Genomic DNA, 72,089 nt, shown 5'->3' on the forward strand with positions numbered 1-72,089 from the left:
GTCTGTCAGGTTCTCCTCCGAGTCTGCAACGTTTGCATTATAGTCGCGTTAGCGCGTCTATAGAGTAGCACAAGAAGCAATGAAAATTCAAAAGAGTCAAATGCACTCAAACATGAGTTCATTGCGTAGAGCTTGATTTTAGATGAATTTTGGTCCTGGTCTCATATTTTTCTGAGGTCGTATGAATTAGTTATGAATTCCTGAAGTTTAAATCCTTTCTAAAATTGAATAAAGGCTGAATTAATCCTGGGCTGACACGTGTTATGGTGTCACTGGTCAACGTGGCATGCTAACGTCAGCATGGCGTTAGCATGACGTCATCGTCTCGGTTCCAAGCTGATAGGTGGGTCTAGGGGCTCTTGGGTCGCAGACATGTGGGTCCCTCGTGACGTCATCATGATGTCAGCATCTGACGTGTGGGTCTAGCATGTCTGTGCTGCTGACATGTGGGGCCAGGTCAACGGTCAATACGTGCCAGGTCTCAAATGGGCCTTGGTGGGCTTTGGTCGGGCCGGTGTGGGCCGAGCTGGTTCGAACACGTGGCGTGCTGTGGCGCAGCCACGTCACGGCCGTGGGCTCTTATTGGGCTTCGTCCATAGCACAGCTCACATCGTGTGGCTCACGGTGGACCAGCGCTCCTAGTCCATGGTCCTAAGGTAGGGTCCATGGTGGACCAAGCCCATCGTCATTTCTCCTCAGCTCGGCTCATGTGCACCGGGTGCAGGGCTGCGCTGCTCACCTTGCCCCATCTCCTCTGTTTCTTCCATGGCACGCTCCTGCCGGCGATGTGCTCACCGACGAGCTCCCACAATGGCTCAGGCATCCAATTGAGGTGGGGAAAAGCCTCCCTGTGCCATGGCGACTGTAATGGTGAAGTTAGGGCGACGGATGGTGCATCCTGAGTCACTAGTCACGATGATCGGCGGCTTGAGCACAACCAGCGTGCGGGAATGGCGTGGGTGCAGCGGCATTGGCCAGCTCTATGGTGTGCATGGGCGTCACAATGCTCCAGCGAGCATGTTGGGTAGGTCGAGGGGTCCTCCAGGGCCTCCAGTGGCTTTGGCCATGGCAGACGGCCTTTCGATCATGTCGGCAGCATCGGTGTGGTGGCTATGGCCTCGGAGGGCGTCACAATGGGGCGTGTAGGCTCCTACAGATCTATGTGGACATGGTGACGGCATCCAGAGCTCAGGGCAGGACCTCCAGTTTCCAGGTGGTCGGTAGGGTCTTCCCGGCGGCCACGGCGACATGGTGACGACAGAGAGGCACACGGGTCACTACGGGCTCCTACAGGGTGGTCATGGTGTGCACGTGAGTTACCCGTGGCTTCAGCGAACGGAACGGGCAAGTCAAGGAGGTGCTAGGCTCTCCCATCGGTACTAGCCACGGTAATTGGTGCTCGGACCGGTGGTCAGGTGCTCGGACCAGTGGTCGGGTGCTCGGACCAGTGGTCTGGTGCTCAGACCAGTGGTCTGGTGCTCGAACCAGTGGTCAGGTGCTTGGACCTGTGGTCTGGTGCTCGGACTGGTGGCTGCGTCATGGCGGCGGTGTTGTGAGCGCAGCATGCGTGCTCGGCTACAGCGTCCGGGGAACCTAGAGAGGCCTATAGCGTCCAAGGGCTCAGGGATGGTCACGATCAATGTGAGTGTGTTGTGGTAGTGTGCCTAGAGGCCGGGGATGGCCTTGGCCTATGTGCTCACGGTATGGAGCGCCATGGCCGGAGTAGCAAGGTCCAGTGGCAAGCAGGGAATGAGCCGGGGCTCACCGTGGGTGCTATGGAAGAAAGGATGGCGGTGCAGTGTCGAGTTGCGGCCGTGTAGCCCTAGAAGCAGTGCCATGCAGCGCTGATCCACGATCGTGATGACGACGACGGCGTCGCCCTCGGCCCCGGCGACTTTGGTAGTGCGCGGGGGCTCCGATCCTCCTCTCACGATCCCTTCACGGCCCTCTTCTCTCAGTGTGGTGCGGCTGTTGGGCCACCAAGCAGTGGCGGAGGCTGAGGGAGAAACTAGGGCGCTGGGCGTGAGCGGCGTGCGGGCTGGCTTTATAGCCGAGCGCCATGCCTCCCATGGCGGATGGCATCATGCGGTGGAGGCATGTGCATCGCATCAGATGGTGGTGCGAGGTTGCGTGGGCACGGCGCAAGGGGACAGGGTCATGCCCCGGGCGTGATCCCCTGGCCCGCCCCTGCCATAACTGTCGGGCACGGGTCGCGTAGGCGGTTGAGGCGTGGGTGAGGAAGACGACACTATAGACGGGGGTGGCTGACATGCGGGTCTAGCGAGCAGCGGCTGCGAGCGAGGCAGACGGGTGCGTGGGCGATGCGTTGGGCCGGCTCATGGGCCACGTACGTGCGCACGCCGGTGCAAGGTGGGCGCGGTTGGGCTGGCTGGGCTGTGAAGCCGAGCAGCCTGGGCTGCGAGGCCTTCTTCCTCATTTCCTTTTTCTGTTTTCTTTTACTTCTTCCTTGATTTGATTTCAAATTTGGTTTGGGTATTTTGAATTCAAAATGGGTGCACTAAATTTATTGGAGTTGTTAAGCATATCATAACTCAAATGGAAATCCAAATCACATTTCGAATTAACAAAGCATGCAATACTTTATTTGTTAGAATTTAAATAAATGCAATTAACTAATGACATGCCATGCTTATGTGTTAACTTGGGTTGGGGTTAGACCTAATGCATCTCTTAGGTTGGGTTACTATATATGACACTCATCATCACATGGGAGTTCTAAGAAAATTTTTGTAGTTGGTATTTTTGGTGTATGGATTTTTGGGTTGTTACATTGGCCTGTTGGCCCTCCTGAGTCTGCTATGACGGCTGCCCCTCCTGTGTCTCCTGAGCTGGCTGAGGCTCTGCTGGTGGGGGCTGCTGTTGTAACTCCTGCTATGACTCCCCCTAAGGCTGAGAATCCACAATGGGAAGACGTTGTCCTGCCATCATGACAGTCCTAGGTGGACTACCATGAAGATGCTCAATCTGCTCAAGTCTGCCCTGTGCCTCTGGTGACAGATGATCTGCAATGACAACTCCACTGCGGGCACCTCCTCTCTTGGCACGCTCTATGGCCTCTGCAACTGCTGCTGCTCTCGCTGTCTCTACATCAGGGTACTTTCACTTCTTTGATGCAACCTTCTTTGTCGCCTTGCCTTTAGTACCTGCGGGCAAGCGAGGCGGAGGCCTCCGATCATCATCTCTTGGACCACCACCAACATTCTTGGTGTGGGCCATCTGATCTGACTAGAACCACTCCCGCTGACAAGATCAACTGTCCACTGACACTTTCGAGGCTTGGCCTCGATCTATACTTGTGAGCTTGGCTCCGAGTTGACTATCAACTACCACTGACACCTCAACGGCATCGACTTGCTGCACGATGGAATAGAAGGATATACAAGTAAATACGGTATATCTAATAGATGCGAAAACCTATGAGCAAGCAATTTATATGCGAAATAGAAGTGAGTGGCTTGCTACCTGATGAACCGGTGATCCTAGAAGAAGAGAAGCGACCCGCGGGGAACCACTGACTCGGCTAGGGTTAGAGTTCCGACTCAACAAAAATTAGTGACGCAAGCGGTGAATCGACGGCCGAGAGGATGAAGGACATGAGCTCGGCGATTAGGGCAAGTGCAATGGCAATGCTGCTGTGGTGGAGCTTGGCTCGGTGAAGGGCGGTGCTGGTAAGGCTTGTGGTGGCTAGGGCACGGCGCGGCACTAGGAGGCGCTAGCGGTGCGGGAGCAGGCAGCGGCGTGCGCGCGGGCTGGCGGCGGCATGCGTGCGGGCTGGTGGTGGCATGCGCGCTAGCGGCTAGAGACGGTGGTTGCGGCGACTCACGACGGCTAGGGCACGGTGAATGCGGGACTAGATAGACGGTGCACGGTTAAATAGGGTGCCCCCCAAGTTAGAAAAGGAAACAAAGATAAGAGTCCTAATGCCGCACGAAATCTACTGACCGGATGCTCCGGTGGTAGCGACCGGATGCTACCACCCAGCGTCTGGTCGATTCTAGAGAGGTCCAATTCCTCTGGAATCGTGACCGGATGCGTTTGGTGGACACTGACCAGACATAGCCAAAGTCCGGTCAACTTAGCCTTCGTCTTCTTCACATGACCAGATGCTGAGACGTCATCTGACCGGACGCTGAAAGGCAGAGTCCGATCACTCCTTTGCAGTGAGTTCACCACCTGTGAACTGACCAGACACTGGACTGCAGAGTCCGGTGCAGTGTCCGGACACTCTTTTCTAGCAAATCTTCAATGTTCCTCCATGCTGTCTGTTCCCAATCAAGTCCCAACTCAATTAAGATCCAAATAAACACCAATTAGGACTGATGTGAGTGACCTCTCTCAAACCTTCATATTTTTCAAAATATTTTGCCTTAGGCTATAACTCTTTTAAGAAAATAGGCAATAAGAGGGCAAATGGAACACAATGACAAAACAACATTCATGCATATGCAATACTTGTAAGTAAATCTAGTTGCTTGTCAAGTTTGATCCAAGGTTAAGCTTCTTCACACGCTTTTCGGCGGTTATCTTAACCATGTTAGACAAGCCCTATATGCATTATAAAGCATTAAACATGTTGTATATTACAATGCAATGCAAGGGACAACACAAGCTCAATTTTTAGTGAAGTTGCTAAAATCAAGCACATTGAGCTCATTCTGCAATCTACAAAATGTAGCCACATCTAGCGGTTTAGTGAAGATATCCACTAATTGATCTTCAGTTCTTATATCTTCTAGTGATATACCATTTTTAGCAATATGATCTTTTAGAAAGTGATGGCGGATATCTATGTGCTTGGTGCGAGAGTGTTGAACTAGATTATTTGCAAGTTTTACCACACTTTCATTATCGCACAAAAGAGGTACCTTTTCTAGAACTACACCATAGTCTAGCAAAGTTTGTTTCATGTATAGTATTTGTGCACAACAAGCACCCGCAACAATGTATTCTGCTTCGGCAGTGGATAAAGTCACACTATTTTGCTTCTTGGAGGACCAAGACACAAGTGATCTACCAAGTAAATAGCACCCTCCGGATGTGCTTTTTCTATCAACTTTGCAACCGGCATAATCTAAATCGGAATAGTCAACTAATTCAAATATAGCTCCTTTGGGATACCAAAGGCCAATGCTTGGTGTGTGCTTAAGATACCTAAGGATTCTTTTTACTGTAATTAAATGTGTTTTCTTAGGATTAGCTTGAAATCTAGCACACATACACACACTAAACATGATGTCGGGCCTAGATACGGTTAAATATAACAAGCTACCAATCATAGAACAGTAGAGAGTTTGATCAACTGGGTTACCTCTCTCATCTAGGTCGAGATGCCCATTGGTAGGCATTGGTGTCTTGATTGGCTTACATTCATCCATCTTGAATCTCTTGAGAAGATCTTTTGTATATTTCTCTTGAGAGATGAAGATGCCTTCTTTCATTTGCTTGACTTGAAAACCAAGAAAGAATGTAAGCTCACCAATCATTGACATCTCAAACTCCTTTGACATCAATTCACCAAATTCTTTGCATGAGTCTTCATTTGATGATCCAAAGATGATATCATCAACATATACTTGACAAATGAAGATATGCCCATCAAGCTTCTTAGTGAATAGTGTGGTGTTGACCTTCCTAATGGTGAAGCCCTTCTCAATGAGGAAGTCTCGAAGGCGCTCATACCAAGCTCTTGGGGCTTGCTTAAGCCTATATAGTGCCTTGGACAACCTATAAACATGATTAGGATATCTAGGGTCTTCAAACCCAAGAGGTTGATCAACATAGACTAGTTCATTAATAAAGCCATTTAAAAATGCACTTTTCACATCCATTTGATATAGTTTCATTTCATGATGTGATGTATATGCAAGTAGGATACGGATGGCTTCTAATCTTGCAACCGGTACAAAGGTCTCTCCAAAATCCAAACCTTCAACTTGGGAGAACCCCTTTGCAACTAGTCCTTGCCTTGTTCCTCACAACAACACCTTGATCATCTTGCTTGTTGTAGAACACCCACTTTGTTCTAATGACTCTTGCACCTTTTGGTCGCTCTTCAAGAGTCCAAACTTCATTGCGTGTGAAGTTGTTCAACTCTTCATGCATGGCATTGATCCAATCCGGATCTTTAAGAGCTTCTTCTATCTTGGTAGGCTCATAGCAAGAGACAAAAGAGTGATGAGCAATAAATGAAGCAAGTTTTTGAGATCAAGTCATTACACCCTTTGATGGACTCCCTATGATAAGATCTTGTGGATGATCTTGTAGGAGAGGTGTATTTCTTCTATTGACCACTTGAGGGGGAGGTTGTGGAGCATCAACATATTGTGCTTGTATCACCATTTGCTCATGGGAGATATGAGTATCTTTATTTTCTACTCTCCCATCTTGTTTACCATCTTGTGACACACTTGATGAAGAAGGTTGATCAATGACTTGTACATCATCTTTTGGCTTGATGTCTCCCACCTGAATATTCTTCATAGCCTCCCTCAATGGTTCATCACCTACATCATCAAGATTCTCATGTGCTCCTTGGGAGCCGTTAGATTCATCAAATTCCACATTATATGTTTCTTCAACCAAGCCGGTGGCATGATTAAATACTCTATATGCTTTGGACTTTAATGAGTAACCAACAAGAAAACCAATATCATAACGTCTTTGGAACTTCCCTAGGTGTTACCTCTTTTGTAGATATAGCATTTGCAATGAAACACCATAAAAGAAGGAGATGTCCGGCTTCTTCCCATTGAGCAACTCATAAGGTGTCTTGCCAAGGAACTTTTGAAGGAATAGGCGGTTGGATGCATAACATGTGGTGTTGATTGCTTCTACCCATAGAGCTTCGGGAGTGTTGTACTCATCAAGCATTGTTCTTGCAAGAGTGATCAATGTCCGGTTCTTTCTCTCAACTACACCATTTTGTTGAGGAGTATAAGTTGCGGAGACTTCATGTTTGATTCCAACTTCATCATAATAAGCTTCTATGTTTGTGTTGTCAAACTCTTTGCCATTATCACTTCTAATCTTCTTGAGCTTCACTTCAAATTCATTTTGTGCTCTCTTGGTAAACTTCTTGAAGCAAGATGCAACTTCAGATTTGTCATGAAGAAAGAATACCCATGTATACCTTGAATAGTCATCAACAATCATAAGGCAATAAAGATTTCCTCCCAAACTCTTGTATGTTGTTGGTCCAAATAAATCCATATGAAGGAGTTCTAGCACTCTTGTGGTTGACATGAAGGCTTTGGTTAGATGAGTATTTGCAACTTGCTTGCCGGCTTGACATGCACTACAAAGCTTGTCCTTCTCAAACTTCACATCCTTCAACCCTCTCACCAAATCATTCTTCATAAGCTTCTTGAGTGAGCTCATCCCAACATGAGCAAGTCTTCTATGCCATAGCCACCCAAGTGTTGTTTTGGTGAATAGGCAAGTCTTCAAATTTGCATCTTCGGAGGTGAAGTCCACTAGATATAAGTTGTTGTATCTAAATCCATTGAATATCACTTGATTATCATCTACCTTGGATACAACAACCTCCTTCTTGGTAAACAAGCATTGGAAGCCAAGATCATACAATTGTCCAATGAATAGCAAGTTGAAAGCTCAATGAAGCAACATAAAGTACATTGGAGATGGAATGATCATTTGATATTGCCACTTTGCCCAATCCTTTAACCTTGCCCTTTGAGTTATCTCCAAATGTTATTCTCTCTTGTCCATTCTACCTCTTCATCTAGTGAGGTGAACATACAAGGATCACCGGTCATATGTTGAGTGCAACCACTATCAATAACTCAATGACTTCCACCGGTCTTGTAGTTCACCTACACACAAGAGATTCAAGCTTTAGGAACCCAAACTTGTTGAGGGCCCTTTACCTTCTCAACAAGTGACTTAGCCACCCAAATCTTCTTAGGCCTATTCTTGTTAGGGGGTCCTAAGAACATGACTTTCATCTTTCCACTAGAATCCTTTCTAAGCATGTAGTGAGCATTGAAGGCAAAGGGTCTAGCATGCTTAGGCAAGGGTTGTGGTAGGTGGAGTTTGGCACTCATGAGCAAAGTGGCCTTCTTGTCCACACTCAAAACATCTCTTTGGCTTTGGCTTCGGCTTTGATTGTTATTGTTGAACTTGAGCCTTCTTCTTCTCTACACTTGCCACATATCCAATGCCACTTCTATCTATCTTCATGACGGTATTCATGAGTAGCTCACTTTGGAGATGCTTACCTCTTGTAAACTTGCTCAATCCCATCTTAAGATGCTCTTTCTTCATCTTGAGCTTCTTGTTCTCTTCCTTGAGAATATCATTGTTCTTCTCTTCTTGAGCTTCTTGTTCTCTTCTTTGAGTTTCTCATTCTCAAGGATCAACTCTTCATCATGATCAAGAGTTTCTAGCACAATGGTGTTGTGGCTTTTCATCTCTTCAAGATCTTTCATGAGCTTTTCATTTGTATTCTTGAGCTTGACATATTCATCATAGTCATTGCACTCAACCACTTTCTTGCCTTTGCCACTAGATCCTTGCTCAATGCTCTCATCAATCAAATCATCACATGATGTAGCTATATCAATCTTAACAACATGGTTAGTAGCATCATGTGGCTCATTTGGTCAAAAATTCTTAAGCAATAACAAGAGTATCATAATTGATCTTTAGAGTTGTATGTTCATCTTTTAGCTTGTTGTGGCTAGTGATGAGCTCATTGTGCACCCACTCAAGTTTATCATGTTTATCTTTAAGCTCTTTCTTAGAAGATTTGAGCTCCTTGAGTTTGGATGATATAGCATCATTTGTCTCTTTAAGCTCAACATTAGCCTTTTCTAATGTATCGCATTTTGCTAAGAGTGAATCATTTTTAGCATCAAGCTTTTCATTTTTAGCTCTACTCTTTCTAATGATCTTAGTGTATTATCTTAGTATTTTGACAAGATCATCATATGAAGGTGAATCATCATCATCGCTATCACTATCATCATCACTAGCTTGCTCATCATCACTACTATCATCATTATTAGTTACCTTGCATTCACCCTTGGCCATAAGGCATAGGTGTGTAGAGGATAATGACGATGGTGGCGGTGAAGATGAAAGATCAATAGCAATGGCGGCCATCTTCTCATCTTCACTATCATCATCAGATGATCCACTAGATGAATCAATGTCCATGAGCCAATCACTAACGATGTAGGCCTTTCTACTCTTCTTCTTCTTATGGAAGTCCCTCTTTTTGCCATCTCTCTTTTGTATGGCTTGTTCTTCTTCTTCTCATCTTCATCTTTGTTACTTGAGTCATCTTTCTTGCCCTTGTTCTTATTCTTGAACTTATTTTTCTTGGGCTTGGTGCATTGATGTGCTAGATGACCAAGTTTACCACAATTGAAGCAATCCATTTCGGAGATTGTATTTTTCTAGAGCTTGTGAAGAACTTCTTCTTACCGTCGAACTTGATGCCACTCTTGTTTAGCTTCTTTAGCATTTTGGCAGCTTTCTTCACCATGAGAGCAAGATCTTCATCTTCATCTTCTTCATCACTTGAGCTCTCATACTCAAGTCTTGCTTTGCCCTTATCTTGGCTAGCTTTGAATGCTAAGTCTTTCTCTTTCTTCTTGGTAGAGGATGAGCCATCTTGTGGCGTGATAGTGCATATACATCTCATGAGCATTGACATTTCCCAAGATTTGTGTCAGTGTAGCGGTGTAAAGATCACCTTGGTGTAGCATGGTCACAATATGTCCATATTTGTCAATGGGGAGGACACTCAAGATCTTTCTCACAACATCGGATGATGACATTTGAGTAAGTCCAAGCCCATTGACTTCCTCTACAAGAACATTCAAACGTGAATACATCTCATTAGCACATTCTTTGGGAAGCATCTCAAATGAATTTAGCTTTTTAATCACAAGATGACAGCGTTCCTTACGCTCACTCTTGGTTCCCTCATGGAGCGCACAAACGTCCGACCATAGTGCATGGGCGTCTTTGTGGTTCCTTACGCGGTTGAACATATCTTTGCAAAGGCCTCTAAAGATAGTGTTTCGAGCCTTTGCATTCTACTTTTTATAATTAACCTCATCGCCTTGTAAGTGTGTAGCATTCCGAGGTTTTGGGAAGCCTTGTGAGGCGGCTCTAAGAATACCAACATCTAGAGCTTCTAAGTACGCCTCCATGCGGATTTTCCAATATGGAAAGTCATCTCCCTCAAAGATAGGAGGAGGTCCATCCCCATGAGACATCTTGCTTTAAGCGATTAAGCTTAAAAACATGAGCATGAGGCTCTGATACTAATTGAAAGGATCAAGATGCCCAAGAGAGGGGGTGAATTAGGCTAATTCTAAATTTTCTTGCAATAATTAAATCCTACGGTTAGCCCAATTAACCCCTTATGCCTAGAAAGGTGTTTCTAATAATCTAACGCACAAAGGACTTGCAATCTATGTTCCAAACTTACTCTAGCATGGCAATTCTATGAATGTAAAAACAAGTATTGAATTGCTCAAGGTAAATGCTCAAAGTAAATAGAGAGAGAGGAACGCGGCAATGTTTTGCCGAGGTATCGAAGAGTCACCACTCCCCACTAGTCCTCGTTGAAGCACCCGAGCAAGGATGTAGCTCCCCCTTGATCCGCGCAAGGATCAAGTGCTCTCTATGGGTTGATTCTTCGACACTCCGTCACGGTGAATGACCCGCAACCGCTCACAACTTGAGTTGGGTCACCCACAAGCTCCGCCGAGTGATCACCAAGCTCCCAATCACCACCAAGCCATCTAGGTGATGGCAATCACCAAGAGTAACAAGCATAAACTCTCACTTGACCACGTGAAGCCTAATGAGAACGATGGATGCACACTTTGCTACTCTTGATTCACTAATGAGGCTACTCTCTTGGATTCTCAAATCTCAATCACCTCACTAGGACCTTGCTCTTCTTGGCACTCACAAACGTGTTTTTCAGCTATTGAAATGAGCAAAAGTGACTCCACATATGAGTGGAGCTTCTATTTATAAGGTAGCCTGAAAAACGAACCGTTATGTGCCTCTATGGGGTGACCGGACGCTCCGGTCATATTGACCGGATGCTCCGGTTAGTTCAACCCGCACACCAGTGTTTAAGTGTTGACCAGACACAGGCAGAGTCCAATCACCACTGACCGGACGCGTCCGGTCACATTTAACCCTCACTAGAACCTTACTGTACTCGACCGGACGCTAGATCCTCAGGGTCCGATCAGTATTGACCGGACGCGTCCGATCGTAGATTCACTCTTCTAGAACCTTACTGGAGTCGACCAGACACAGACATTCAGTGTCTGGTCGCTTAACCTCTCAGCGTCCGGTCACACCAGACGCAATCTCCTCGGTCAAATGAACTGACCGGACCCTACGGCCAGCGTCCAGTCAGTATTTGACCCTCCATTCACTTCTAACTTTCGATCATACGTGAATGAAGTTTGCTCCATTGGATCTTAGGGCTGTTGTGGAGCTACCTTGTGCTAGTTTTAACAAGTGTGCACCACACCTAACTCACTAGACTTATCTAGGTCAAGCTACCCGTCCATACCCCCCTTAATAGTACGGCCAAAGGAAAAACAAAGTCCTAAACTACTCTAAGTGTCTCTCTAACTCCAATCGACACTTAGAACTAGTCATCCTTAACCTTGTCGTCCATCCTTTGAAAACCGAAACGATTTCCATCTTAAGGGCATGACCACCTTGATTGCCCAATTGATCTCCATTACCATGATCTAACTTAATTGCCTCTACAAAACACACGTTAGTTATAGTAATCTTGTATTGTCATTAATCACCAAAACCCAACTAGGGGCCTAGATGCTTTCACTATTCAACCCCCTCTCTAGCCATTAGGACCTTTCATCAGCGCTAGGGATCGGCAACATCGAGAAGGACAAGGCAGCGGCCGGTGAGGAAGAGCACGCGGCGGCGGGCGGGCTCCTAATCCTACCCAGGATGGTTGATGGGAAGCAGCGGCCTAGCACCACGAGGGCCTACCTTGAGGTCGACAAAGGCAAGGTACAGTGATTCAGTTTAATTTCCTCTATTTTCTTGTGTTGTTCCTATTCTAGAACGAATTGGCTCCATTCGATGTCCATGTCCAGTTAAGTCTCGTGCTTAGTTCAGAGGATTTACTCGAGCATGTTTCTTGATGAGGTGGTTCGCCTACTATTATTAGTAGGGGAAAAAGTGCAAAATCGTAGTGATATTTACCTTATCATCATGAACTAAGTGTGCAGCTTGTTTTGACAGCTTTGCTATAATGTGGAAATTAATGAAAGAAATCAAGGAATGCTCAGTATCTTTCTGATTATGCAACATTAGATGATTTTATCGTTGGCTTGGAGCATGCCCTGTGGAGATATTCATGACATCTTGTACGTGTATGATCATATATAATTTTAATTTGTACCGAACCAATTGTTTACATGTGCTGATATGGCACATAGCAGGCTTGTCATTTCCATTCTTCCGCATGGACGAGGAGGCAGGGCAGCCGCTGCAGCAAGAACCCGGGCAGTGGACAAGTGCAGTGTAAACTACATTCTACCTGCTGTGTTGTTAAAATGACTGTCCATAACTAGATGCTAAATTAACCCTCTTATTTAGAACACATGTTTATGCCAGTTCACCCCTCTCATTAACTACCATCTCCACCACTATGGTTCAGCCGTGGAATACACTAGCGAATCTGTAGTTGCTTGTATTGTGATTATCCTTTAAAACTTCATGTCAAGATATTAGCTATTCTATTAGTACCTGGCATAATGAATATGAAAACTATATGTAGAAAAGGTACGTATACACAAAGATAAGTATTGAATTTGATCTAATTCAAAATGTCGTTTTAGATAGTGGTTTTGGTTTTATACAAGTACATGTTTTATTTTTTTACTAGAATGTCCAGACATCTGGTGCTATTAGTGTCCATAAAAAGGTAATATATAATGTTTGCAACTGTAACCTCGAGCAGGACGCACCGAAGGTGGTCCTGGGCGATCGAAGGTGGTCCTGGGCGAGGAGGCTGACGCAGCATGAACCTGAAAGGAGGTCAACCCTACAAGCAAGGTCGCTCACATCTCCAATCATGAAGCAACAAGGATGCCCTTGCTAGGACCAATCTATGAGCTCACAATAGTTCCTGTGAGTGAAACTGAAATCTACCTCTCAAGGTACTTCTGATTTTGGTAGTAACTTTAAAAAATTAACTAGAGAATGGATTGACTATTTATGATTCATTGTTTCGGTAGAGGTGAAATTTTGTGATGCATTGAGCTGTATATATTTGGTTCGGTTGGAGATGGTGTATATTAATTTTCTCATTGTCAAATTGAAGCTTCTTAACATACTGAGAGTGATACAAATGTGCTAACCATCAGATTCACTAATATGTATCTAACTTGGTTTTCATTAGCTTTTATTTGTTTATTAATTTCTCACTGTTATGTCCTTGTTTTTATTTGTGCAACCATTTTTATTATTATCCCTTTCTGAAACTAAGGTCGCTGATTGCAACCAGCAGCCTATGCAAGCTTGTCAAAATGGCAGATCATGACCACTGTCAAATTGTATCACAAATCAAATGTTTTAATCTGATTCAAGGCATTGCAAGTTATTTCTGAATTTACGCCCGCTAACAAATTCCACAGTGAGGTATGTGGTTGTGTCACTCAAATTCCAACTAGATTTGGTTCTTACAAGATTGATTTATTAACTATCAGTGCTTATGTGATATTTAGGTTAAATTTATTTTTGTTTAATTCATGTATATGAAGACTAACTGTGCTGCTAAGGTACCCGGCTGCTGAGAAATTTGAGGTTAAATTTATTCTTGTTTAATTCATATATATGAAGACTAGCTGATGTGCTCCTAAGGTACCAGCAAACTCCATTAATGAAACATGGGACAATGACCTTACCTGTCAAATTAAAATGATACTATGAAACTACTTAGATTTTGATAGAAAGATAATTTTGAAAGAGAGAAATAGTAGTGCACCACTGCACCGCCTTCACCCTTTACCACGGTTGGCATAAGGAGATCATCCAATGAGCCCGGCTCAATATATGTTAGTTGAGGATTGATTTTTTAATGTCTAATTTGGTAATGGATTCTATGTAATGGACTTGCATATTGTGCCATGTACTCATTGTAAATGTTTTTGCTTGCTACCCTGCATTGGTATGTTGAAATAAAATCATGTATGGGGCTATCTCTCGCATTGTCATAATATTAGAAAGATAATAATAGAAGTTTCTAAATTCACAAGAACATATGTGATTGACTCTAGACCTGTTGAAAAGTGATGTAAATACACATAAGTGCTGATGTATGCTAGGCAAATTCTTGGATTTAACTTGCAGTACATGGACACAGTGAATGTACATATTTCTTGATGGAACGAGGATATCTTCAAATGGAAATTCATCCGCGAAAAAAACATTGCAGATAATATAGATGGTTAACTAAGTTAGAATCACCGTCGCTTGCAATAATAATACCTATGATATTACTATTTCTACATATTGCTGATGGTGAATCTTGCCACAGACACCCAAGTAGATACCTTATTCTACATTATGTGTTTGCGTGAAAATAGTCCTATAGCCACGTATATTTATACGGTGAGTATAACATTGTTTAAGGTTTTGTGTGGGGTTTTTAAGACACATTATTAACCATGTGACAGGCATTATGGCCCTGTTCGGCTTACCCCATATTCGGCTTGTTCGGCTTCTTTTTTCAGCCAGAACAGTGTTTTTCTCTCACAACAATTCAGCCAGAACAATATTTTTCAGCCAGTTTCAGCCAAGTTTCAGACCAGCGAATATGGCCTATATTTACATGTATACTCAAACATGTATACATGATGGTATGGAGATGTGGCGGAATTTATTCATGGATTTATGGTGCACGAAAGAAATTGATATCAGGGATTTTTTTTCTGTCGATATAAAATATTATCTTAGCCGCATCACAGAACGATCTATACAGTAGAGTTGTGACATCACGCTCTCTGTGACTGTGTTAATTTTATGGACTTTGTTTTTTTTTATTAAATATCACTTTAACGTTGATATTTAATTTTTACAGTATTGTTATCTTATTGTGCGATCTGTTTGTTTTTAGTATAAAATGTTAGCTATTCCGTATCGACGCACGCTACCTAATTAATATAAAGATAGAAAATAGTTTCTTCGTTGGCAGTGTCTTGGTGGGCCACATGCCCACATTTGAGGCTGCGTTGTTAGCCAAGCAACGAAATGCGGTTGGACCCACCGACATTTGATCCAGGCCCGAACCATCGTTTCGTTTTCTTCTACCCAAAAAAATCCCGTGCGCGGCGGGAGGCCTCAAATCAACCCCGCCTCGTTGGCGGGAAGGAACCCCCGCCCACTTCCCTGTGCTGACTAGGAGCTGTACGCGTGGTCTATGGTGAGCAAACGCTGGGATCACTCTGAACATGGGACCCCAGGCCGGGTGCACCGCGGATCGCATGCACGGGAAAGGTCCTAGTCCCGGAAATTTCTAGCTTTGGCAACGTTTTTCATTCTGGTCCTCACAGTACATGTATATTTCTTTTGGTCTCGCAGAAACGTTCAGTGGTCTACCCACGAATACCGGTATACCACCTGTATAAAGTGCAGGATGTCCCCGCTGTTTCCCACAAAGAATGTCAGTGTATCTGTTCTTTTCTTGATACATGGGTATCCGCTGTTCAAGCCACAAATCCTTTAACCTTGTTGCCTCGCTATTGAGCTTCTTTAAACATTTCTTAGGCAACGCTTGAGGATTCATATATCACCAATGGTGTTGCTAATCTATTGTCAATTAAATGGAGGTATATATATATCCCCTTTGAGCGTGTTGAAATAAGAACTAATCTTTGATTAATTATTTGGAAGCACTTGGGGAAAAATCAATTTTGACCTTTCTATCAAGTAGATTTATATCAGTATTTCACCATTGATAGAGACATTCATTTGAGAATTTAGTACTTGGTATTTCCAAATTGATAAAGTTGGTTTGAATTCATATTAGTAGAAATAATTAAAATTATTGCTTTAAATACTAAATTTGGACTCTTAAATATTGAAGCATTAGCAAATTTAGTCCAGACTCAAGTTTGAGCACGGCGCTCGTTTTTACTGTTTCATTTAATGGTCAACAATAGTATCATAACTTTATCAATATCAAGATATGCTGCCTAGTATCTCATAAGTGTATATGAATACAGATGCATGTGAGTTGTAACACGAACATGGCAAGAGAAATTAGGGGAAAATAGGTTTGGCCTTCTATAACCGATTCATACAACAATCTATGTAATAAAATATTTAAAAACATGGTTTTCTGGCATAAAAGAGAATACATTTCTCCAAATATAATAGTGTTATTTTTTTTGCTACGATCTCAAATCCTATGAATCATTCGCTGAAAAATATGCACAGGACTTCTAAGCTCAAGGGCTTAACCAGAAATACGTAACCTCTATGGTCAAGACTACAAAACCGTATAAAATTCTCGTACAAGGCGCCCCATATAAGGACTCGTTTGTTTCAGCTCCGACGGCTCCGGCTTTCATCGACATCGGTATTGTTTATGAAGCCGTTTTCCTCTCTCCTATACTGTAGCAACACTGTTCATTAAAGCTGTTTTTCTCCCTCCTACTTTTTCGTCTCACTATTCACTGGGCACTGATCACGAAGCCGGCGGAGCTCGTTTTGTAGCTCCGGCTCCGGCTACAGTGCGTAAACAGTGCCGGAGCCGGAGCACACAGGAGCGGTGCCAAACTGGCCCTAAATAAGCCACTCCCTTTGTCCCCAAATCGGTTTCACTCTTGAAACCCCCCGGTCGATCGTCCAACCTCCCATTCCTCCGCACTCGAAATCGAAAGCGCCCCGCCCCGAAACCCTAACCCTACCTTTCCTCTCCAGCCACCGCGCGCCCCAATGGCGAAGCCGGTGACGTACGATGAGGAGGAGGAGATCTCGTCCTCCGCCGAGGAGGAGGAGGACCAGTCCGACGCCGCCGGCTCCGGATCTGGCGAGGAAGGGGATGAGGAGGAGGAGGAGGATGCGGCACCGCCCGCGGAGGAGGAGGAAGCTGCGGGCGAGGGGCAGGAGGAGGAGGTAGACGAGGAGGAGATCGAAGCCGTCACTACCGGCGCTGGAGCTGAGGACGAGGAGGACGCCGGTGCCGATGCCGCCGCTGAAGTCGACGACGAGTCCCAGTCCACCGAGGACGACGAGTCCGTTGCCAGGGATAAGGACGATGGCGACGAGGTGAGTGGGAGGTTAGGGTTTGGGTGCTTTAATCACATTTTTAGAGATTCGGTTTAACGAGGGCTTTGGAAATATATATACTAATATTTGAAAAATTACTTGACCTCATAGTTTCAGAATAATCTGCCTTCCAGTCATTGCTAGATATACGGCCTCTGTTAATTTGTTTGTTTTGTTATTGTTGCAAGTACTACTTTATTTTTTTCTCATTTGCCTGGTTCTTCCATAATACAAAGATGTTAGTAATATTGGTAAATAGATATATCTCTAGTTCTGAGTTTAATGTGTCGAGGGGACCCTTTGTTTATCATGCCCTACAATTCAGTAGTGACAATTTTACATTTCTTTGCCCCTAACCATTTCTGTCGCAGACTGATGCAGTGGTTGGGAAGCGTGAGAAAGCAAGGCTAAAAGAACTCCAGAAGATGAAGAAGCAGAAAATCCAAGAAATACTAGATACTCAAAATGCTGCCATTGATGCTGACATGGTATGTACTTTCTTTAAATGGATCCTCATATACAATTGCATGGTTTGCACAGGATTAACCACATAGGACTTAATATATTACATTCTGCTGTTGTTTTGATCTCTATATTTTTTGACAGAACAATAAAGGGAAGGGACGGTTGAAATACCTTCTTCAGCAGACAGAAATATTTGCTCACTTTGCAAAAGGAAGTCAGTCGAACGAGAAAAAGCCACGCGGGAGGTAACATTGGTCTTGTTTGTGCCATGATTATATGATTTATCTTGGAAGTTTAGTGGACATTGCTGGCACTTTATTTGGCATAGCGCTTTTGAAGTTTAAAATATTATATGAAGGATGCTCCCAACTTCAATCATGACGGCAGCATAAAAAAATGTCTGGCACTAGAAATGGGTTTTGACTATCACCAAAGTGATTCTAGGTTGAAGTACCTTATGCATCAACACACAATATAACCATTTTTTTCTGTTCAAGCTTATAGGTGAATCTTCTATCTTGTAGTTTCTTTGTGAGCCCCTTGATCTTGTTATTATTTTACTGAAATTGTCAGCATTGTATTATGGTGACATCTGTTGCACCTTTTACACGTGTTCCTATATTTTCATTTTGTATGTAGATATGGACTTAAAGAAATATTAGAGTGGAGTTGTTAAGTTGAATAGTTCATCCTGCAATCCTCAGTATCATTATATTATGGAGTGCTGCTCACTTTTTTGTATGCAGAACCATAAGACTTAGCTCAATGAACTTAGATATTCTTTTATGTCTGTCTATTGTGAGTAATTTATTTGTTGATGAGTTCAGTCAATTTGTAGGGGACGTCATGCATCAAAGATGACTGAAGAAGAGGAAGACGAAGAGTACCTCAAAGAGGAAGAAGATGCCCTTGCCGGTGCAGGGGGAACACGTTTAGTTTCACAAGCCTTCATGTGAGCCATTTGCTGACTATTTGTTACTACCTTGACATGTGTTATTTCCTTGCTTTAATAACTACTTCAAGTTGATAGAAGAATTACTTGTTAGATAGATGTTTTTCTCTGTTGCCATAAAATTATTTTGACGTTGTTTATAAGGCAAACTTAACCTAGTGTCAGCAATTGGAGGAAGGAGAGGAATCAGAGCAAGGCGAGGCAGCAGAGCAAGGGAATCGGAAACAGACGAAGCTTGCTTGTAGTTTAAGATATTCGATTACAATGTTCATGCCCCTTCCCTGGACGAAGCCAGCACTTATACGCCAACAGACTCACGCACGCACTCGATACAAGCTTGGACTCACTCGTTTTCCCACTAAGGCCCAAACACCCGGACACTCCTCTTCCTAGGCCGAGCAGGCCTTCCTCCTGCCGAATCCGGCACAGCACACTCCACCTGCTCCTTCGGCACAGCGTGCTGGTCATCTGTCCTGACATCCCCTCTCCCTTGCGCGCCTAGGATGTCCCCAGACAGCAGCGTGCGGAAACTGTTGACGAAGGTAGTCCAGATCTTCCCATGTTGACAGAGATGAAGGCAACTGAGACCATTTGATCAGTCCTTGGCGCACAGGAACCGCACCTTTGAAGACTGATCGACGTTGAAGAATCCTTTCAGGAATGCTCCTAGCGAATGGAAGGAGGCATATTCTTCTCCACAACACTGCTGACCACCGACTGCTTTCTTGAGCTGTGACACATGAAAAACAGGGCGAATAGAGGAAGACGCAGGAAGCTCCAGACGGTAGGCAACGGACCCAATACGCTCAATGATTCCGAAAGGGCCCGAAAAACTTGAATGCCAGCTTCTGGTTAGCACGGTCTGCCAAAGATGACTGCACATAGGGTTGTAGCTTAAGAAAAACCCACTCATCAATCTGAAACTCGCTGTTCGGAACAGGCGTTCATCCGCCTGCTTCTTCATGTGCTGCTTGGCTCGAATGAAGATGCTGCCTGACCAACTGAGTCATCAGATCACGGTCCCGAAACCATTCAGACAGATCAGAGATGGGATGATCATCAGCAGCCGGCAACCCAAACTGGCGAGGAGCAAACCCATACAGCACCTCGAATGGCGAGCGGCCGAGAGCTGAATGAAATGAGGTATTGTACCAGAACTCCGCAACATCCAGCCAGGAACTCCAGCGGCGCGGACAAGCATGGACATAACACCTGAGGAAAGCCTCCAAGCACTGATTGACCCTCTTTGTTTGTCCATCGGACTGCGGATGATATGCCGAACTCATGCATAGATCAACCCCAGCCAACTTGAACAGCTCCCTCCACAAGTGACTGGTGAAGATACGATCCCTATCGGAGACAATAGCATTGGGCAACCCAGTGCAACTTGTAGACTTGTGATAAAAACAGTTTAGCTACCCCAGCAGCAGTGAAAGGATGCTTCAGGCCCAAAAAGTGTGCATACTTGGAGAAGGTGTCCACAACAACCAAAATACAGTCAAAGCCACCGGACATTGGAAGGCCTTAAATGAAATCCATGGAGATTACCTGCCAAGCACGATCCGGAACCGGCAAGGGTTGCAAGAGACCAGGTAAACGCGAATGATCCGGCTTGGCTTGCTGACAAGTGAGACATGAACGGACAAAGTCGTGGACTGCTGTCTTCAAATTGGCCCAGGCAAACCACTGCTTGATACGGCTATAAGTGATCGGAATCCCGGAGTGACCTACAGCACTGTCATGAAGGGTAGCGATGATACGAGTTTGGAGCTCCACATTATGACTGATCCATATGCGTTGATCGTAGCACAGTAATCCATCCCGAAAAGTGAAACGGGGAACAACTGTCGGATCAAGAACCAGTTTCGCAATCAACTGTTGTGCATGAGCATCTGATTCATAAGAAGCAGCCACCTCTTGCAACCATTGCGGTTGAACCACAGAGACCGCAGAACATTGCAGTGCCGGTACACGAGACAGAGCATCAGCAGCACGGTTATCCACGCCCTTGTGATACACAATCTGATATTGCAACCCAAGGAGCTTGGTGAAAACCTTTTGTTGCCAAGGCGTATGCAGTCGCTGCTCCGATAGCTGAACTAAACACTTCTGATCAGTCACAATGTGAAATTCAGCATACTGTAAATAGCTGCGCCACTGTTCCAAGGCCAAAAGGATATCCAAGTATTCTTTTTCATATGTAGAGAGACCTTGAGATCGTGGACACAGAGATTTGCTGAGAAAAGCCAGTGGGTGACCATCTTGTGTAAGTACTGCCCCAATGCCTGTTCCACTGGCATCTGTCTCCACACAAAAGGGCTTAGAAAAATCCGGTAAAGCCAACACAGGAGCTGATGTCAGGGCCTGCTTCAGAGCATGGAAGGCAGCATCATGAACTGTGGACCATAGGAACAAAGCCCCTTTCTTCAGCAAGTCCGTGAGAGGCCGAGAAATCACCCCAAAATGCTTCACAAAACGTCTGTAGTAGCCTGCCAACCCTAAGAAGCTGCGAAGCTCCTTAGCCGAAGATGGTACTGGCCAACTCAAAACTGCCTGAACCTTGTCCGGGTCAGTCGCCACTCCCTGCTCCGAAATGACATGCCCCAAATACTTCAACTGACGTTGAGCGAAGACACATTTGGAGCGCTTGACTTGCCACTGATCACGGCGTAGGAGCTCCAACACTTGCCGAAGGTGGACCAAATGCTCCTCAAGCGACCGGCTGTAAATGAGAATGTCATCAAAGAAAACCAAGACTCCTTTGTGAAGCAATGAGGCTAGGGTAGTATTCATCGCCTTCTGGAACGTGGCCGGTGCCCCCGTGAGACCGAATGCCATGACTCGGAACTCATACTGACCCAAATGGGTTTGAAAAGCTGTTTTCGGTTCTTCACCCGGCTGCAATCTGATCTGGTGATAGCCGGCTGTAAGATCCAAACAAGTAAACCACGAAGCATGGGTTAGCTCATCCAACAACTCCTCGATCACTGGTACCTGGATACTTGGCCTTAGCAGTAAGCGCATTCAAGTGGCGGAAATCGACACAGAATTTGAACGACCCATCCTTCTTCTTGACAAGTAAGACTGGAGAAGAAAATGGACTGTTACTCGGTTGAATGATGCCAGCCTTGAGCATATCCATTACTTGCCGCTCAATTTCATCCTTGATAGCAGGCGGGTAGTGCTAAGGACGAACTTGCACAGGCGAGGCCCCTGGAATAAGGGGTATAGCGTGATCAAGAGGCCGTGCAGGAGGATAACCAGTTGGAGGAGCAAAAACTGATTCAAACTCTTGCAATAAGTCAGATACTGCTGGATGAACAAGAGTGATTTGAGAAGTTTCTTCAGCTGACAAGGCCGTCACCTGGATAACGGAACCCTCTGGTAACGCCATCAACTTCCCTTGCAAGCGAACCATAGTCTGGCCGTGAGGAATCAATCTGCATAGGCCTATGACTTGCTAACCAGTCCATGCCAAGAATCATATCATAGGATGGCATAGGTAAAGCCAAGAAGGCTGAATTGAACTGACATTGCTGCACTTCCCACGATAGGTCACTGAAAAACTGAGGACATTCAATGATATTACCATTAGCAATTCGGACTCGGGGTGGAACTGCCAAAGATTGACCACCAGACAACTTGCTAGCTAGATCAATGCTGACAAAAGAACAAGTACTGCCAGAATCCACCAAAATCTGCACCAGAATGCCCTGAACTGAACCCTCAAGATGGATAGAGCGAACTAGAGCAGAAGCAGCAACTGACGCTAACACCTGGACAGCAAAAACTTGAGCTGAATCCTCCTCATTGGTGACTGGATCAACACATTCAGAGTCATCCGAGTTGCACATGTCCCAGAACTCCTGGAGAGCGTGCAGCTGAAGGGCTTCAGGACATTTGTGGTCGCGAGACCATTTCTCACCACATCGAACACAGAGGCCGCGGGCACGCCTGTAAGACCGCAATGTGTTCAATTTGTCCTCCATGCCACGGGGCCATCGGTCATCAGCCTGAGCCCCACCCACAGCTGCCCAAACGCCACGATCAGGAACGGTGGCTGCCGACAGCATGGGTAGATTCTTGGACGCGGACTTCCTCCGCCCAGGATCCACCAGTTCTTCCTGCAACAAGGTGAGAACACAGGCAGCATCCACAGAAGATGGGCGTTGCATATGCACAGCAGAACGAATGTCATCCCTCAACCCATCCACAAAACGCATAGCATAAAACAGGGGATCAGTAGTTTTGCCATAAGCTATGAGCTGATCTACCAAACCAGTGAACCTATCTGCATACTCTTGAACATTCCCAGTTTGACGGATGTGAAACAACTGGCGAATCAACAACTCATACTGATCCCTGACCGAAACGATCTAGGACCATTTGACAAACCTTCTCCCTAGCTAACCTTCTTCACCATTGGATCTAAGGACTGCAGCCAGCGAGATGCAGCGCCTGTCATCCGCATCGTGGCTACACTGAATCCATTGACTGGGCTCAATAGAATACATGTCAAAATAGTCGTCACAACTGACTGAGCCACAACTTGGGATCCTCCCTATCAAAAACTGGAAAATCCATCTTCGGTAGCTTGCTACTAGAATACTGAGGTCCCCAATGTGCACGGTACTCATGCGGCGCGCCCTCAACACCAGAAATCTCCCGATCCCCCATGTCCAAAGCAGAACTAGAGAGAGATCGATGCAAGACAAACTGATGGGCAGGCTGGGGAAGGGGATGGATGGTTGGCTTACCCTTGACCGAGGGCTGAGCCATGGACTCGAACCCCCGGTGATGATGTGCAACACCGTGCCCAACTGACGGGCCGATGGCCGGGTGCTCGGCAGATGATGTCACTGCGGCCACCACGGGATGGGACTTTAGGACACCAGCGGAAGTCGCCAGCTCCGAGTCAAGCACCACACGACTCACAGATTTGCGAAGGGCAGTCATCTCCTCGCGCAACTGCTCCACCACCGCGTCGGACTTGCGGACTGCCCCCAACTCCGAGCGTAGCTCCGCCACCGACGCATCCACCTTGGGCTTCCATTCATCGAACACCTTAGCTGCATCTTACCAACCGGCTGAATCGATCCGCGATGGAATACTCCACCGCCCCTGATCCGCTTGCCCAGCGACACCTTCCACCTCCCTGATACGTTCCCCAAGGGATGTTTCGATGTGGGTCTTCACGGACTTGAGCTCATCCATCAGGAGCTTGGTGTTGGAATCCATGGCATCGAAATGCTTGCGGAATCTGGTAAAATGGTCGTGGATGATTTCGTGGGGTTCCAGGATGGGGATAGGATAGATCGGCCAAGGAACGATAGGCTCTGGATACCAATTTGTCAGCAATTGGAGGAAGGAGAGGAATCAGAGCAAGGCGAGGCAGCAGAGCAAGGAAATCGGAAACAGACGAAGCTTGCTCGTAGTTTAAGATATTCGATTACAATGTTCATGCCCCTTCCCTGGATGAAGCCAGCACTTATACGCCAACAGACTCACGCACGCACTCGATACAAGCTGGACTCACTCGTTTTCCCACTGAGGCCCAAACACCCGGACACTCTCTTCCTAGGCCGAGCAGGCCTTCCTCCTGCCGAGCCCGGCACAGCACACTCCACCTGCTCCACCTGCTCCTTCCGCACAGCGTGCTGGTCATCTGTCCTGACACCTAGGCAAATTGAATCTTGTACTGGCTTTGAAAGTGAATGAGTGCTTTGATTGAGGTTCAAACTGAACCAATATTATTAAGTATACTGATTTGGGTGAGGTGCAAACTGAACCAATATTATCCCATAAGGCCATAACTGACTGTTCATATTTAAGTTTTGTAACTAAGATGATCAAGAACCCTGAAATGAACGCTGACCTATTTTGCCCAATAACTATTCCTACTCAGTAAATGCCATGGTGCATTTGTTTGTTGATTATTCTATAATGAACATCTATTTATGCAATTGATTGTTGTTTCCTGTTTTCACTTCCGCTGACACCTTTTTGTTCCATAAAAAGTGGCCTAACTACTTCCAATTTCTTGATAAAAGAATTGATATGCATTCTCATGGAAACCAACCGATAATTTTAGGTTTTAGTTTTCTTATTAGGCTTTTTATCTTTTGTTCCTTTTGTCTTATGTAATAAACTTTTATTAAATGTTTGAATTCTTTGCAGGCATCAAAGGAAAGATGCGTGATTATCAACTGGCTGGACTTAATTGGCTTATACGATTGTATGAGAATGGTATCAATGGAATATTAGCTGATGAGATGGTATGCTACATGTAGTTAATCTTGATTAAGATCATCTTTTAGTCCTTCATTTTGTTTTGTTTGACACTTTGACTTTGAATGTATACTTTTTATTATTTAGGGTCTTGGGAAAACGCTTCAAACTATTTCATTGCTGGGATATCTGCATGAGTTCAGAGGTATAACTGGTCCTCACATGGTTGTTGCGCCAAAGTCCACTCTTGGCAACTGGATTAAGGAAATCCAACGTTTTTGCCCTATCATACGGGCTGTGAAGTTTTTGGGGAATCCAGAAGAGCGGGTTAATCTCAAGTCTATTCTTTAATCACTTATGGAACTTATACTGCCATGTTACTGACCTTCTCTTATTTGTCAGAACCATATAAGGGACAATTTGCTACAGCCTGGAAAATTTGATGTGTGCGTGACTAGTTTCGAAATGGCAATCAAAGAAAAATCTACATTGAGGCGCTTCAGCTGGCGCTACATAATTATTGATGAAGCTCACCGGATAAAAAATGAGAATTCTCTTCTATCGAAGACTATGAGGATTTACAACACTAATTATCGTCTCCTCATCACAGGCACTCCACTCCAAGTAGGCTTCTCTTGCCAGTATTGTTTTTATATAGTGTGTGCACCCAGAATAATGATTTAAGTACTACTTCAGTAACTGTGTTGTCTCATATTTGTTTTTGGTTTAATCTGATTCTAGTCTGATTTGCTGCTACATGGCAGAATAATCTCCATGAGCTCTGGGCTCTCCTCAATTTCTTGCTACCTGAAATATTTAGCTCTGCGGAGACCTTTGATGAATGGTTTCAAATTTCTGGGGAAAATGATCAACAGGAGGTGGTCCAGCAGCTTCATAAGGTTGGGATATAGTTCTCATGATCATCAATTTGAGTACCTTAAAATGAACTCTTTATAATTGTTTCTCGCAACTTTTGCAAAGGTTCTTCGCCCATTTCTTCTTAGGAGGCTCAAGTCTGATGTAGAAAAGGGTCTACCTCCAAAGAAGGAAACCATACTTAAAGTTGGAATGTCTCAGATGCAGAAGCAGTACTATCGTGCTCTGCTTCAGAAGGATTTGGAGGTTATTAATGCTGGTGGTGAGCGCAAGCGATTGCTTAACATTGCCATGCAGTTGCGCAAGTGCTGCAACCATCCATATTTATTCCAAGGAGCTGAACCTGGCCCACCCTACACAACTGGTGAACATCTAGTTGAGAATGCAGGTAACATCATGTTCCTTATTTCTTTTGCATAATTGAAACATTTTTCTACAGAATTTCTATGAATGCTTATTGACAGTTCTTTTGATATTTACATAGGAAAAATGGTTCTATTAGATAAATTGCTGCCCAAGCTAAAGGAGCGTGATTCCAGAGTCCTAATTTTTTCACAGGTGATTGTTTTCAACTGCCATGCAGATTTGAATGCATTATTTGTTTAGCAAGTTTGTATTAGGAGATATCAGACACCACTTATGGATGCTGAGCATGTGCATAGTGCACCTCAATAAGCACTTGGTTATCCTAGAATTTTCCCTTGCCTGACATATCACCATCCTGCAGATGACCAGGCTTTTGGATATCTTGGAAGATTATCTTATGTATAGAGGATATCAGTATTGCCGAATTGATGGAAATACAGGTGGAGAAGATCGTGATGCATCCATTGAAGCCTTCAATAGGCCAGGAAGTGAGAAGTTTGTTTTCTTACTTTCAACTAGGGCAGGTGGCCTTGGTATTAACTTGGCCACTGCTGATGTTGTGGTTCTTTATGACAGTGATTGGTATGCGACGTTGTTATGCTAAACCTAATTTTGTTGCTTACCCTAAGAATGAATCTTATGTCTCTGCTACTTCTGTGCCTCCAGGAATCCACAAGCGGATCTGCAAGCTCAGGACCGTGCACATAGAATAGGTCAAAAGAAAGAAGTTCAAGTGTTCCGCTTTTGCACTGAGGTTTGTTGTTTCTAGATTAATAATTACCGTAGTGCCAAATTTTATATTGCTACCTGTCTGGAAGATAATGCAAACACAATTACAGTACACTATCGAGGAAAAGGTGATTGAGAGAGCATATAAGAAGCTAGCATTGGATGCTTTGGTTATTCAGCAAGGACGATTGGCAGAGCAGAAAAGTATGGTTTTGATATTTGCCGTTGCTATTTGTTTTAAGCATTTTTCTTTACTAGTTGGATATGGATTATTCTGACAACATTCTCTTTTATTAAGCTGTCAATAAGGATGACCTTCTGCAAATGGTGCGGTTTGGTGCTGAAATGGTTTTCAGTTCTAAGGACAGCACAATAACTGATGAGGACATTGACCGCATTATAGCTAAAGGAGAGGAGACAACAGCAGAACTTGATGCGAAAATGAAAAAGTTCACTGAGGATGCCATTAAATTTAAGATGGATGATAGTATGTGCCTGCTCTCTGTTCCTATGTCTCCTGTCTACCTACCTAACACCTTTTATTTTCTGATGCAGATGCTGAATTGTATGATTTTGATGATGAGAAGGTAATGATTCAAACATTCAATTCATTTGCTGTAAATTGGTTGAGTATTTTTTTTTGAAGTGAGCTCATACCAATTGAATTCTCCTCCATGATTGCTTGAAGGATGAAAACAAGGTTGATTTCAAGAAACTTGTTAGTGACAACTGGATCGAGCCACCTAGAAGAGAAAGGAAGAGAAAGTATGCACCTCTTTTATTTTTTGGTTCATGTCACTGTCTAATACTTATTTGACCTTATTTAAACTGTCATTTGTAGCTACTCTGAGTCTGACTACTTTAAGCAAGCACTTCGCCAAGGTGCACCAGCAAAGCCAAGGGAGCCAAGGATTCCAAGAATGCCCCACTTGTAAATTTCCTGTTCTCTTGGAAGCTAATCAATGGTTCCATTTTATTGAATTATATCTGACTCGGATTTTAATTTGTCAGGCATGATTTCCAGTTTTTCAATAACCAAAGGCTAAATGAATTGTATGAAAAGGAAGTGTGGTACCTTATGGTAATTTCTCATCCAGATTTTTGTTTTTGTAATTTCTACTGGATATTAAGTAACTAGTTTGCCCAACTTTTGCTTTTTTTTGTGCCTGTTTTCCCAGTCCATTGGACATTACTTCCTCATTACTTTGCGATATATTGTTTTGCATCTGTCACTTGTAATCTTGGTGCTTAACATTAGAAACTTTTGATGCAGCAAGCAAACCAGAAGAAAGATACCATTGATGGCGAAGACGAAGGTATTCTCTTGCTTTTTCTAGGTTGTATTGCATCCAAGTGGATCTTGCTAACTTTATTATTCTCATGTGATGCTCAGATCAGTTGGAGCCTTTGACAGCAGAGGAGCAGGAAGAGAAGGAACGGTTATTAGAAGAGGTTAGAATCATAATGCTGCACACCAAAATCAACTTTCTTCTTGTACCTTTCTGCTTGCTCTTTTATACTGTCGTTTCTCTTAACTTTATTTCTGTCATGGTAAAAATTTCAGGGTTTTGCATCATGGACAAGGAGAGACTTCAACACATTTATTCGTGCATGTGAGAAATATGGTCGCAATGATATTAAAAGTATATCCTCTGAAATGGAGGGTAAGACAGAAGAGGAAGTTCAACGTTATGCTAAAGTTTTCAAGGAGAGATACAAAGAACTGAGTGGTAAGGCAGTAATTCCAAGACAGCTAATATATTGATGGATAAGTCTCTGTGCTGCTTTGTGGGGCTGTTGGCTGTACTGCTGCCACAAGGAGGGGACTGCTGTTGCTGCCAAGTGCCAAGGACAGCACAACACCCTTGACTAGCATCTTAGCATCTAGGACTAGCATCTAGGACAGCATCTTAGAGGACAGCATATTAGGACAGCATATTAGCATCTTAGACTAGCATCTTGGCATATGCTTGGCTGCCTAGCAGCTATAAATATGTAACCCCAACCCCTCAGGTTGGTATGGCATTTGTGTGAGCTTGTGTGAGAAATAGACAAGAAAATTGCCCCAACTCCTAGTGTCATCCTCTCTCGATGAGAGTAAGAATTCTCCTACTATCAAGAGTGAGAATTCAGCGACTAACAACTGGTATCAAAGCCGTATTATCCTGTAGCTTAAGCATCTCTTGCTCATCTTCTCTCCCAGCCCCACAACAGCCCCAGCTGTTGGCAGCAGCAGCTCCTCCGGCCGCTCCTGTTCACTCCTCTCCCAGCTCGTCTGAAGCAGCCCTCTCCCCACGCAGCAGCCCCCCGGTAGCGCGTCATGTCCGCAGGGCAGTCTCAGCGCTCGGTCGCCTCGAGCACGCGGCGTCGGCAGGAGGCCGAACTTGCCGCGGCAGAGGAACGCGAGCGAGCGGCGGCAGAGACCGCTGCGGCGGCGGCAAGGGCGTCGAGGCTGGCAGCGGCGGAGCTGGCAGCAGCCAGAGCGGAGGCGGAAGCAGCGGCGGCGGCGAATGCAGCGCGTGCGGCGGCGGCGGAGGTCGAGGCTCTGCGCGGCAGCATCGGCAGCTCCATTTCCGCTGACGACACCGCCGACGCGGACCTCGAGCTGCTAGAGAGGGAGGCAGCGCGAGCGCGGGCGGCGCAGTGGACAGCCGCGCACGTCCACGAGCGTGGTGGCAGCCCAGATAGGCGCGGACGCGCTGGCGGCGCTCCTGGAGGAGGCGCGCACGGCGGTGGCGCTCCTGGGGCAGCCGCGCACGCCCATGAGCGCGGCGGCAGCCCAGACAGGCGCGGACGCGCCGGTGGCGCTCCTGGAGGAGGCGCGCACGGCAACGGTGGCGGACGGGTCGATGGAGAGCGCGACCTTCACAGGCAGCGTGGCTCTCTCTCCCCGGATCGGTACCGACGGGTCGATGGAGAGCGCGGCCTTCACAGGCAGCGTGGCTCTCCCCGGATCGGTACCGTGGTTACCACGGGCTCCAGGCTGTTGTCAGGGACGTCGGTCCCGGCGGTGGGTGGCCTACCCTCACCAAGACCAACTACGTCGAGTGGGCTGCGGTGATGAGGGTAAAACTCCAGGTGCGGCACGTGGGAGGCAGTCCGGTATGGCGACGTCGACTACGACCTAGATCGACGGGCGCTGGACGCTCTCATCGCTGCAGTCCCGCCCGAGATGCAGTTCTCGCTTACCAGCAAGCGGACTGCCAAGGAGGCTTGGGACGCCATCGCTGCGGCACGCATCGGCAGCGACCGCGCCCGCAAGTCCACACTGCAGGCACTTCGCAAGGAGTGGGAGAACCTGGCCTTCAAGCCAGGTGAGGACGTTGATGACTTTGCTCTCCGTCTCAATACTCTGTTGCAGAAGATGGTGCAGTTCGGCGACGACACCTACGGCGAGGAGAGAGCTGTCGAAAAGCTCTTCCGCTGCGTCCCCGAGAAGTACAAGCAGATGGCTCGCTCGATCGAGTCTCTGCTGGATCTCTCCACGATGTCGATCGAGGAGGCGATAGGGCGCCTCAAGGTCGTCGACAGCGATGAGCCACAGTCCCTCTCGGGGCCCATCACCACTGGCGGGAAGCTCCTTCTCACTCGGGAGCAGTGGCTTGCCAGCCAAGGTGACCGGAGGAAGGGGGAGCCTTCTTCCACGACAGGCGGCCGCAAGCGTGGCAAGCCGCGCAAGGCGCGTAGAGACGCCCAGGCCGGGGCGCGAGGACGTGCCGAGGGTGATGCCCGCGGAGGCGCCCAGGGCGGCGCCGCCGGCAGGCACAAGCCGGCACGAGACGACACCTGCCGCAACTGCGGCCAGCTTGGCCATTGGGCCAAGGACTGTCGACAGCCACGACGCGGCCAGGCCCACGTCGCACAGGCGGAGGAGGAGCCGGCTCTGTTCATGGCACATGCCAGCATCGAGCTACCTCCAGCGGCACCGGCCGCAGCGGCTCTCCTCCACCTTGACGAGCCAAAAGCACACGCCCTCCTCGGCGACAGCTCCGGCAACGACAAGACTGACGGGTGGTGCCTCGACACCGGCGCCACCCATCACATGACCGGTCGACGGGAGTTCTTCACCGAGCTTGACTCTAGCGTCCGAGGCTCCGTCAAGTTTGGGGATGCCTCCGGCGTGGAGATCAAGGGCGTCGGCTCCATCATCTTCACCGCCGTGTCTGGTGAGCACAGGCTGCTCACCGGAGTCTACTACATCCCCGCGTTGAGGAACTCCATCATCAGCTTGGGACAGCTGGATGAGAACGGTTCGCGCGTGGTGGTTGAGGACGGAGTCATGAGGATTTGGGATCGTCGCCGTCGCCTTCTTGCCAAGGTATCCAGAAGCGCAAATCGACTCTACGTCCTTAACGTGCAGGTGGCACAACCCCTCTGTCTCGCTGCTCGTTGGGACGACGAGGCGTGGCAGTGGCACGAGCGTTTCGGGCACCTTCACTTTGAGGCCCTGAAGCGGCTCAGTGCCACGGAGATGGTGCGAGGCCTGCCGTGCCTCGACCATGTGGAGCAGCTCTGCGACGTCTGCGTGTTGACGAAGCAGAGGCGACTCCCCTTTCCCCAGCGGGCGAGCTTTCGAGCCAAGGAGAGGCTCGAGCTCGTGCACGGGGACTTGTGTGGCCCGGTGACACCGGCCACACCGGGAGGACGACGCTACTTCCTGCTGCTCGTCGACGACCTCTCCCGCTACATGTGGGTGATGGTCCTCGGCAGCAAGGGAGAGGCTGCGGACGCCATCAGACGCGCGCAGGCTGCTGCGAAGGCGGAGTGCGGCCGCAAGCTGCGCGTGCTGCGCACCGACAACGGCGGCGAATTCACGGCGGCTGAATTCGCGTCGTACTGCGCTGACGAGGGCATTCAGCGCCACTACTCCGCGCCGTACAGCCCGCAGCAGAACGGCGTCGTCGAGCGGCGCAACCAGACGGTTGTGGGGATGGCTCGGGCCCTCCTCAAGCAGAGGGGGATGCCGGCTATCTTCTGGGGAGAGGCGGTGGTGACGGCCGTCTACATCCTCAACCGCTCGCCTACCAAGGCGCTCGACGGCAGGACGCCGTACGAGGCTTGGCATGGGCGCAAGCCGGCGGTCTCCCACTTGCGGGTCTTCGGCTGCCTCGCATTCGCCAAGGAGCTTGGCCACATCAGCAAGCTCGACGACAGGAGCACTCCGGGAGTGTTCATCGGCTACGCGGAGGGCTCGAAGGCCTACCGCATCCTCGACCCGAAGACACAGCGTGTGCGCACGGCGCGCGACGTTGTGTTCGACGAAGGGCGAGGATGGGCGTGGGACAAGGCAGTGGACGACGGCTCAGCTCCGACGTACGACGACTTCACTGTCGAGTACGTCCACTTCGAGGGAACTGGGGGAGTAGGCAGTTCTTCTTCGGCGAGCTCGTCTACCCCAGTCTCCGAGCCTCCACCGACCCCGGCACCTGCTACTCCGACAGCACCACGCTCTCCAGCCAGGACCTCGGCTGCGATGAGCTCTTCGCCGGCTCCACCACAGCCGGCAACGCCACGCACTCCAGCACCGACAGGCACCACTCCGGGCACGTCTACTCCACCACTAGCTCGTGTCGAGCACGGCCCGGTTGAGCTCGTTACTTCGCTCTCTCACGACGAGGAGCGCGTCGACGCGTACCACGACGGTGAGCCGTTGCGGTACCGTACGGTGGAGAACCTTCTCGGCGACCAGCCGGTGCCGGGACTGGTGCCTCACGACCTGGAGGACCTGGAGGCGCAGTTGCACCTTGCGTGTGACGACGGCGAGCCTCGGTCGTTCGCAGAGGCCGAGAGACACGCGGCATGGCGCGCCGCGATGCAGTTGGAGATGGATGCGGTTGAGAAGAACCGCACCTGGGAGCTTGCTGACCTTCCTCGTGGTCATCGCGCGATCACCCTTAAGTGGGTGTACAAGCTGAAGAGGGATGAAGCCGGTGCCATCGTCAAGCACAAGGCTCGCTTGGTGGCACGAGGTTTCGTGCAGCAGGAGGGGGTCGACTTCGACGACGCCTTTGCTCCCGTGGCACGGATGGAGTCCGTGCGACTCCTCCTTGCGCTAGCTGCCCAGGAGGGCTGGCGTGTTCACCACATGGACGTCAAGTCGGCGTTCCTTAACGGCGACTTGAAGGAGGAGGTCTACGTGCACCAGCCGCCGGGATTTGCGATCCTCGGCAAGGAGGGCAAGGTGCTCCGCCTGCGCAAGGCCCTCTATGGCTTGCGGCAGGCACCGAGGGCGTGGAATGCCAAGCTGGATTCCACGCTAAAGGGGATGGGCTTCGAGCAAAGCCTGCACGAGGCGGCCATCTACCGACGAGGCAATGGAGGTAATGCCCTGCTGGTGGGTGTCTACGTCGACGACTTGGTGATCACCGGCACCAAGGATGCGGAGGTGGCGGCATTCAAGGAAGAGATGAAGGCCACCTTCCAGATGAGTGACCTGGGGCCTCTCCTTCTACCTGGGAATCGAGGTACACCAGGATGACTCTGGGATCACGCTTCGACAGACCGCCTACGCCAAGCGCGTCGTTGAGCTAGCTGGGCTCACCGACTGCAACCCAGCTCTCACTCCGATGGAGGAGAGGCTGAAGCTAAGCCGCGACAGCACGACGGAGGAGGTGGACGCTACGCAGTACCGGCGTCTTGTGGGGAGCCTTCGCTACCTCGCCCACACACGGCCGGACTTGGCATTCTCCGTCGGCTACGTTAGTCGGTTCATGCAGCGACCGACGACGGAGCACCAGCAGGCTGTGAAGAGGATCATCCGCTATGTTGCGGGGACTCTCGACCACGGCCTCTACTACCCGAGGTGCCCTGGGGCGGCACACTTCGTCGGGTACAGCGACAGCGACCACGCCGGCGACATCGACACCAGCAAGAGCACGAGCGGGATCCTCTTCTTCCTCGGCAAGTGCCTCGTTAGCTGGCAGTCGGTCAAGCAACAGGTGGTGGCCTTGTCCAGCTGCGAGGCCGAGTACATAGCGGCCTCCACCGCTTCGACTCAGGCGCTCTGGCTCGCTCGACTGCTTGGTGATCTCCTCGGCAGAGACACTAGAGCGGTGGAGCTCAGGGTGGACAGCAAGTCCGCTCTAGCCCTGGCGAAGAACCCCGTGTTCCACGAACGCAGCAAGCACATCCGGGTGAGGTACCACTTCATCCGAGGCTGTTTGGAGGAAGGGAGCATCAAGGCGAGCTATATCAACACCAAGGATCAGCTTGCGGACCTGCTCACCAAGCCCCTTGGGAGGATCAAGTTCCTTGAGCTCTGCTCCAGGACCGGGATGGTTCAACTCCCCCACAAGACGACGCAAAAGACTTAGGGGGAGAATGATGGATAAGTCTCTGTGCTGCTTTGTGGGGCTGTTGGCTGTACTGCTGCCACAAGGAGGGGACTGCTGTTGCTGCCAAGTGCCAAGGATAGCACAGCACCCTTGACTAGCATCTTAGCATCTAGGACTAGCATCTAGGACAGCATCTTAGAGGACAGCATATTAGGACAGCATATTAGCATCTTAGACTAGCATCTTAGACTAGCATCTTAGACTAGCATCTTGGCATATGCTTGGCTGCCTAGCAGCTATAAATATGTAACTCCAACCCCTCAGGTTGGTATGGCATTTGTGTGAGCTTGTGTGAGAAATAGACAAGAAAATTGCCCCAACTCCTAGTGTCATCCTCTCTCGATGAGAGTAAGAATTCTCCTACTACCAAGAGTGAGAATTCAGCGACTAACATATATAACTGCAGATTCAAATCTCTAATTTGGACTGACAAGTTAAAGGAAATAGTTTAATTATCTATTTCATGAAAAACATTTCACAATGTAATAGTTTTTCTTTTTATCATTATAATCTTTTAATAAAGCAACTGTTTGCATACTGGAGATCAAACTTTACAATCTAACAGATTGTGTATGTTGATCATTGTTCAACCAGATTATGATAGAATTATAAAAAATATTGAAAGGGGGGAAGCAAGGATATCCCGCAAGGATGAGATTATGAAGGCCATTGGGAAGAAGCTAGACCGCTACAAAAACCCATGGTTAGAGTTGAAAATTCAGTATGGCCAAAATAAAGGGAAGTTCTATAATGAGGAATGTGACCGCTTTATGGTATGTTCTCTCTCACCATATTATGTGGATTTATGTATTTGAGTACATGATATGGCTACTAAGCTGGTGTTATGTTTCAGCTTTGCATGGTGCACAAACTTGGATATGGAAACTGGGATGAACTGAAAGCTGCCTTCCGTATGTCTCCCTTGTTCCGATTTGATTGGTTTGTGAAGTCCAGAACTACCCAAGAGTTGGCTAGGCGGTGTGATACCCTTATCCGACTGGTTGAGAAAGAAAATCAAGAATATGATGAGCAAGAGAGGCAGGCAAGGAAGGAGAAAAGGCTTGCTAAGGCAAATCCTAAACTTATTCACTACCCATCATCATTCTGCAGCTCCGCATTCTGTCGTTAAAGACCTAGCTAGTGTTGTAGGGTTTGCAAATACTGATGTTAATTGCTGGTGCTATTTGATCTGACCTCAAACTTGATATCAACAGAACATGACTCCAACAAAGCGAGCAGCACTAAGGAATTCAGAAGGTGATAATACTCCATTGAGTTCATTCAAGAGGCGACGGCAGTCCCTTATGGACGATTATGTGGGCTCGGTAAGAGACAACTCCACTGAGTTCATCCATGCCCCTATGTGCATCTACAAAGAATGTGTATTGCGGGGCTCATCAGTTGTAAATATGTTTCAGGGAAGGCGAAAGAGAGGGTGAATGTGATGCTTTTGGAGCTTGCAGGGAGATGCAGTCTCTGCAATGCTTTAAGCCCCTTGCCGTGCAGTGCTTAGTTTCTCCTGCACGTGGGTGACTTTGTAGTGTAATTTATGCAATGATGACATAGGTTAGTTATAAATCCTAAATGAAGTATGTATGAGCATGCTGTGTTAGTGTCGTAGATCTGGACTTTGCAATTCTACTGTTGCTACACTTTTGCCCAGCTGACTGAGAATATGACTTAAGCTGCAACACAATTGAGGCTCGTCAGTTCAATGTTTTAAGACAAAAATCTGGTCCTGCATTTTGCCCCAACAGATTTATAGCTAAAGCCAAGCCCAACGCTGGCGGTAGTAACTGTTGATCTCACGATCCAAGTACACAAAATTGAGTTGAGGCCAGTAGTATACATCCACTTCTTCACCGCAGCCCCATCTATTCGGCAGCTGCAGCGGGTTTTTCTAAGATGAAGCACACTGCAGGTATAACATGGCTCGTTGCCTCTGACGTTGATGTTGAGACAGTAGCCCAGGCGGATGCGTTGAGACATGGGCGCTTGGTTTCGAAGATCTCATAACTAATAGTCACTGGTGCACTGTTCGATCACGTTCCTTTGAAGGTTTAGTCCCGTCATTGGTGCACTATTTGTCCACTAAAGCTAATGGAAAAAGTCGACACTAACCCTCTTAACTTTCGTGAAAGTCTATTTTTTCTCTCTAAACTCTAAAATCGGGCAAAACATCACCTTCAACTTTTAAAATCGTTCATCTTACCTCTTGATGCCGTTATTGGAGTTTTGAAGGCGGTTTTGTCGAAAAATTATAAAATGGAAAATCTAATTTTGTTGGACTCCACATGAGTAGAACTACACATTGATCATATAATATGATATGCTTTAGTACAAAGTTTTTGCTGTGGCTTTAGATCTATGTTTTTATGTAATTAATTAAAATAATTCATAGCTGTAGTTTCTATGGTCCAATTGTGATGAAATTTTTATGGTGAGATAATTATTATATGGTTGAACTGTAGTAAAAATTTTATACTCATTCAATCATGTATAGCTTATTTATAGATTTATTTATATTTAACAAGCATAAACCTAAATAAAATCTATAACTAAGTTATACATGATCCAATGAGTATAAAATTTTTACTATAGTTTAAGCATACAATAATTAGTTCACCATCCAAATTTCACCATAATTGGACCATAGAAACTGCATATATAAATTATTTCATTTAATTATAGAAAAGTATAGATCTAAAGCCACAACAAAAACTTTATACTAAAGCATACCATATTATATGTTCACTGTGTAGATCTACTCATGTGGAGTCCAACAAAATTAAATTTTCTATTTTATGATTTTCTGTGATTTACTATGATTTTTTAAAGATTTAGCCGAAAAAATAAAAAAGAAAAAGACAAAACCACCTTCAAAACCGCTTATAACAGGGTCTGGGAGGTAAGATGAACGGTTTTAAAAGTTGAGGGATGTGTTTTGCCCGGTTTTAGAGTTTGGGGAGGAAAAATGGACTTTCGTGAAAGTTAATAAAGATAATGTGGACTTTTCCAAAGCTAAACTCAAGGCCACTATTCGTCATTGGTCCATTATTCGAAGATCTCATAACTAATGTACACTATTCGTCCACTAAAGCTGAACTGGCCTCTGGCTTCTCTCCACGCAAGACGTAGAAAGTTCATGTAGTTTCTGCTAGTTATCACCTCTTCCACGCTTTGTGTGTAGATAAGCAAACACTGAAGAAGTTTCGTTTAGTATGTGCGTATGGTGATCCACACCACCACCAAACTGCTACCATTTGGGGCCAAGTTAAATTTTTTGTTGTAATGTATGTGAACTTGCCCGTAATACGGATGGGTGACCTTAATAATAGGGAAAATTGGCTACGGGACACTGAAAGTGACCACTCTTGTGCTGCTGGACATATAAAATGGAGCAGTTTACTGATAGACACTTTGCTTATTGTCAAATTTGCTGGTGGACACCACGCTCAATAAAAATGTTCATTTCTAGGTTTGGAGGAGAGAGAAGAGCGGAGAAATGTCCTTAATACCCCTGCCTCTTTCTCTTTTTTCCCTTCACTTCCTTCCCCAAGCCGCCCGCGCCATGACCCACTGCCGCCACGAGCCGAGCCCCGGCAGCCTCGACCGCTCCTCGCTCCTCCGCCCCGCTTTTGCCGGCGGTCTCGCCGGTGTGCCGCCCCTCCCTGCCCCGAGTCGAACCGAGCCCTGGCCCTGGCCCTGCCTCGCCCGGAGCCACGGCAGCCGTGGCTGCCCGTGCCCCGACGGCTGTGCTCGCGCACGCCACGACAGCCGCGGCGGCCCACGCCATGGTGGCCATGCTCGCCCTCGCCCCGACGGCCATGCCTGCTCCTCCTCGACCCTAGCATCAGCGACGGCTGGCCCCCTCCCTAGTGGTACACTCATGCGGCGATCCTCGGCATGTTCCCGGGGGTTGCACGACGACGCGCTGGAGGCCCCCGACCTGCACGCGAGTGACGGGCGCGAGTCCCCTACGGGTCGTGAGGAGGTTGGCTGAAATGATCCCGATTTCCTCGAAGGGAAATCCACAGATTTGAAGTATAACGTGATAGTCCCAGGTGATCATCCCATCACATTATCGAATAATAGTTGATATCACAGTCATACATTGAATACCTATCTCAAGAGAGTACATATAGCAAGGTTTACTCATTATTAAATCGCCACTTGGCAGAATCACTCAGAGCATGCAGCATCCAGAACAGCATCAAGTAGAAGGGCAGCGGACGTCGATTACATCTTCTCCACCAAACTTGAGCATAGAAACAAGACCTCTAATCTTCCCAATCGTGTCCCTAGTAGTCGTACTCGGGCTCAGAACCTATCAAACAATTATCAGTAGGATTTGTACTAGCCACTGGCTCCCACCCTATGCTTTACGTTTGCTTTGTGGTAGTGGAATGCAAGGGTAGAGCAAAAGACCTATTTGTGGCTGTAGTCTCCTATTCGGGTATGTCAAGTTTTAATAATAATAATTCATCAAGTTTTTACCCATCCCATCACACACATCTCACCACTCTCACACTCTCTAGGCGACAAGGACGATTCCTGCTCATACCTTGCCTCATCGGCCAAGGCCAAAAACCAACACAAGAACCTAGGGGGAGAGAAGAAAGGACTCCACTCACTAATCAAGGGAAGCGTAGGTCATAGGAATGTCCATATCTGAAGACACGGCTATACATATAGATCGATCAACTCTGTAGAGCGTGTACACCTGGAACCACAAGATCACCATCATCGGCGGTGCCCGCCTAGGCTGATACTGGGCTACCTCCCAATCGGTGCGATGCCACCCTACCACTTAGCCCTAGGCCACCCCGAAGTCAACCAAAATGCTGAGACTGTGAGACGTAGTACCGCCCCCCAAGAGGTCACTACGATGTCTTAGGAGGGTGTGGGCCGAATGCCCATACCTCCCTACACTATCCACTTCCAACCTAGTAGTAGTGGCACCGTCCTAGCTGGTTAGCATCCGCCCCCACCCATTCAGGGACGAGTGGCGTGCACATAGGGTCCTATGATCCGGTTCTCTTGACATACCAGTCCTTAGGAGGATCAGACAAGATATCTTCTCAAAGGGGATAACCAACATCCCGTGCCTCGACGACACCTCCATCCTGGGGCTTCATCCCACAAGGACACTCCACCCTAGGATCTCCACATCTCACATGCACCCGCCACAGGTACCACTCGTAGGGGATGCCTAGGTCGTACCCCCCTAGCAAGACTCGTCCAACGACTCATCATGAGATCCTGCCCGATCGACTCTAGCCTCAACACACCCAAAACGCACGCCAAGATCTCCCTGGTTGTTACCACATTACCGGCACCCAGTGCCTTAACCACTCACATACAATCCCCCACCAAGCATCACATTACAGATATAATGCGTAGTAGAAGTAGTAGCAAGTAAGTAAGCAAGCATCTAACTTAACAACGGGTGTGTAGGGGTATAGGTTGTGACAAGGTAATGGCTCACAAGCAATTCTACCATGCAACCTATCACAGATCATTTGCATAAAAGTAAAGCACTAGCATCTACATTGTAGCATGTCTAATAGGGTTCTACGAGGTTGGGTGGGACGTGGCACCTGGCAGGTCATCTCCAAGCTCCTCAGTGTAGTCGGGGTCATACTCCCCAGTCTGTGGCTCCTCCAGGTTTGTCAAACGAGACATATAGCCGCGATAAGCGACTCCTATAGATGATCACAAAGAAGCAACAAAAATTTAAAAGATCCAAATGCACTCAAACATAAGCCTATGACGTAGAGCTCATTTTTAGAAAAAAATTGGGCACTGATTCCATATTTTTCTAAGGCCGTATGAATTTTCTATGAATTTTCCAAGTTTAATTCATTTTCTAAAAAAAGAAAAATTAGAATTTTAAACAGTGAAGGACACGTGTCAGCACATGATTGGACATGGGAAATACGATCACTAACAGGTGGGGCCCACAGTCAACAGTGACTGACAGGTGGGGTTAGGCCAACGGTCAGCGTTGACCGGTCACGGTCAACGTTGACTAGGCCTAATAGGCTGGGTCATGGGCCGGGTTGGGCCAGTCTAGGCCGGCCCGGACCGGACACGTGTCACTTGGCTGGGTCATCCATGTGGCGCTGGCGAGCTGCTATTGGGCTTGTGCCTACGGGCACGGTTCATGGTGGTCCACCGGGTGTGGGTCCATGGACCACACATTAGGTCCATGGTGGACCATGTCCACCTCCTCTATCCTTTTCTTGGCTCACGGTGCACCAGGTGTAGGGAGAGGCGCCGCGGGACGCTCGACCTCCTCTGCTCGCGTACGTCGGTGACAAGGTCGCCCAGAGGTGGTCGACGGCTAGTCGATAGTGATGCTACGGCCTCCCTAGGGCTCCTAGGTGCTAGCGCAGGTACGGCGGGGTACTAAAGGTGGCTCTTTGGCGGCCGGCAAGGGCTACCAACGGTGCTCGATGGCGGGGTGAGCTCAGTGGAACAGCAGCGGCGCGGTGAGCTCGCAAGGCACGCTCGGCGAGACTATTACGGCTCTCCCCGAGTGGCCTTGGCTCTCCAGCAAGGATGGCCAGGGCAAGGGCTGCGTCTTCGTAGCTTGCCAACGACGATCGAGATGGCGGTGGGCATGGATGCCGCGATAGTTCAGGTGCGTGAGCACCTAGGGCTCAAGATGGGTCCTTTCCATGCGATCAGGGTCACTGGAGTGCTCGTGAAGGCAGTGTCGGTGACCGATTTCCACGGTGGGGTCTGCTCAGCGGCAGCGCATGAGGCAGGGCTTCGGTGAGGCATCGACAATGGTGACGTGGGGGCTAAGGCTGTCCTCCGGGCCATCTAGCTAGGCAGCTAGGATTGCGGTGACACGGTGGAGCTCATCGGCTATCCCTCGTTCCATGAGGCGGCCAGAATCGGTGAGAACACCTCCGATAAGGCGGCGGCTAGGGGCGTGGCGGCTCTAGTGAGGTGGATGCGACCAGTGGCCCTTGGGGTACTACTTTCCCCTTCATCCAATGCGGGCCATGTCCCTCGGTGAGGCGAGGCATGCTGAAGTGGGCTTTCTACCTCTACTAGCTCGGTGACGGTGGAACGACTCCACCTTGGCCGTGCTCTGGCCATGGCGAGCGCACCCAGTATGTGTGCGAGACACCGGCGTTCCTGAGCGTCCAAGGCTTGGCTTGGCTACGTGAGTGTTTGTGAAGGTGCGCGTGGGTGCGTGTGGCGTAGCGCGGCAGCCAAAGGCTTGACCTTGGCCCTCCCTGGTACGGAGGACGCAGAGGCGGCCATGGCACGCGCTCGACGGTGGTGGACAAGGGGGGGGGCAAGGTGCTCACCAATGGTGGTGGTGAAGTTAGGGTGGTGGTTGCGTGGTGAGTCGTGGCCATGTCGAAGTGTAGCAGCGCCGTACCGATCCGCGATAGGGAAGAAGGCCATCGGCGTCGTCCTTATCACTGGCGGTCACAGGCGGCTCCGGTGAGGCTTGATCCTCCCTTTCCTTCCTCCTTCCTCCTTCTCCTCCGGCTCGGTTGTGGAATGTGGACGGCCACAGAGTGGCGGCGGGGTGTGGGAGGGATGCTAGGGCACCAAGGGTGCCCTTTTATAGGCGGCCACGGTCATGGTGGGGTGGCAGATTGCAGGGAGAGGGAGAGGGGGTATGCGTAGGGTGGATAGGGGGTCTAGGTTAGGGTTGGGGCTCGGAGCAGGCTCGTGATCGGTTTGGCGCCCTCAAATTAGGACGCCGATGGTCAAAAGGGAGGGGGCGACGTCAGCAGTGCGGGCCATGGTGGCGACGTCATGAGCGATGCGGCGTTGGCAGGGGGAGGAGCGGGGGTGCCACGGATCGTGGACGTGGCGCCCATCCGTGCGCCCTCACCTAATGGCTTGGGAACAGGTGGCGGGGATATGGGGCGTGGCCTCAGATGCTTGTCGGCGGGGTGCTCTGCAGCGGCCGCAAAAGCAAAGGAGGAGAGGGGGAAACGGAGAGCATGACAGGCGGGGTCCACACGTCACGGCTATGAAAGAAAACAACGGCGGTAGCGCGTCGCGACGTGGGGTGTGGGCATGGGCTGCTGCTGGGCCGCGTGGCTGTGTGAGCGTGGGCGTAGGCAGGCGCTGGGCTGTGGTGTTGGGCCGGCTACGGCGGGGCACGGTTGCGGGAGGCTGGGCCTCGACGCGGGCTGCTGCTGCTGGGCTTCTTTCGCTTTTCTATTTTCCTCCCTTTTTCCAATTCCTTTTCGATTTCTATTTCTATTTCCACACTACACCTAGGGCTTCTATGCATGTATACATGTGTTACCATCATGTATATACCCTAGGGGTCCACTAGAGGTCACCTAGGGCACACAATAATTTGTTGAAAGTTTTAATTGATTTTATTGCATCACATAAAATCATGAAGAAGCAACTCACAAGTGGAATTAAGATGCAGAAATGCTCAACCATGCTAACTTGGGTTCTACATGTGCAACTACATGGGTGGTTTCCTAGTATGCACACTCACCATGCATGGGTTTTGTTAGAAAAATTTCTAAATTCAGATTTTGGGTTATTGAAAAACCTGGGTTGTTACATAGGCGTGAAGCGTAGCCATGTGTATGGCGATGCCGCAGCGAGCTCATGGCGGTGGTGCTCGGCGTTCTACTGCTGGCAGTGAAGGCCATGGCCAACGGCCACCCGCGTGGGCTCCAACGACCTAGGGCGACACCAAAACGAGAAAGGAGGAGAACGGAGGGAGACGGAGGTGCGCCGGCCACGCGCGAGCTCTGCTTGACGGCGCCAATGGCGGGCGCAGCGGTGGCAATGGCCCGCCCGACCTTTACCTGTGGAGAGTGGCGGTGCAGCTAGTTGGAAGGGTGGGAGGAGGTCATGGAGCTGCTGCGGGGACTGGAATCGGAGTATTGGCGCGGCAACGGCGGCGAATTTGGTGGCGGTGGAGGTGGTGTTGACGGCGACGTGCTTCTCCCTGGTGCAGACAGAGGGAGGAAAAATGGCTTGAGCAAAGCAGGGTAGCCGCCGCCGCCTCGCGAAGCCGCCGCACCGCGGGCTAGCCCGGCCCAGCCGAGGCCCCTCCTCGCACGCGTGCTGCTGCCCAGCAGCGCCGTCGGCGCCCTATGGCTGCTTGGCCACTGCCGTGGCCACCCAGCCGGCCCCAGCATGGCCCGTGCGTGGGCCCCGCGCCGCCATCATGTTGCTGGCCAGCCCGGCCCCCTGCCAGAGCCCCTTCCCCCTCCACACGAGTAGCAGCAATATCTCCATGGCCATGGCCGTGGCCAGAGGAAGGAGACTAAGGTAGAAGAAACAACCAGGAGCAAAAAGGATATTTCACCGTGCTTCTCTCTCCTCAAAGCCAGAAATGAATACTTTATTAGGCAGAGTGTCCACTAGCAAATTTACCAAGAACTAGTATGTCCTCTAGCAAATCGGTCTATTTTGGGTGTCCAGCAGCAAAGGGTGGTCACTTTCAGTGTCCGGCAGCCAATTTTCCCTTAATAATATTGTGCATGCTAATGAAAAGATGGGTCCCAATCCAGGTAATGCTAAACGTATTTCTGAATTCTGTTGTATGATTAAAGATTGTGGATTGTTTGATTTGGGATATAATGGACCTGCGTACACGTGAACTAACAAGAGATTTAATACTAACCCTACTTATGAGCGTTTGGACAGGTTTCTTGCAAATGCAGAATGGTGCACAACTTATCCCACCACCTCAGTCTATCATCTTCCAATGATGAAAAGTGATCATGCTCCTATTCTAGCTCTTCTTGAATCCTCCCGTCCAAAAATCAAAAAACCTTTCCGCTTTGAAAACTGGTGGTTACTAGAAAATGACTTCCAGAAAATTGCCAAACAAAGGTGGCGAAAATCCAACTTTAGACCTTTCCACAAAAAAAATCTCTTATCTTGCTGCTGACCTCAAAGCTTGGAGAAAATCAAAGCCCAAAATTTCTGACCAGCTTCAAGCCATAGAAGACGCCCTCCTTCAGCAACAAAAGAAACCGCCAGCTGAACAGAACCAAAGCATCCAGAAAGAGCTTGCATTCCAACACCACACTATCTTACTCAAACAAGAAACTTTCCACCGGCAAAGATACAAAAAAATTGGTGCATCTCTGGACATAGAAACACATCCTTCTTCCATCAAGCAATTCTCAAACGAGCCAGAAGAAATTGCATAACCCATCTTCAAAATCCAAATGGTACTGTTTCCACCACTCCCCAACAGCTAGCTGAAACGGTTAATCAATGATTCACTGAAATCTTTACCTCCCAAGCTCCTAACAATGCAGATCAGAACCATGATGAAAAGCAGCACCAGATAGGAGGCGACAGACAGGTACCAACAACTGATGCTTACACTAACTCAATACCAGATTTGCAGGAACTTCATACCATTGTCAAGAATATGAGGAATAATGCTGCCCCTGGTTCGGATGGCCTCAATGCAGCCTTCTACAAGGCATCTTGGTCCTGGGTAAGCTCTGATGTGCACAACCTTGTCTCCTCCTTCTATCAAAATGGTAGACTATGTCCAAAAATAAATAGCACTTACATAGCACTTATTCCTAAAATCATTTCACCAGCTACCCCTAAAGATTTTTGCCCTATAAGCCTTTGCAATGTAAGCTATAAAATAATTGCCAAATCTCTTGCTAATAGAATCAAACATCACCTTCCAAGTATCATCCACCCTAGTCAGACTGCTTTTGTTCAGGGAAGACACATTGCTTCTAACATTATCATAACTCAAGAAATCATCCACTCCTTTCACCTTAAATCTTGGAAACAACAAGCTTTTTTGCTGAAACTTGATCTTGCTAAAGCTTTTGACAGAATTGAGTGGAATTTCATTACTGAGGCTCTTAGAAGGCAAGGGCTCACAAGCCATTTCATCTCATTAATCTATGCATGCATATCCACAACCACCATTTCTGTTCTTGTTAATGGTGAACCTACTGATGCCTTTCTCCCACAGAGAGGTATTTGACAAGGCTGCCCTCATCTCCCTATCTGTTTGTTCTTGCATTCAATGAGCTTTCCATCATACTGCAAAATAACATTGATTGCAATAATATCCATGGGATCACCCTGGGTCCAAATAGCCCCCACATACATTCTCTCCTTTTTGCTGATGACTTAATAATCTGTGGTCAAGCCACCCTTGATGAGGCCACCAAAATCAACTCTGTTCTTCAAAATTTCTGTGCTCTTTCCGGTCAAATGCCTAATTTAGCTAAATCTTCTATCTTATTCAGCAAACATGTTGATCAAAATAACAGGCAAGCTGTTCGGAGTGTCTTCCCGGTTTATGATCTTTCACAGAATACCATCCACCTAGGCCATCCTCTCATTTTTAACCACAATGATAGATCTAAGGCGTACGATTTCATCTTAAGCAAATTCAGGGCTAAACTTACTACCATTAAAGCTATTTAGCTAAATCATGCTGGCCATTTAACATACATCAACTCAGTCCTTGCTTCTATACCCATATATTACATGTCCACGGTGTTGTTTTCAAAAAATTTATTTCTAAAATCACTTCAATTATTAGAAAATTCTGGTGGGCTGGTGTACAGGAGGACAACTCCACTTCTCCATTTCATTTTCGATCCTGGAAGGATATTTGCCAAAATAAAGAAAATGGGGGTCTTGGTACTAGAGATCTCAGCACTGTAAATTGCAGTCTAATTCTTCATGCTGCTTTGAACATTGCCACCAAAAAAGATTCTTTTCTTACTGCCATACTTAAATCAAAGTATTATCCCAACACAAGCTTCTGGTTTTCTAGCAATTCTAATACTAAATCCATCTTTTGGGGCTCCATTTTACAAATGAAACAAGTTCTAGTTAATCAATGCACTATTCAGATTCACAAGGGGGACTCAAGTATCTGGTCCTTGGTGCTCAATCTGGAACTCCATCCATGATCATCTTAACTTCCCTATCACTGTATCCCCCCTTCCTAAAACTGTAAGCGACCTTTTATGCCAACAATCTCAAAATTGGAACACTGAGCTTATATCACAAATTTTTGATAACCAAGCAGCTTCATCCATCATACAAACTCCAACTGTGTAGTCAACGTCAAAAGACATTATTAGATGGAAGCCAGCAAGGAAGGGCATCTGCACGTCCCTTTGAAGGAGCAACTTTTTGGTCTGAACTATGCAGTCGTTTGTCTGGGCATTTTTTTTTTCGGACGCTGTTTCTGCCTGTTACGTTTAGCGACCACACATGTATTTTTGAGATAGAAAAGGTTTATTAATCTAGCTTTACTTGCAGATTGCACTGCAAGCTAAGATTAAGAAGTCCTAGGCTAGATGATCATGATTAGGCTACCATATACTTATTATGTACATGTACTCTTATATATTTGGTCAAACTTAAAAAAAATGACTTAAAAAAAACAAGATTTATTTTGGGAAGGAGGTTGGTTTGGCATAATTGCATGGGATGCGGTATCGTCGGCATGTCCGGATGGTAGTTGTCCGGTGGTTTGTGGTTGTGGTCTTGGCGTCACCACTGCCATCTGCCAATCTGCTAGCTTGTCATACATCGCTTAAGCAAGAGTTGTTTTGAATGTTTGAAAAGCCTAATTTTGATTTCGGTGATCGACGAACACAAGGTTATCGAACTAAAGTTATCTAACTAAAGTCTGCTTTGTAACCTATCAAAAAATAGTCTGCTTTGTAAGGAATAATCACTGTTGTTATTCACATGGATAGTCATGATACTACTCACCCTAGATTTTGAATTTTAAGTATCACACTCTTTGACAAGTGTTCAAGAAGAAGATAGGAAATGCAGAATCCAACAAGTGGTATCCACATCATCATCGAAGATTAACAAGTGGAATCTAGATCATCACATTTCATCAAGTGGTATGCTCTCACAAGTGATGCCTAGTTCATTCTATCAAGTGGTGTCAACTGGTGGTGACCACAAGTGATCCTCAACTTTAAGTGATGTCCAAATGAAGACAAGACTTTCCTCACCAACATCATTCAAATTTTTATCAAGTGGTGTCCATAAAAAATACAAGATTCAAAGTGATGTCAACCTTTCCACACCCTAGTACAACCCTTTTATGGTAACTAATGACAAGGGGGAAAGATTGGAACAAAGATATGCAAAAGGGGAGAGAGTAAGATATGCAAAGGGGAGAGTTGGACATGGACATGGACTAAGGGAGAGGCATTGATCAAATTAATTTTAAGTTAACAAGTGGGATCAAGAGCACAATCTTGCAATTGGAGCATATGTTTCACCAACACAAGCAAGATTGAAGAATAGAATGGGGATCAAAATCCTTGAATAAGAGAAGCACACAAGTAGGACGAGCAAGCGCATAAATTAAATGTTTGATGCATTTGAATCGTGTATTTCATTTGCTTGCTTTCATATGTATAGTAGTTTATCATGCGGTATCATGCTTGTGTGCAAGTGTTTGCTAGATTAAGACTTGGATGATGTTTGATCTAACTAGTGGTATCTAGAACTAAGTCTAGTTAGCAAGTGGTAACTAGAGCCTTATTTATAATGTTGATCTCATGTGGTATCTAATTAGATAATTTTTATTTTTTAATCCTTTTTTATTCAATATTTTAATAATAATTGCTCCTAATTTTTTTTTCGGATTTAACCCTTTTGGCACGACCAAATAACGTTGTCATGCCACATGCATTGGCGCGACAATATCCACCACGTTAGACGGTGTTTTCGACGTGGAAAACACTGTCATGCCACTCTGGCTGGCGTGACAGTATTGTTTTGTCGCGCCACCGGGAGTGGCGTGACAAGATCAAACTTTTAAAAAATCATAACTCTTTGACACGATGTAGGATGAAGATGAAGTTTATATGAAAATTGTAGCCCTCGATGAGATCTACAACTTTATAGTTTTGAGTTTTTTCATTTGAGGACGTTAAGATGCTCAAAAAAATAATATCAAATTTCAGGAGCATAATAACCGAGTACAAGTGCTTGTCGCATTAGAAAAATAACATCTTTTTTGTATGTTGTCCAATTAAGATACTTTTTATATGATAATTGTAGCTCTCAATGAGATCTACAACTTTATAGTTTTGAGTTTTTACATTTAAGATCGTTAAGATGTACGGAAAAATCATATAAAATTTCAGCAGTTTAATACTCGCGTAGTGGCGCTTGCCGCTTAGAAAAATAATATCATTTTTTATGGTGTCAAATGAAGATACATTTTATATTAAAGTTGTAGCCCTTAGTGAGGTCTCAATGAGAGCTCCAACTTTGATATAAAAAGTACCTTCATTTAAAATGATACCAAAACGATATTATTTTTCTAATGCGATAAGCTCTAGTAAGTGATTATTATGCTGCTGTTTTTTTTTTTTTGCATTTTAGCGACTCTAAATGTGAAAACTCAAAATTATAAAGTTGTGGATCTCATTGAGAGTTACAACTTTGATGTAAAAAGTATTTTCATTTGACACCATATGGAAAATATATTATTTGTCTAATGCGACAAGCATTTGTACGCGGTTATTATGCTCCTAAAATTTTATATTATTTTTTGAGCATCTTAACTTCCTCGAATCAAAAAACTCAAAACAACAAAGTTGTAGATATCATCGAGGGCTACAATTTTCATATAAATTTCATCTTCATCTGATGTCGTATCAAAGATTTATGATTTTTCAAAGGTTTTATCTTGTCACGCTACCCCAGTGACGCAACAGAACAATACTGGAGTGGCGTGACAGCGTTTTCCACGTCAGAAATGCCGTGTAATATGGTGGATGTTGCCGCGCCAGCGGCGCTACAACGTTGTTTGGTCGCGCTAGCGCGACCAAAAGGGTCAAATCCTCAAAAATTTTTAGGAGCAATTATTATTAAATTATTGAATAAAAAAGAATTAAAAATAAAAAAATTCCTATCTATTTTCACTTGTGTCTAGCAAGGTGTTGATTCTAAGGATGATTTCAAAGTGGTATACACATTAGAAATGTATATTTTTATCTTGTATACCTTAGCATTACTTAGTAGTGGTAACACTCCTATAAATTTCATATTTATTCATGTGTGTAAACTTGAAGCCAAACCATTTGAGCACATATGTAGGGGGAGTTATCACTACTAAGTTTGGTTTTGTGGTGCTTATCCAAATCTTAAAAAGTGGTCATAATGTTGAATGAGTAACTCAATCCAAACCAAGTTAGCAATTTACACTTGTGTGAAGTGCTACCTTGGAATGCTTAATTTTCATATCTTTGTAGATTTACATCAATTATCAAAAAGTGAGAGATTAAAAGTTCTAGTTTGAATTTGATAATTGAATGACAATCTTAGGTGGAATAATGTGTTTGACATTGTAAGGAAAATGGACCCTGGCCCATTTAAAGTTAGGATTTTGGTGTTTGATGATCGACAAGACCAAGTTGGACTAACGTATTTGCAAGTGTTTATTTTATAGTGCAATAGGATGCAAACGCGGATTGGACCAAGGTTGGAACATGAAGATTTTAATCAACATTCAAAGGAAGACACAAAAGGGCGTGTGATCAACATATGAATGAAGATAGGAGTCCAAGATGCGAAGATAAAGAAGGCTCGACGTCGATGCAAGAAGGGTCACCGCCCTAGGGTGGCGGTGCCACCAAAAAAGAGGGCTGCAGCTGCTGGAGAAGAGGTTGCCACTAGACAGGGCGGTGCCAGCTATGTGGACTAGCCATTACTCACTTGCATTCCACTCATTGGGACACTATTCATGGGGTGGTGCACCGCCACCCTAGAGCAGTGACCAAGGCGGTGCCCTTGTCCCGTTTTTGCTGCCCTATGGAAAAATAGGGCAGAATGTCAATGGGGGAGATTGTAAGGAAAATAGACCTCTGACCCACTTAAAGTTAGGATTTTGGTGTTTGATGATCAACAAGACCAAGTTGGACTAACGTATTTGCAAGTGTTTATTTTATAGTGCAATAGGATACAAATGCGGATTGGACCAAGATTGGAATGTGAAGATTTTGATCAACATTCAAAGGAAGACACAAAAGTACGTGTGATCAACATAGGAATGAAGATAGGAGTCCAAGACACAAAGATAAAGAAGCCACAGCGTCGATGCGAGAAGAAGGGGCATCGCCCTGGTCACTGCCCTAGGGTGGTGGTGCACCGCCAGGGGGTGGTGGTGCCACCAAAACAAGAGGGCTGCTGCTGCTAGAGAAGGGGGTGCCACCGGACAACAAGGTGTGCACTGCCCTGGTCATCACCATGGGGTGGCGGTGCATAGTCAGGGGGGTAGCGGTGTCATCGCCCTATTTTTCCAGAAAGCAACAAAAACAGGACAGGGGCACCTAGTCACCGCCATGGGATGGTGGTGCATAGTCAGGGGGTGGCAGTGCCACCGCCCTATTTTTCTAGAGGGCAGCAAAAGCAGGATAGGGGCACCACCCAAGGGTGGTGATGCACCGCCCTATGAACAGTGTCCCAATAGCCAGAATGTCAGTGAGTAACGGCTAGTCCATGTGGCTGCCACCGCCCTGTTCGATGCCTGGCACTGCCATATCTGGTGCCCACGCAGAAAAGTGGAACTTGTCCCCAACGGCTAGTTCTCCACTTGAGGGCTATAAATACCACCCCAACTGGCCATTTGGAGTGTGAGGGAGCTGAGGGAAGATAGGAGGGTGTTGCTACACCTCATTTGTGCACTCCATATGCATAAAGTTAAAGATCACTTGGTGATTAGCGTAGGTGCTTTATGAAGTGCTTAGATTAGTTAGACCACGCTCATATGCGCTTGCTCTAGGCTTAGGTCTAGTTGCTAGTGAGGTTTGCATACTTCTAAACCCAAGGTGCTTGCGCGCGCTGTATTTGTACTCGTTTGGGCTTGTAGTCTTGCGAGACCACACCAACCGCGTTTGTGGTGTGGCCGCCACCATGTACCGAAGAGAACAAGGCCCGCGGTGTTTTGACCGTAAGCTTGATAGTGAAGACGGCAGGGAGCAGTCCGGGAGAGGCTTGCCAGAAGGCACACCCAAGACCCACTTGCACATGAGGAAACCCTAGGGCTATCCACGAAGTTACCTGACTAGGAGCTTGGCCCTTGCGAGGGGCTCCAATGAGGACTAAGGGGAAGCTTGAGGCTTCTGGATACCTCGGTAAAAATACTAGAGTCGTCGACGGGAGTTTGCATCTCTACCTCATCTTTACCTTTCGCATTTATATTATGTACCTTGGTTGTGTGCTTACTTTCCTAGCTTAGTTTGATAGGCTAGTTGATAGGATTGGAACCTAGGGTGCATAACTCCTTTGCGGTAGAGATAGCAACACATCTAGCAAAACCTTAGTGACACATTTAGATAGATTACTTTCTTGCATAGGTTTTAACTAGGTGGAATTAGAAGCTATAGTTAGAAGTAGATTTTTAAGTTGCCTAATTCATCCCCCTCTTAGGCGTCACGATCCTTACAAGTGGTATCAAAGCTGGTTGGCTCAATTTAGACCTTTGGCTTCACCGCAATTATGCCGACGCTATTTAGAGTGGTTGGGATAGATATCTCTAGGCCTCCGCACTTTGACGGCACTAACTTTCCCTATTACAAAGCTAGACTGGCTTGTCACCTTGAGGTGGTTGATTTGTGTGTTTGGAGAGTCACTAGTGATGGGATGAAACCCATTAAGAATCCCGATAAACCCACTAAGAGTGAAAAAAAGAAATGCATTTTAATGCTAGAGCTAAAAATTGCTTGTTTTAATCTTTTAGCATGGATGTGTTTAACCAAGTATTTACTTTAAATATGGCACATGAAATTTGGTTAAAACTCCAAGAGATCCATGACGACACAAGTAATGTCCGTGAGCAAACACATTGCCTAGCAAAACAAAGTTATGATTCTTTTGAAATGAATGAAAATGAGCTTGTTTGTGATATGTATTCTTGTTCGAATCTAATTATCAACTGAGCTCAATTCTATAGGATTAACAAAGCTAGGTGATGCAGATATCGTGAGGAAGATCATCTCTGTGCTACCATAAAAGAAATATATAAGAATCATCACCATCCTTCACAACATGGAGGACTTAAGCACCATGACCTCGGCCATAGTCATTGGCAAGATAGTGGCATTTGAAATGTCATGCAAGATTGGTCAAGAAGAACCCTCTTCATCAAGCAAAGGCAAAGCTCTCGTATGTAGTGAGAAAAAGAAGATGAAGGGCAAGCAAGTTGAGACAAGATCAAGCTCAAGCTCCTCAAGTGAAGAAGAAGAAGAAGAAGATGAGGATGATGATAATGATAATGATGATGAAGAATCAAGCGATGATGATCAGTCTTCCTTCTCTACCTCTGACCTTGATGGATAATCTATCAAACTTATCAATAAGGTGGAGAAGATGACCCAAAGGCTCAATGTCAAGGGTGTGCCCATCCAAATTCAAGATTTTATCTTCACCGATCAAAGAAATGAGCAAAGAAAGAAAGAATGCTATGGATGTGGCAAGTTGGGACACTTTGTGAAAATTTGTCTAAATATGCCCACACCCAAGACAAATAAGAAGGCAAGAAAGGAGAAACACCAAACCCTCACCACAATCAAGACTTTGGATGATTCATCAAATGAAGATGAAGCCCAACACAAGAGGCATGGTGACAAGTACTCATTGTCAAGTTCCTCTCACACGTGCCTTATGGCACAAGGTAACGAAAGCTCATCCTCCTCTAGTGAGAGTGATAGTTATGAATATGATGATGAAGAACCCTCTAATGATGAGCTTAAGAAACAAGTCCAATTCTTTAATGAAGTTTGCATACAACAAAGGGAACAAATTAGTGAACTTAAGGATAAGTACACTAAGTTAAAATTAAAGAATTGTGACAACACTACCGATAAAGAGATTATTGATGATCTAAAATGAAAGTTAGCTAGTAAATAAAATGTTCATGAAAATTGGCTCATTAAAATGAAAATTCTTGAGGAACAAAATAATGAGCTAGCTAGCAAACTTAAAGCTATCGGTAGCACCCCAAGGATCCTAAAATTGATGAATCAAATGAAATAATTAAAAAGGATGCCTCTACTTGCAATAATTTATGTGTTTTAGACTCACCCTTTTGTGACCAAGTTTGTTTTGATAAAGTTGTTGTAGAAATATATACACAAGAGGTTGCATTGGAGAATGAGCAACTCAAGCATGAAGTGGCTCGCCTCACCAAGGATTTGACTCAAGTGCAAGGCAAGACAGAGCAAACCCAACTTCATCAAGATAACTCCATCAAGGGAGTGAAGAAGCTTGATGAAGAACAAACCATGGTTTGCTACGTGTGCCACAAGGAAGGCCACAAGTCCTATGAGTGCAAGGTGAAGAATGGGGGAGGAGCTAAGAAGAAAGAGAAAAACAAAAAGCAAACAAGTAAGCTGTCCAACACCTATACCAACAAGGTGGACAAGAAGGCCTCCACACCTTACCTCTTGAAGAAGGAAAAAGAATGACAAGGTGGTGGCCATCAATGTGAACAAGCAAGCCAACAAGGGGCCAAACATATTTGGGTGCCAAAGGAGATCATTTCTAACATGAAGAGCGCCAAGAAGGTTTGGGTCACGAAGGGGAAGTGAGAAGTCCGATGGACTTCGGGGAATTTGGAGACTTGCCATAGTTTGGGTGCATCATGATGGATAAGGTAATTGCCAAGTGGGTTAGTGTAAATTATGGACCCAAATTCCCCTTCCCATGTTAGGTAACTAGATTTAATTTCTTGCAATTTCAATTAGCATCTAGTTCCTTTTTATACCTAGGTTTGCATTTGCATGTTTAATCTTTTTCCATGCATACACTAGGTAAATCATATGGTAGGGTTGCTCGGTTTCTCTCTTAACTCTTGAAGCAAACCTACATGGTTTAAATTGTTTAGGAGCACGACACATAGCTTGTTTTACAAGTAATTATCCTATATGTGCCAAAGTCCAAATTGTAGATAATTTTCCCCAAATCATTCATGAAAATGATTCTCACATTCATGTGACGTCATCTTTAAAGTGGTATTTTGATTTTCAAAAATCATTGTGCATGTCTCCTACAAGTATTCTATGCTTGTATGCACAAATTTAGGGGGGGTTATTCTACAAGTTGGATGTTTTGAGACTAACATTCTTTTCAAGATTATTTTGTGTGTAGTAGTCTCATTACAAGGAAAATGGAGTCCCTAGAGATAAGCATCATGTTTCAAAAATCCACCACCCATTGCAAGTGGTGTCAATCAAATTGGTTTCTACATGTGGTATTCCTAAACCGGTATCATCATGTTGATTTTAATTTGTTATGTATATGCTTTCTCTATGCATTATATAGATTAAACTTCCTTATGCATTAATTTGCCAATTATTCATATACTTTTCCATCCACCACATGTGTGCATATATTTAGGGAGAGCTTAATCTATGTAATGCGAGAGTCAAGTTTTGTGATCTATTCCACTCCACATACAAAGGATCACAAAAGTTGACCCTCCCTTGTGCTAGTAATATCTTCCTTTTTGGTATTTGATTCTAAAGGGGATAATTTGTAGGACCAAAAGCAAGCCCAACACATAGATCAAAGGGGAGAACCCTAATTGGAAATGGTCCGAGAAAGGGAGGATAGTGGATTATGAAGTTAGGGGGAGGCTTAAGTCCATAATGCCACTTGGGGACATTTGCAAGGGCAAGATAAGTTTTCCAAAAGTTCATACAAGTGATATCTTTAGCATCAAATAAACTTGCCTTTGCATTGCATCCTAGCAAGTAGATAGTTTTTAAATTTTCACATATATTATTATTTGCTTACTTTGGTCGTGTTGTCATCAATCACCAAAATCCTAACTTTAAAAGGGCCGAGGTCCATTTTCCTTATAGAAGTGAGATACTCATGTGTTTAGTCCACAGCTACACTAGTATGAGCAATACATAGAGCCATGGTGAAGAGGCAGATTGGACATGTTGAAAGTGATCAACTAGTGAGATGAAGGAGCTCATTACATATGAGACATGGCATGATGTCATGTGTGAAAGGTCCAAATGGCTAGAGGGGATGAATAGCCTAATTAAATTTTCTAAAAAAATCACTAGAGCAAAAGATTAGTATGACAATTAGCGAAGCTTTTTGCTCTAGCTCTAATAGGGTTGCAAGCCACCTATCCAATCAATTCTAGTGACTATGATCTCTATATCAATCAATTTGCTAAGTCACTACACTTACTTCTAGTTGAGCTAGCTAGCTAACTAATTAACACTAAAAGCAACTAAGCTAGCTACTACAACTACCACTACTACTACACTAGGCAAGAATATAGGAATAAAAAACTCAAGTGAAGAGTAGTATACTGATCGTGGCAAGAGATAATAATACACAAGAAAACCAAGAGAGACACCAAGTTTTTTCCCCTGAGGTTCACGTGCTTGCTGACACGCTAATCCCCGTTGTGAAGGCTAATTCACTTGGTGGTTCACAAGCTAATTGGCACCACGCCAAGACCTACACTAGGGTGCAGCAAGAACCTACACAAGATGAGGGCACTCAACTTCATGAGCAATCCACTAGAGGTGCTTTTGGCGCTCTGCCGGGGAATAAGCCAAAGAACCCTCACAAATCCATCGGGAGATGGCCACGAACAATCACCAACACATGCCAACCTCCTTAAGTAGCTCCAAGCCATCTAGGTGTAGTCAAACACCAAGAGTAACAAGAAAATCACAGCTAGAACGATCCTCAAGTGCCACTAGATGCAATCACTCAAGCAAATGCACTTTGGATCACTCCCAATCTCACTATGAGGATGAATCAATGGAGGAGATGAGTAGGAGGTGTTATCTTTAGCTCACAAGGATGTATCACTGATGCAAATGTGCAAGAGATTGAGCTAGAGCCGCCCCTCTTCTATTTATAGAGCCCCAACCACTCATCCAACTATTATGCTCTCAGGGGTGGGGGGTCAGACCAGAATCTCCCAGAGCATCCGAACCAACGCCCAGCAGGGTCTGGACCACCAGATGCTGCCATGTGTCCATCTCATTCAACGTCATCCATTGATCTCTAATGGTCATCTCGCACAAGTGATCACAGGCTCTGGACCGGACACATGCACTAGCGTCCAGAACAACTCCTAGGCGTATCTAGAGCACTCCAGAAAGGTTCTAGAGCGCCCAAACTCATCCGGACTGAGTCCGAATGGAGCATCCAGACCCAGACACAGTAGGGTCCAGAGCACCCGGACATGCCATGTCACCCCTACGACTTTAGCTCCTTGACTAGACCCGCGTAGCAGAGTTTGGACCCGCTACTAGGCAGGGTCTGGAGCTAGCATCTAGTATCCTTGAATTTCATATAGAGATGTTCGAGGAGCTCCGAGCGTAGTGCGCTTGCTTCGTCTAGACTCCCTAGTAGGGTCCGGAGCGCCTTGTCACACCACATGCCCGTGCCGCTGCTACTCCACTAAACCAAAATCTAAGACTTTGGTTCGAATGTGCCCCTACGCTGAGTTTGTTGCCAAAGCCGTGCCCTCGACCTAGGGTTTAGGTTGAGACTGAACGCGCCCCTGGTTCTGGACCCCCTAGCTGCCTAAGTCCGGTCGACAATTTCATCTCCAAATTGATTTGTATCTCTTCAACCACTTCACCCTTGCTTCCATGTTGCTAACCATAATGTGTCCCACCTTTGTGCACGTGTGTTAGCGTATTTTCAAAGCATTTTCAAGGGTTAATTGTTAGCACACTAGGTCCTAATGCATATGCAAGTATGAATTCACCTAGTGGCACTTGATAACTGTTTTAACCATGATTATCCCCTCTTCATAGTATGACTATCTATCCTAAACCCAAACACACCCTCTATGGTGTCTTATGTGGTGAAACAAAATCTTATTTATACCTTGGCCTTGATCTCCTTAGGATTTTGTTTTCTCTTTCTTCTTTTCTAAATAGGAGCTTGATCATCATCACTTGTCCATCTTCATCTCCATGGACTTCATCTTGCTTCACCACTTGGCCTTGGACCATCCTATCTTGATCAAGCACCTAGATTAAATGATTAGTCCAATAGGTTTCATCAATTAGCCAAAACCAAACTAGGGTTTTCAATGTGGCTAGGTGGAGAAGATCAAGAGACAAGGCTTGGTTATTAAGGACTTGGTTGCTAGTGTGAAGGGAAAGTCAAGGCTTGGGTGTGATGGACCATTGAGGTGGTGAAGCTAGAGCGAAGGGCTTGGCGCCGATGGACAAGGTGCAACGATGAAGAGCAAGCTATCCTATGACCAATGAACCTATGAGGCCATGTGATGACATGAAGTGGATCATATCATTCCATGGGATATGATCAAGCCACCGATAGGCTCTAAATGGCTAGAGGGGGGGGGGTGAATAGCCTATAAAAATTCCCTACAAACTCTCAAATTGACTAGAGCAAGGTTGTTAGTAAATAAGATGACGATTATGCAATCTACTTGCTCTAGCTCTATTTCACCACAAGCAAGCCTCCTTCACAATTCTAGTTGCTATGATCTCTAGGTTGATTTCACACAATCAAGCAAACTACATTAGCAACTAGAGAGCTACCACTAACACAAACTACAAAACTAGGAACAATTACAACTAGGTCTAACTACCACTAGGCTACCCAAGCAAGCTACCACACAAGACAAGTATAGGAATGTAAATACAAGGTGATAGTATGGAAACCAAACTAAGCAAGAGAGATATGAACACCAAGATTTATCCCCATGGTTTGGTTGCTTGCCGGCAACCTACGTCCTATGTACACAAGCAACTACCACTTATTTGGGCTGGACTACTCTCATTTTGGACCAAGGAAGGTAGAATGTCTATGTGGACTTCTAGGTATTTTCACCCATGGGTTAATAGGTATAGGTACTACTAGAACATTTCAAACCCGCGTACCTAATGGTTGAAGGATTTTGCACATTTGTGTACCCATGGGTAGCATGTTTAGTCCATAATCGAACCCTAGTGGAGTAAATACCCATCGGGTATCGGGTATTGGGTCGTAGGTCCCTATTGCCATCTTTAGTAAGGGGAAAGGTTTAGAAATAGAAATAGAAAATAGAAAGGGAAAAAGAAAAGGGAAAGGAGCTCAGAAGACCAGCTGAGGCCTAGCTGGTCCACTTGACCTGCCCACGCACGTGTAAGGACTTGGCCAAGCTGGCCTACTCCTGCACCCCATCTCCCCTTTCCCACACGTAAGGCCTAGGCCCATGAGACCCTGCTCTGGTCCAATGCGCGGACACGTCAGAGAGGACCCACCTATCATTCCCTACCTTTCCCTTCCCCTCTGTTTTTCTTCTTTCCTGGCGCTGTGATCACTAGTGAGAATTTGATGCACCCTACACCTATCCCCGTGAAAGGTCCTAATGGCTAGAGGGGGGGGGGTGAATAGCTTATTAAATTTTTTATAATAACACTAAGACAAGTGATTAGTCAATAAGATGGCGAAGCAAATTTTGCGCTAGCACTACACTTGGGGTTGCAAGCCGCCTACCCAATTCTAATTTCTATGATCTCTAGTATGTCACATAAGAGCTATGTCGCTAAATTGCACCTAGGTGAACAAAGCTTGCAAGATAACTACAACTAAAGAGCAATACAAGCTACAAATGCTACACAAGGTGAATACAAAGTAATGAGGGAGTAGGGTAGAAGTGATATACCACCGTGGCAAGTGATCGATCAATGAATATCAATAAATACCAAGGAGACAATCAAGACATAATGATTTTTCCTCTGAGGTTCACTTGCTTGCTGGAAAGCTAGTCCCCATTGTGGCGATTCACTCACTTGGAGGTTCACACGCTAATAGGCATCACACGCCTAATCCACAACCAGGTGTCGCACAACCAACACAAGATGAGGATCCATAAGCCATGCGCAATCCACTAGAGTTGCCTTTGGTGCTCCACCAGGGAAGGCACAAGAACCCCTCACAATCACAATGAACGAAGCCAGAAACAATCACCTTCCTCCGCTCGACGATCCACCAATCATCGGGCCATCTAGGTGTCGGCAAACACCAAGAGTAACAAGAACTCCACTAGCCCAAATCGCCCAACTAGTACCACAAGATGCTAGAACACTAAGCAATGCACTAGAGGCTCTCCAACCTCACTCAAGATGATGAAATCAAGTATGCAAGTGAGTGGAGTGGTGTCCTCAGCTCTCAAAGGGTGTATGTCACTATTAGAAGTGCTAAGAGAGTGGCGAAGGCTGGCCACTAGCACTATTTATAAGCCCACAAGCAAATAGAGCCATTACCCCTTTGGAGCAACATTCTGTGAGGTCATCGAACATGGCGGTGCCTGGCACCGGACATGGCGGTGCCCCTCCCATCGATCACTTTCCAACAGCTAAAAAGTAGCCATTGGGGCACCAAATAGGGTGGTGGTGGCACCGCCCCTAGGGCGGTGGTGACCACCCGACCATCCGCATGAATACTCCATTCTCAGGACTTTTATGGCGGTGCTCCACCATTAGGGCAGCTGTCGGTGCGAAAAGTGACCAACAAGTAAATATTTGTAGTTTTTTCCGCGTGTTGTGATCGGATGTGGCCTAGCACTCAATGACATAGGATTTATACTGGTTTAGGCAACGTGCCCTACGTCCAGTTTCGGTCGGTCAGTGACTTTATTTCTGAGCCTAGGTGCTCAAAGTTTGCTGTGGGGTTACAAATAAGTATGGAATGAGAAGGGTGGGGGGGGGGGGTTAGAGGCCCGGTCGGACTCTAAACCAAGTGGTTAAGTGTGACAGGAGCTCTAACATGCGCTAAGTATTGGAGCGTGTGCTCTGTGTAGCTTTAGAGTTCTAAAGCTATTCAGATCCTAGAATCCGTCGTCCTCTTTTGGGAGAGAGCGCATCCCCTTTTATAGGTGAAGGGGATGGCTTTACAAGAGAGAGAGAGAGAGAGAGAGAGAGAGAGAGAGAGAGAGAGAGAGAGAGAGAGAGAGAGAGAGAGTGTGTACGTGTGCTACCTAGTCTTGTTGCTCATGCCATCGGGTACGATACAATTATCGGTGCCCATAATACTGTTCATGTCAAGACGCGTCTGGCAGGTTTTACCATGTTCATCTGGTATAGTAAATGTCAGTGCCTATAATACTATAAGACAAATGTCGACGCCCACAACACTGTTTGGGTTTTGACATGCCTAGAAGGTTGCATAGTACCCATCTGGGATGGCCTAGTGGCACTGTCCTGCAAGTGTTTAGGGTATGGCAGGGTATGGTCCTTGGAATTGCGGTTAACTTGAGCGCCTTACCTTTATCTACTCTGCCTAATCCTTGGGTCGTCACCGAGCGGGTGTCCCCAGTCGATCGTTCCTAGTTGGCTCCGATCACGTCGGTTGGGGAAGAATCACGAGCGGAGGTCTAGAGTATCCTCAGTCGAAAAAAGGAGGTCGGAGTCAGACTATGTACCCTACTTGGCCAAGCCTTCTGGTCGAAGACTAGATTGTTCTCCTAGCCAGTCATCAAGTAACTAGGCCAGCCTAGGAGGCACACATTGTCACCACGCCATCCGCTGGGCCGAGCCTTTTGCTGAGAAGCGGGCCCATTAGGGACGCCAGGTTTATGAACTCGATAGGAGCCCCCAAACCCTTTTAGACTTTTGAGAAGTCATGAAGGGGTTGTTTACACTTGTTTTTCATGCGCACCCAGTGGGTGTAAGATCGTGGGTCTTGGGTCAGGTGAGATGGAGCATGGACCTAGGCGTCGGGCGTGGTCGAGGGGTCAGGCGCGATAGAGCGTGGACCCAGGCATTGGGCGTGGCCAAGGGGTCGGGCATGATGGGGGAACGGACCTAGGCGTCATGCGTGGCCGAGGGGTCGGGCATGATGGAGCATGGACCTAGGTGTCGGGCGAGGCAGAGTCGCCAACCTAAGTGTCGAGCGCGATGGAGTCACCAACCCAAGTGTCGGGCATGTCCGAGGGATCGAGCGAGATGGAGTCACCAACCCAAGTGTCGGGCGTGGCCAAGGGGTCGGGCGAGACGTAGTCGCCAACCCAAGTGTTGGGTGTGGCCGAGGGGTCAGGCGCAACGGAGTCACCAACCCAAGTGTCGGGCGTGGCTAAGGGATCAGGCGAGATGGAGTAGCCAACCCAAATGTCGGGCGCGGCTGATGGATCGGGCAAGATGGAGTCGCTAACCAGAGCGTGGACCCAGGCGTCAGCTAAGGGGTTGGGCGAGATGGAGTCACCAACCCAAGCGTCAGGCATGGCTGAGGGGTCGGATGAGATGGAGTCACCAACCCAAGTGTCGGGCGTGGCCAAGGGGTCGGGTGAGATGGAGTCGCCAACCCAAGTGTCGGGCATGGCCGAGGGGTCGGGCAAGACAGAGTCGCCAACCCAAGTGTCGGGCATGGCCGAGGGGTCGAGCGAGACAAAGTCGCCAACCCAAATGTCAGGCATGGCCAAGGGATCGGGCAAGATGGAGTCACCAACCCAAGTGTCGGGCGTGGCTGAGGGGTCGAGTGAGATGGAGTCTCCAACCCAAGTGTCGGGCATGACCGAGGGGTCAGGCGAGACGGAGTCACCAACCCAAGTGTCAGGCATGGCCTAGGGATCGGGCGAGTTTCGTGTGTTACCCCGTCCATGGTTTCCACAACCATAGGGGTTGAGCTAATGTCGCTTGCCTCGATGGCTCGAGTGACGCGGTCGGTGAGCTCACTAATGGGCATGTCCAAGTGGAATCTGGGTCTGTTGTTCGTAACGGGGTTGGCATAACCCTCATGTGGCATTCCACTGCTCCTTAACCTGCCTCTCGGTAGATGCCTGAGCTGTTCCAGAGACTGACTCAGGTGGCCTGCTGGCCTCCCCTTGATGGAGATTCTATGGGCTTGGCTCGAGGCCAGGATCGAATGAGAAGGTCGAGATGACCCTGTCCGCTTTGGGCCAAATCGGGCAAGGGCCGCTAGGGCTCATCTGTGTTTTCTCCCCTAGCTCTGTTTGACATGAAGTGGCCTCGAGCCCTTCGTGGGTGGCCTTCGAACCCCGGTCAGTCGTCGCTCATATTGAATGAGGTGACTACCACTTCATGACGCAACACGAAGTGTTGTGATGCAACAATTGCATATGCAATGCTTGGATGTATGGGATGAATGTATGAATGCATGCATGAAAATGGATGAATGAACGATCATGCAACAAAAAATAAAAAGGGGTTTTGGTAAAGTTACCTTGATGGCTTGAGTGATGGGTTTGGGGAGCTCTTTATCGGATATGTCAGAATGGAACCCGGGCCCATCGTTCATGATGGAGCCAGCATAGCCCACATGGGGCATCCCATTGCTCGTTACCTGTCTCTCGGGAGCCGTTTGATTGACTCAGGTGACCCATTGGTCTCTCCTCGATGAAGATCCCATTGGTGGGCCCTTCCAAACCCTACCTGGGAAGGTAGAGGGTTGTTTACATATAGTTGTGCCATGTTTCCTGCACCCAGGCTATGGTAGTGGTGGGCCCTACCTAGGCCATGTCCCGTTTAACCAGGTGATGTTTCATTGGGTAGGGCACATCTCATCAGTCAGGATGCATCCCACTGTATGCCTCCTCGCATTAAATAGGGGAAGGGGAGAGGGGTTTCTTCCCATTCTTTTGCCTTTCTCCAACTGCTACCTCTTCTCCTCCTTCCTTTTTGCCAAGCCCGTTCATGCGCTGCGGTAGTTTCTAGGAGAGAGGGTAAAGTGAGGGAGAGGAGAACTTACAGATCTGTTCATGAATCCAAGGTGTGATGTTGAGCTAGAGGCCTTCCACTATGGACAAGGAGGTGCTGGCCGCCTTTGCCAAGAAGGGGCTACTCCTGTCAAAGGAGGTGGCGCATTGGAAGGCTCTTGTATCGAGGGAAGTTGTTCTACAACCTCGGGCTGATGAGGTCGTCTCCTTCCTCGCCTTCCATGAGCGCGGGCTTGGGTATCCCATGTACTGGTTCCTACGTGGGCTTCTCAATGAGTGGGGCCTAGAGCTACAACACCTCAACCCAACTAGGGTGCTGCACATTGCCGGCTTCGTCATCGTCTGTAAGGCCTTCCTTGGGATGGAGTCACATGTGGACCTCTTCCGGTGGATCTTCAATGGGCGAGCCCTATCCGAGGGGAAGCTGCCCAGAATCACGCCGGTCAAAGGATTTGCATTATAGAAGAAGCCAAAGCCGTTGACCCACTACCCTGTGTACTCCCCCTATGACTCCAACCGGGGGTGGCACGGCAAGTGGTTCTACATCAGGAACCCAGTGGAGGCACCATTCTCGTCATTCACCAGAAGAAGGCCGGAGAGGAGGGAAAGCTAGTTGTGGGGTCCTGCCAGCCGGTAGAACAAGTAGGAGGTTATCGAGGTAGAACTTCAGAAGCTTGTGTAGCATGGCCTTGATGGGTTGTGGGTCTTCCACACCTTTCATCGTTGGGTCGCCCCATTGGTGGAAAGAACTGACCGATATGGGAATACATTAGCCCATTGGATCCTGACTGTGTGTCACTAGAGGAGTTGCCAAAGGATGAAGTCTGGATTTGACTCGATTGGGTGCTACAGCTGAGGTATAAAGACTCCCTCGAAGGGATGCCTGGGCCTCTTCACGCCGTGAAGCTGTCCAATCTAGTATGCCCCCCTTTTCCTATGACCTTATCCTCCTTGTTTTGATGTTTTGATTGACTCTGTATTACTCATTTTGAAGGGACTCATGGGCTATAAATCCTGGCCACATCTTCTGAGAGGGCCAGAAGGCTTAGCTTGACAAGCTGCCCAGAGGGAGGCGACGCTTGCCAAGAAGAAGAAGAAAGCCGAGAAGGCCCAAAGGTGGTTCAAAAAGGAGAAGGAGATCAGCCGATGGGTCCAGGGGGGGTGTGAGAGCCAGAGAGACATGGAGGCAGAGCTCGAGTCAGAGGATCCCACCAAGGTGGGTGGTGACGCGAGTACCTCAGAGGATGAAGGAGATAGGGGTGCTGTCGTGACTTTGGTGGAGCACTATGAGCCTGCATCAGCATCCATCGACAACGGGCATGATACAGAGATGCGTGGCGGTGTTCCTAAGTCAAGGAAGCATGCCATGAGCGAAGTCACCACCATGGAATGAGAGGCGAAGTGGACATAGTCAGCGCGCCCTTTGGAGGCATCATTGGCTCTACCCCCCATGCTCCTAGTGTGGTGGAGCATGCCGACCGGCCAGAGGAACATGTTTGTTCCCCTACATCTTTGGGGTCAGCGTGTGTGCGCAACGCCTAATGGGGGGATGCCCTGCCAGTTGCTCCGGTGGTTTCACCACAAGCTGGTGGTCGCAGCCATTCGTGGGCTAATCAGGAACCAGCTAGGTTGGCTCCTGCCTCAGTCAATATGAGGGGGCGTGGGTTGCAACCCATGAGCGGTCCTTGTCTGGTCAGCCCACCATCAGCTAGTTGGGGCTTCAAGGCTCTACCGCTGTCGTCTAGGTAAGCATCCATGCTCCCTCCTGTTCTCATAGTAGAGATTTTTGAGTGTGACTAACCCATGCTTGTTTGACAGCAGCCAAGGGCTGGTGGGACTTGGAGTCTCCCCACCTCCTATGTGAGAAGAGTGGAGACCTAGCCTGTAGCAGGTCACAATGAGCAGTGGAGGAAGCAGGCTGGTGGCTGCACGATCTTCCTTACTGTGGGTTGCATCTTCTCGACCAATTGTGAGCACGGTGGTAGTGGCGGCAGTGGTGATGGCGGCGATCCCTATGGTGATGGTGGAGGTTGGGTCTGAGGTGACCCCTGCAATCCCTCCCCCAATAGCTGTGGAGGAGGAGAGGAGGGAGAATAGGCTCCCTACCTCACCTGGCGGAGGTGTGCACGGTTCACCCTCCTAGTCAGAGCTAGAGGGGTCAGGAGGAGACATGGCTAGACCACAGGTAGAGCATCTGTCAGTGAGCCATGGAGTCCAGGTGGTGGAGATCCCCTATTTTGGTGAGGAAGGTACTAGGGTGGAAGCACCAGCCATCCCACCGTCGTAGGAGTTGGTGATGATCCAGTCGTCGCTTGAAGCTACGATTGCCAGATCTTCCAGCGGGTTGGGGGTGACCCAAGAGCTGGTGTGGCCTTGCCCCGATGAGCTGAGAAAGGCCTGGTTCATCCTTTGCAATGAGGATGTAACACCCTAGGTGTTTGGCTTCCACTAAATTGCATGCCATTTCATAAACATGTGCATTATCCATGTCATCATGCCGTTATCATTGAAACATACGTATGCAACATTTTAAATTGTATGTGTTTCATGCTTGATTGCTTAGAGTGGTAGTAGTGCAACATGGGAATGCAACATGAAACTCTCATGCCTTGAAACATGGCAACATGGTAGTAATGTGGCAATTATAAAATGACGACAAGGTCTTGAAACATGTGAGACATGTCACTGCAACATATGAATGAATTGCTTGTTTTACTTTCTTTATCACATGTGATCATTAGAAGTGGTATAACAATTTTGTAAAATGGTTGATCATGGTCTATTACACCTTAACTACACTTAGGTTACTTGTTTGGACATTGCTCATATAGATCAAAATGACCAAAATGCCCTTGATTGCATGTTTGACTTGAATTGACTCTAGGAGTGTCATAGTTTGACTATTTAAAAAGTCCAACTTGGAAGCTTTGCATGGCTGTACACTCTTTACAAAAGTTGTAGCTAATTTATCAAGGAACAAAAGTTGTTTGATGACCAACTCATGAAAATGGCTAGAACATGCTCAAACATGGCCCACAAGTCAAAATTACATGCTGATTTCACTGAAAAATTTGTCTAAGTCTTAAACTGCATTTTCAGTTGGATCAGGCCAACTTGGGCTTCATATAACTGCTGATCCATGGCGAATTAGGAAATGGTCCTTGAAAGGAAAATGTAGCTGGATGGTACCTCTACATTTTTCATGTACACCATTTCTACAAAGCATCACTGGATTAGCTGTAGTAAGGCGTTGAATTCACGCTGTCAGGCGATCCAAGTCGACTAAATGCGCGCTACAGTGACTGAACGTTTTCAGAAAACGCCGGACGCGTGTGCGCCGTGCGTCGTCGGCCGGCTGATCGCGCTGCCACGCGCCGTGGCTGATCTAAAGCCGCTGCACGTTGTCCTCCACTTCAAGCCAGCGCCGCGCTCACCCCGGCTTTGGCCCTGCTCCATTCGCTCAACCCGCGCACGCGTCTGAGCCGTTGTGAAGCCACCGCTCTACCATTGCTCCGCCTTCGCCTTGCTTGCTCACCTTTGCAAAAACACGTTGCTCCGTTCGCCCAGAGCCTCGCCGTGTTCCCCTCCATCACCTCCACCGTTCAATCGAGTCGATTGAGCCTCGGTAAGGGCGTATTCGCCGTTTTCCCCCACCGCAGCCATGGCGGGACCTCGCCGGAGTTGGCGCTCCACGTGGCCAGCTGTCCGCGCGACCTTTCCACCCCTCCTCTGCCTGTAGCTAGGTCCGGTGAGCACCACCGAAGCCCGTAGCGCCAACCATTAGGGCTGCGACGCCGTATCATCGCCGGAGCCGGCCGTGCCGTGGCCGAGCGCCGCCGTGGCCATCGCCACCCCTCCTTATCGTGTCAATAGCTACGAATGAGGGTTCCCCTAGGTCCGCTAGGATAAGGCGAGCACGTAGACACCCTTGCCTTCACCGGAGAAGCTACCGGCGACGAGCTTCGCCGCCGTCCCCTTCTCCTCCCCTGCCTGTCTCGCTGACGCGCGGGTCCTCCCTGTCAGCCGTCGTGGCTGAGGCGGGAGCCCAGCGTGGGCCGCGTCGCGTTGGGCTGTGCCAGCGCGTGAGTCATGGGCCGCCGTGATTCTTCGGGCCGGCCCAACTGTGGCTGAGTTTTGTTTCCTTATTTGTTTTGTTTATTTATTTCACAGATTTATGTACATCTTGAAAAATATGTAGCTCCTAGTATATAGATCCAAATGCTGTGGTTCTAATTTTGTTAAGTTCCTGGTCATGTCTAGTATTTAATAAAAATATAATATGAGCACATGTTTTAGAAAATTTGGATGAATTAAATAGGAGTTTGAAATGTGTTTTTAGAAGCATGCAAACTTATTTGAATTTTATCTTGAGTTTCTGTGGGCCAAAAATTATGAAATTTTGTGGGTCCTCTATTTTGGTTTATTTGAAGCTCTGGTAAAAAGTTTAGAGCTAGTGCATGTGTAGTTTTTAAGTTATAGAATTTCCTTTTATTAATAGGTGGATCTTGTGTGAATTTTCATAATTTTTCTATAGATCCAGTAAAGGTGAAATTTGATGGGTGCTATTCTTATGCTAGAAGGATGCTAGGAAAAATGGGAAATCTGTTGCTTGACACTTTCATTAGGATTTCTTAATTATGCCATTTTAAGCCTGTATGCCTTATCATTTTTGTGGAGACTGTTATACTTACTCAATGGCTTTGAAATTTTTATGGTGGCCTATGTGAAGCATGAGATAGCTACTGTAATTTTTGTAGATTTTTCTGAATAGTTTTACTATATATTGCTTTAATCACCTAATTAACTAGATAAATTAGAAAAGGGTATTAAATAATTATTTAGAAGTTGACACTATACTTTCTGATGTTTATTAGGTATGAAAAACAAGTTGGTAAACTCAGTTTGGTCAAATTAGGCTTTTGCACCATCATTAAATAATTAAGTTACTACTTGTTGCATATGAAGCTTTAACTGTTATTTTAAGTGTGTCTTTACTATTCTAAGTTCATGGTACTGTTCCTAGGTGTTAGGCCTTTAACTGAAGATGAGCATCTTTATCTTAGGTTATGCAAGTTAGGTAAGTTGCTCTTGTTATTTAAGTTAAGTTGGATACATGCTTAAAGTGATTTGAATAGAGCTAATTACTCGGTAAACGAGTGTCCAGTGATGTTTTCATAAACAACCATTGTGACTCATTCATCATGAGCATCATGTCATTCCTTATGCATCCATGATACTTATCTTGTGCATCGGCATGCAATAGGTGTACCAGAAGGAGTAACCCTGCTGGAATTCGAGGAGCCGAGCGAGCAGCAGCAGCCGACACCGGAGATTCAGGAGGAGCAGCCTTCAGGAGAAGTGCCAGACGAGGTCGCCGTTGAGTGCCCTGACCACCGTCCTTGCAACTTTGTGAAAGGCAAGCCCCGGAGCATATTAAGCCTCCTGATTTCCGAAATGCAGTACAGTATTATTGTTACATATATATATTGTTGCATTAAGTTTAGGTGTTGGATGCAAACACTTGCTGCATTGGTTACCCAATTCCTTGTCCAGATATTGTTACCCTAAATCCTATGTAGCTCAGGCTCGAGTAGTGCTTAGCCCTGCTTAAACGCGGTAGAAGTCGGGTGATTTCCTGTCACCTGCGAGATATAGGAATATACATGTGGCACAGTTGGCTATATTTGCTATCGTGGAAAAGAACCAGTCTTAATTTGAAATGAAGACCGGACGGAGGCTTGCCGGTTTGCAGTGACTCCGTCTGCGTCGCTTAAGGACTGATTCTTGGAGCCTTTCCTGTTCATGTTGAACGCATGCCTCTCTCTTAGTTGGCCGAGTATGGAGACCGACCGCGAAGCCGAGTAGCTCAACTCAGGCTGGGAGTCGATAAGTATAAAGTACGCCTTGGAGGGGAGCCGTAGGCGTGAGTCCAAGGGCAGGTGATTTAAAAGTCCTGATCGTCCTGGCAGAAGGGTAATCCCTGAGAGCGCTGGCGCTGATCGAACCCACGAATTTGGTTCCTGAGTTGTACCAAAGGTAACCCACGGCTACCCTTGCTAAGTATGCCAGGGTGAGAGTTAGGAATACCCCCTCAGCTGAGTTGTAATTCGATTCGAATCGCCGTCTCTCCCGGTTAGTGAGAACTTGACGGGCTTATCTCCAATGTAGATACACTTAATAACATAATGGTTCGGAAATGATGATATGATGATGACAGCCTTATTATACCTGCTATGGTTAATATTGTTTGCTCCTAATAAGTGAGTGCTCTAGTACAGGTGCTAATCTAGTGGACAAGTAAATAATGATAAGCTTGATGCTAAGTTTAAATTGGTTACCAAAATCTTAAGCTCTTTTCTGCAAAAGTGTCAAGCTAGCCCACCTGAAAAGCCTTGCATGATCCTTGGTGTCTTTATTTCTATTTTTGTCGGGTAAGTCTAGCTGAGTACCTTCTCGTACTCAGGGTTTATCTCTCACCTGTTGCAGATGACCAGTTCTACTTTGGTTGCTGCAAGTACTGCCTTCTCCCAGCTGGGGATGAAGACTAGACCGTTGGGCGCGGTCTCTACTAGTTCTCGTACCTGATAATGCTTTTGTGGGACATGACTCAGACTTGGCAATGTATTTGAAAACTATGATGTTTTGTACTAAACTATGTTGCTTCCGCACACTCAAACTTGGTTTGTAATATTCTAATTCAACTCTGATGGATGTAATCCGAATGCTACTTGTGAAATGTTGTAACAGATGATGTGTTGTGTTGAATCATTACGATCTTGGTATGTATGTCGAGAGTTGGTTGAAATCCTTTGTGATTTCCGGACTACCGGGATTATGGGAGCTTAAGTACAGGAATTTGATCGCTTCGGTGATTGCTTTTGTACTTACGTTCTTATGATTTGGTCGGTTCTGTTACAGCTAGCATCAGAGCAAGATTTGACACTAAACACGTCATTTGTGTATTTAAAACAAAAGTATTTGTGAAAATCCTAAATTAAATACTAAGTATTCCCAGTGGTCATATCCCTTATGCCCAAATAAGGACTCTTAGGTGGCTTATTAAGTACTAACTTGGGGGTTCCTACTTGTTTCTGTTTCGTCGTCCATACGGCGTGCTATTGTATGGATGCCATCCGCTTGGGTGGTAATGTATGGATCAAAATACCTCTATGCTCTAGTAAGTGTGAGTTGTGAGAGCATGACCGTCCAACCGTCGGTCTAGGGGAGAGTAGTTGTGGTTGCTCGCATACTTACATGTTTAATCATGCATCTATGAGAGTACTTAATTATGGGTATCTCTGACGGGTAGCTGTGATACTAGAGTATATGCATCAGGGGATGTATGTATGAAAGTATTTAGTTTACTGCTTGTTTTCTATGCTTTTTGGGAAATTATTGGGCTGAAATGAAATTTTCTGCAGGTACACTAACAACGTATCGTTGTAGATCGACTAGCTACCGAATACGAGAGAACGGATGTATGCCACCGTATATTTTGCTAGCCTTTAAATTTTTTTAGGTTTGTGAGGATGTACGGATCGTGCATGCATCATGTTCAAGCATACATGGCATTTCTTGCATTACTCCCTCCTTTAAAATTGATGGTCCCGAATAATTAAATTTCGTATCCCTTAAATGATTCTCCCCTTACGTTGTAACTTTTTGCTACAGATGGCGCGCACAAAACGCACTGCTCGTAAGTCCGCTGGAGGTAGGGCGCCTCGTCACCGTTTAGCTCCTCGTGAGCCCCGTCCTGAGCCTACTGAGGCTGAAAGGCTGAGGGCAGAGCTGGCTCAGGTGACTGCTGAAAGGACTGCAGTTCAGCAGCGTTTGGAGCAAGTCACGCAGGAACGGGATCAAGAGAACCTGGAGGTTCAGAGGTTGACAGTTGCTCACCGCAACTATGAGCATATGTTGGTTCACATGCTGAACCAACGGAATGAAGCCTAGCACGAGGAGAATGTGTTGAGAGCGAGGCAGATCGAGCTAGAGTAGCAGTTGGCAGCTGCAGAAGAGTACAATGACAATCTCCATGAGGAGGTTCACCTACTGCACAATCAACTTCACCCTATCCTGCCACCTGATGAGGATGAGATGGGTTCTGGTGTCATCATGGCTGAAGGTGCTGATGACATGGAAGTCAATGGACCTGAGGACGCTCCACCTGATGAGGAGGAAGATGAGGAGTTAGAGCCTCCTAGTGATGAAGATGGAGGAGAGATCCTCGACACTGACTCCGAGGACGATGCGTAGTTTAGCTTACTACTAAGCTAATGCGCTAGATCTAGTCTTTTGTTGATCCTCATGCATGAACGAGTAACTTTGTAGCAAGTTAATCATTGGGATGTAATATCGAACCCTATGTTACCTTTGAGTACGTTGGAACCACTATGGCTTGGATGTAACCTATCGAACGTATTATGCTCCACGTATGTGAGCATTTGATGAATTTCGCATTTTGCGGTCTATGGATCTCGTTGTTGGTTAAGTTCATTGCATTTATATGTCAACTGATGCGCTGGATGAGTTGGGTGATTGTGATGAATGATTGTGCCTCTGTTGATTATTAAATGCATTCCCTCTAATGGACTCAGTTTGGCATAATCATACAGTTCATCTACAAAAATTTCCACATCGTCAGTGCTCATTGGCTATACCTTTTGCAGATGGCTCATAACCTTCGTCGCGGTCGTGGCATGGGAAATGAGGAACAACCACCTCCGCCACCGCCCACACCAGCTGAGCTAATGCAGATAGTTGTGGAAAGTCAGCGCATGCTAGCTGAGGCTATGCGCCAGATGGCTAACCGTGAGGATTGGCATGTCCGCCAGGGACCCGAGCCAAACCAGTACAGCAGCTTTAAGGACTTCATGGACACAAAGCCTCCTATCTTTCGTGAGGCAGAAGAACCCTTACAAGCGGATGAATGGTTGAGCACGATAGAGCAAAGATTTGGGTTGCTCTGTTTGACTGAAGGCATGAAGGCTACGTATGCAGGACACCAGCTCCAAGGCCCTGCAGGCATCTAGTGGACCCATCATAGGACCACCTTCCCTGCTAACGTTGAGATCGTTTGGAACCAATTCCAGGCAGCCTTCAGGGGTTACTTTATCCCTCCTGGTCTCATGGCCATTAA

At 46.8% G+C, this 72,089-nt stretch overlaps 1 protein-coding gene across 1 annotated transcript; it reads left to right on the top strand.

Moving 5' to 3' along the window:
* Nucleotides 1-16,880: 16,880 nt before the first annotated feature.
* Nucleotides 16,881-36,012, top strand: LOC136449982 (probable chromatin-remodeling complex ATPase chain). The gene is made up of 27 exons (XM_066450227.1): nucleotides 16,881-17,331; nucleotides 17,703-17,819; nucleotides 17,938-18,041; nucleotides 18,635-18,731; nucleotides 22,097-22,107; nucleotides 23,204-23,208; nucleotides 24,926-25,023; nucleotides 25,124-25,303; nucleotides 25,379-25,600; nucleotides 25,741-25,875; nucleotides 25,958-26,240; nucleotides 26,337-26,410; nucleotides 26,580-26,800; nucleotides 26,885-26,972; nucleotides 27,058-27,151; nucleotides 27,246-27,434; nucleotides 27,503-27,534; nucleotides 27,636-27,712; nucleotides 27,789-27,878; nucleotides 27,959-28,028; nucleotides 28,221-28,263; nucleotides 28,341-28,399; nucleotides 28,512-28,677; nucleotides 34,876-35,054; nucleotides 35,135-35,350; nucleotides 35,496-35,606; nucleotides 35,700-36,012. The coding sequence occupies exons 1-27, from the start codon at nucleotides 16,999-17,001 to the stop codon at nucleotides 35,718-35,720; spliced, it is 3,315 nt and encodes a 1,104-aa protein (XP_066306324.1). The 5' UTR covers nucleotides 16,881-16,998; the 3' UTR covers nucleotides 35,721-36,012.
* The last annotated feature ends 36,077 nt before the right edge of the window (nucleotides 36,013-72,089 follow it).

The sequence above is a fragment of the Miscanthus floridulus genome, chromosome 5, assembly GCF_019320115.1.
Source record: "Miscanthus floridulus cultivar M001 chromosome 5, ASM1932011v1, whole genome shotgun sequence".
NCBI classification, from domain to species: domain Eukaryota; kingdom Viridiplantae; phylum Streptophyta; class Magnoliopsida; order Poales; family Poaceae; genus Miscanthus; species Miscanthus floridulus.

Excerpts from the sequence above, each read along its gene's own strand:
- LOC136449982 (XM_066450227.1), top strand. The coding sequence starts at position 16,999 with ATGGCGAAGCCGGTGACGTACGATGAGGAGGAGGAGATCTCGTCCTCC. Across the intron at positions 26,973-27,057 it reads TGTTCCGCTTTTGCACTGAG|TACACTATCGAGGAAAAGGT; the intron begins GTTTGTTGTTTC and ends ACACAATTACAG. Across the intron at positions 27,535-27,635 it reads ATGATTTTGATGATGAGAAG|GATGAAAACAAGGTTGATTT; the intron begins GTAATGATTCAA and ends GATTGCTTGAAG.